Below are 54,410 nucleotides of genomic sequence, written 5' to 3'. Positions count from 1 at the left end.
TTTACTCTGCCTATTAGACAAGGCTCAAATTTGGGAGTTGCAGAGTGGAGTAAATATTTATATTTGTATATAATGAGATGGAATGGGAGAAGCAGTCAATGTCTGTAAAATCAGCAAAGGCAATTCTGAAGAGAAGGTATGGCATTAGGTTTAAGAACTTGAGATTTGAGAAGAGGTGCATATAGGTTCAAATAGCCCCCACAATTCATTCTTTGAGACACATTGGTCCTAATATAACTTTTTTGATCCTCACTTTTTTGTCTGTAAAATGAACATGGTAATGGAAGCTTCCAAAAGGGATTATTGTAAGAGTTAAAAGAGATAATGTATTAGAAAACAGCACAGAGGTGGGGCAAGTGATGTCTGAATGAATGCACCCTTGTAATCTCTCCTGCAAAAAACTGGCTGAGTGGGGACAGAATTCTGCCTGAGTGAGCTGTTTTGGGAACCCACAGAGCAGGAGGTTTCTGGGCATCAATCTCGAAAGAGTGTGACAAAAGGAGTGATTGCTCAAGGTAAAACCAGGGGTTTCTGGTACTTGCGACCAAAGCTGTGGGAAGGCTGGTAGCTGCAGCATTCCCTGAACACTGCCAGTCACACAGTGGCATTCCTGAGCCCCTTGTTCCCCAAACCTGTGATTCCTGAACCCCACATTCCCTGAGCCCTCATTCCCCCAGCCTGCATTCCCTGAACCCAAAACTCCCTGAATCCCACCATTCCCCTAGCCGTGATTCTTGGACAAACTCTGAGAGTGGGAGGGTTCTGGTGAAGGGTGCAGAGGGGTGCAAGGAGTGTGGGCTCAATGGTCTGGCCTCCCTTTTTGAGCTCAGAGGAGCATGTGGGTTGACGTGGGGAGAGGCTAGGAAGAGATAAGAGGTGAATCAATTAAGGCAGACTGATTTATCTAAATGCCCTGGGATAGGGAAAATTGGTCTGGGAGAAGGTGGAGTCAGCCAATTAAATAGTCCTGTGCAACACATCTAAGCAAGGAGGACATTAAAAAGTGCTTGGTAGGCTTCCAAGATCATATTTACGGTTCCTAGCAAGGTGAGGGTGCTCTCTCAAAGAGAGTGAGAGTCATTTTCTGTGGTGACTTGGTTCACCAGGGTCCTATTTGAATCTTGAGTGGAGGTCTCACATGGTCTTCCTGTTGCCCCAGGAGAGAGAGAAGTGAGGAAGGGAGAATGGGGGAAGGACAGATTCCTAAGCAGTTTATTCAATTGCAAAGAGGACTCCTTGCTTGAGGGCTTAACTGGTTTTGTTTGTTTGTTTTCTTGTCTTTCCTCTTTAACCCCTATCTACCCCACTTTTTTTTCTTTTTTTCTATTAAGTGCTACAGGCAGTGTTTTTTGTTTACTGTGCTTCTTCACACCCCATTTCCTAGTTCTGTAAATACTGATTTTGGCTACCAATGCTATCCCCTTTCTCTACATCTTTCTATCTTCCATCTTCTATTGTTGCTCTTACAATCCATCTCTCTTTTTTTGGCCCCAATTTTTCTGACTTTTTATTTCTAATGCCTCTACTCTGTTTTCTATACTTCATTCACTCTTTATGTTATTGTCCTTTCTTTTCTCTTTTCCTCTCTCCTGATCACACAGGCCTTTTAATTTATTCTATATTCTCTATATTCAGTTCCCATCTCATTGTAGGTACTCCACTTTTTTATTGTTATAAATCTATACAGCTTACATGAGTTTAATATTCATTCTCCTATGTCTTATATGGTTCTTCTGCAAACATTTACTATTACTACTACTACTATACTTTTTCTTTTATTACCTCTTATGTTTTTTTATGGCACTAATCTTTTTCCCTCAAAAGAACTTAGACAACAACAAGGAAATAGAATAAGAAGAACAAAGTGTCAAAGAGAATACATAATACACAACACAAATATAACCTAAATAAAACCCAAGACTAGACAGAGAAGGTAATCAAAAAATCAAACCCATCAAGATAAAATGATGACCTGACAACACCAAAAAAACTACAAACCATACCAATAATCAGGGAGATATGGACCAATCCCATGAACAAACTGAAAACCAGGAGGAGGAGCAGAACATCAAACAATTAATCAAAGCTCTCTAAGCAAATATCATGGGCCAACTTAATGAAGTGAAGGAAGAGATTAAGGATCTTAAGAAAACACTTGGAGAACATACAGAAGAAATTGTAAACATACACAAAAAGATAATGGATATGGAGGTGATGACACAATCCAAGAAATATAAAATACACTGTCTGCAAATAACAGCAGATTTGAAGAAGCAAAGGAAAGAATTAGTGACAACACATCTGAAATCAAACAGATAGTAGAATTGATAGAATAAAAAGATAGAATAAATCCAGCAGGGACTAAGGATCTGAATGACAACACAAAGGATGTAGACATTTGCATTATAGACAACCCAAAAGAAGGGAAGGGAAAGGGGACAGAAGGGATATTGGAGGAAATAATAGCTGAAAACTTCCCAAACCTATTGAGCAGATGGGTGTACATGTCCATGAAGTGGAATTCACCCCAAACAGCATAAATCCCAACAGGCCTATCCAAGATATATACTTGTCCAATTATCCAGTGCTCAAGACAAAGAGAAAATACTGAAGGCAACAAGAAAAAAGAAAACCATCACATACAAGGGAAGCTCAATAATATTAAGTGCTGATTTCTCATCTGAAACCATAGAGGCAAGAAGGCAGTGGTATGACATAGTCAAGGTACTAAAAGAAAAAAAATTCCAGCCAAGAACACTCTATCCAGCAAGTTGGCATTCAGAAATGATGAAGAGTTCAATATTCACAGGTAAACAGAAACTAAGAGATATATCAACAAGAAACCTTTCCTTCAAGAAATTCTAAGGGGAGTTCTGCAGGAGGAGAGAAAAAAAAAAAAACAGGAGGACAAAAAGAGAAATAAAACGACGTATGACATAACACAAATCCAAACAAAATATGGCTAGTGTAAGTAATTCCTTGGGAGTCATAACACTGAATGTGAATGGAATTAACTCACCTGTCAAGAGACATGGATTAGAAGAATGGATATAGAAATATGACCAATCTATATGCTGTTTACAAGAAACCCATCTTAGATCCAGGGATTCAAGGAAGTTGCAGCTGGAAAACAATCTTGCAAGCAAACAGTAACCAAAAAAGGGCAGGAGTAGCTATAGTAATATCAGAAAAATAGATTTTAAATGCAAAAGTATTGTGAGAGACAAAGATGAACACTGAATTTTTGTAAAAGGGGTAATCTTTTCAGGAGAAAGAACAATCATAAACATTTATGCACCTAACTAGGGTGCCTCCAAAATGTGAAGCAAACACTGGAAAAACGAAATGAAGGAATAGGTGCCTCTAAAAATATAGTGGCTGACTTTAATACACCATTATCACCATTAGAGAGAACATCTCAGCAGAGAATAATAAAGAAGGACTTTGAATAATATATTAGAGGATCTGGACCTAATAAACATGTCCAGAACATTATACCCAAATATAGCAGGATATACATTCTTCTCACATGCACATGGATCATTCTCCAACATAGATAACAATGCTAGGCCACAGAGAAAGCCTCACTGAATTCAGAAAGATTGAAATCATACAAAATAATTTTTCTGACCACGGTGGAATGAAGCTGGAAATCTGCAAGGGCCAGAGAACAAGATTAGGGACCAATATATGGAAATTAAGCAACACACTTTTTGACAAACAGTAGATCAAGGAGGAAATCTCAAAAGAAATCAGTAACTATTTTGAAAACAATGAAAGGGACAACACAATGTATCAAAAGTTATGGTACTCAGCAAAAGTTGTAATGAGAGGGAAATTCACGGCCATAAATTCATACATCAAAAAAGAAGAAAGAGCTATAACTGAAGACCTAACTGCACACTTGGAGGAATTAGTTAAAAAACAACAAATTAACCCCTAAGGAAGAAGAAAGTAAGAAATAGCAAAGATCAGAGCAGAACTAAGTGAAATGGAAAATAAGAAAGCACTTGAAAAAATAAACAAAACCAAAAGCTGGTTCTTTGAGAAGATCAATAAAATTGACAAACTCTTAGTTAGACTTACAAAGAAAGAAAGAGAGAAGATGCAAATACACAAAATAAGGAATGAGAAAGGGGGCTGTCACCACTGACCCCAGAGAAATAAAAAGTATCATAAGAGGATGCTTTGAAAAACTATATGCCAAGAGCTGCGTGGCATCATTTTTTTTACAAAGACAACTTAAATTCATACCTTAGCATACCCTCTTCCCTGAATCAATTAAAACGTCTGAGTAAAAAAAAAAAGAACAAAAAACTATATGCCAACAAGAAGGACAATTTAGAGGAAATGAACAAATTCCTAGAAACACATAAGCAGCCTGCATTGACGAAAGAAGAAATTGATGATCTCAACAAACCAATCACAAGTAAAGAGAAGGAATCAGTAATTAAAAACCTCCCAACTAAGAAGAGCCCTGGGCCAGACAGCTTCACAGGTGAATTCTACCAAACATTCCAGAAAGAACTAACACCAATCTTGTTTAAACTCTTTCAAAAAATTGAAATAGAAGTAACATTGCCTAACTCATTCTATGATGCCAATATTACCCTAATACCAAAGCCAAACAAAGACAACACAAGAAAGGAAAATTACAGACCAATCTCTCCAATGAACATAGATGTAAAAATCCTCAACAAAATACTTGTTAATTGTATTCAACAACACATCAAATGAATTAATTATACACCATGACCAAGTGGATTTCATCCCTGGAATGCAAGGATGGTTCAATATAAGAAAACAAATCAATGTAATACACCACATAAACAGATTGAAGGAAAAAAAATCACATGATCATATCTACAGATGCAGAAAAAGCATTTAACAAAATACAGCACCCTTTCTTGATAAAAACACTGCAAAAGAAAGGAATAGAAGGAAACTTTCTGAACATGATAAAGAATATATATGAAAAACTCACAGCTAACATCATTTACAATGGTGAAATCCTAAAATCTTTCCCTCTCAGATCGCGAACAAGATAAGGATGTCCATTATCACCCCTCCTTTTTAATATTGTGAGAAGTACTTGCTCGAGCACTGAGAGAGAATCTAGGCACCTTCAGCCTCTCTTTTTCTTAGTTTAACTTTCAGATCCATATCTGAAGTTATTTCCTTCTCAAAAATTCCTTATTATCTCCATTACTCTCATTCCTTAGTTGAATCACAGAGCTCAAGGGATGATAATTCATGGATCCAAGGTTTATTTTTAGTCTGCATATTTATGCTTGTGACAAGCTCCATATTTATATTTATATTTATATTTTTAATTTAGAGACTTTGAAAGATGTCCATTTTCTGGTAACTACTAGCCTCTACCATCTACCTCCTATCCAGTTTACAACTTATCTGTACACCCTAGTCCCTAAAGACATTTGTATTTGCCAAATTTTAACATACATAATAATATAACCTATAATTTTATCGCCTTAACTATGTTTTATGACTACTAATAAAAGAATTTTAGATATTGCCATATCCCGTATAATCTTCACAATACTGTTGTAAGTTAGTATTATTGTTATTTTACAGATAAGAAAATTGAAATTTGAAAAGTTACATAACTTCCTAAAATTGCATGTCTAAAATTAAAGAAATTCGAGATCAAAACTCAGGTTTTGATGTGGACCATTGACTATGGGGTGCAGTGATGCTCAGAGATGAACTTTACCAGATGCAATGGATGTGTCATGATGATGGGAGAGAGTGTTGCTGTGGGGGGAGTGGGGGGCGGGGGCGGTGGGGTTGAATGGGACCTCATATATTTTTTTTAATGTAATTAAAAAATAATAATAATAAATAAATATTAAAAAAAAAAAAAACTCAGGTCTGGCTAATTTCATAATCTGTGTTCTTAACCACCACACTGTTGGCTTTTCTTGATGTTCAATTAATGATAAAAGTAAGTTTAACATGAGAGTTGGGCATGGATATTAACATTTTCATGAGGACTCATCTTGAGTCTAAGGAATTATCTATTCAAACTGTTGTTCAACTTCTCCTTCAATGACAGGCCAATGAATAAAGACAAGATTAAATTATCACCTATACAGACAGCATATATTCTATGTTATATTTTTGCCCATCCTCTTTAGGAAAGTAGCTTGGTGTTTAAAAGAATCAACATCCTACTGAGGGAAGTATTTTATCATTGGTATTCTATCCAAATAGCATTGTTTCACTAAAATGTGCATAACATCTTATTTTGAGCTTAAATAACTCTTAATAGATGTATCCTCCTTACTGCTTTTACATGTGTTACACAACACATCAAAAATGAGTATGCAGTACAGAAGCTTTCCTCACTCCTGGAGAAAAGGTTCTAGCAAGCCTGAATTTTGAGTCTTAGATCCAAAGCTCTGGTAGGGAAGACTGAATAAATTCTACTGGAGTATCTCTCTGCTGGGTAATTGTTTGAAAAAGTAGACTTGTAATTGTCACTTAACCTATGCTAAGCTCAGCTTCTACATTTGTCGTACAGATATTATATTATCACCACACCTTCATACTTTACACGACCATGATGTGAACAACAAAGAAGGGAAGGTCTATAAAACAACTCAGAGCATATCCTCATTTTGGAGCAAGTTCTGGGTGTACTAAAATGTTTAGCATTGAAATGAATAAATAATGACCAAAGTGGATCCGCACACAGTATGGTTCTTGTAAAATAATGTCACATGGAGTGTTGTTGGGATTTCAGAGTCTAATGATGGGGATCCTGTAGGGAGCTGCAGAGACACAAAGCTCTCAGGAGACCTTCCTTATGAGGGCTTCTATCGCTCATTATCACATGTTCCTAAGGAAGAAGCAATTAGACTGCCTGTTGGGACCTAGTTGTATATGTTGAGTGTGCATACATGTTTGTGCACTACTTATTGTGATTTCTTAATCATTATTCATTTCCTAACTTAAGCATAGTATGCATACAGTAATATACATTTTTAGTGTATTGTACTAAGAGTTAGGTAAAGTATATATGGCCATATAACCACTATCATATTCATGATAGAGATCATTTCCATCACTTTTTAAAAATTCACCTTTGCTCCTTTATGGTTAGCTCCGTCCCCCACCCCAGTGTGGTCAGCTTTCTTTCTTACTCCACTGACCTGGAAACCACTAAATATTTTTCATCACATAGTATTTCCTTTGAATTATTATAATTAAAATTCTTAGAGTATGTTGCCTTAGAGTGTAGCTTCTTTCATTTATAATGCATTTGCAATCCATCCATATTTTTACCTGTGTCATTAGTGGAATTCTCTTTATTGTAGAGTTGTATTCCATTATGTACACAGCACAGATCATTGATTCCCCAGTTGAGAGGCATTTGTGTTAGTTCCAGTATTTAACATTTATAAGTAAATCCACTCTGAACATTTGCCTAAAAGTTTTTTTGTGTGAACATAGTTTTCATTTCCTTGAATAAATATCTAGAGGTTGGATTGCTTGGTCACTTGGTAAGTATATGTTTAATTGAATAAGAACTAACAAACTGTTTCTGAAGTGGCTCTACTATTATGCTTTCTCACCAGAAATGTATTCCAATTGCTTCACCTCCTTGTAAGTAGTTGGTTTCTAAGATGTTTTATATCGAATTTATTTTTATTTCATTTTAATTTTTTCACTTCCTCAAAGCAAGCTCAAGAAGTCTCCTTGATATAATATTCCTTTTAAAAATTACTCATTTTCTTACCACATCAGATATTCCTTGGTAATGACTTTTCAACAAAGAAGATAGATCTTTCATTAGTAGAGTCACTTCTGAGTGCATATTCCAGAACAGAATTATGATGTCATCCATAGAAGGAAATATAGGGGTTGCACATTTTTTTCTGAGCAAAAAAATTCAGTGAAGCGATGTAACCTATTAAAACGTAAGATTCTCATCTGTAAACCCAATAATATAATTTATTTCTCATAGGATTGTCTTGAAGATTATATGAGATAACATAATACAATTTTGAATACAAAATCATGAACAAATAAGGTGCTCCATAAGATTAAATATTAATATTTTATTTTTTATAAAATTTTATTTAAGATAGGACAAAAATTAGTTGTTCTTTATTAATTTTTTTTTTTTTTTTTTTGGCAACTGCAAGGTACAGGAGATCTGGCTGGTATGTGGCTGTCAGACCTCATTGTCTTCACTCTTTCTTCAGACACTCAAATACCCTTAAATAAAATTGTTTTATTTCAGAAAAAGTTAGTTGTTCTCAAACACTCCACCTGCTTTTCCACATACATGTGTCCCATTGCAGCTAGTAAAAGGCATATGCTAGCTAGTACTACATAATGAACTATGGGAAGAATTGACTTAGATCTTGGTGGCTTGAGGCTTATGAACAACTCTCTAGTTTTCTCTACTCCATCCAAAGTAGCTGAGAAGGCTGTAAGTTTCAGAAGGTATATTTACAGATGATCTTTGATTAGCCACATGGAGACTCTTCCCCTTCCCAGACAACTTGTGACAGACATGTAGTAAAAAAAGTAGGAAATAAATCTGCAGTTGGTTGAATAATGATCCCTAAAGATATCACCTAGTAAAAATGTAACAGTTTAATGTTACATTTTATTGTAAAGACTTTACAGATGTGATTAAGTTGAGGATATTGAAGTGGACAGATTATCTTGAATTATTTGCATGGGTCCAATATGCTGTAATAGGTGTCCTAAAAGACCAGGAAACATGGTTGGATAGGAAATTACATAGGTCAATTCCTACAATGAAATACCTATAAAATGAACAAAAATGATCTGAATCCTCTCTAAACCTTGGAAAATAGTCAATGGATTCCAGCAACCAAGAAAAGGGTGACTTAAACATGGCATTTAAGGATATTTATATCAAACTACTAGTAGACCATAGCTAAAACACAGAGACTTCAAAATCCACACATGGCAAAGTATATAGTATCCATAAGAAAGTTTGAAAGTCAACAGAAAAACAAACAATTACAAACCAGAGTTTGCAGCAACAACAAACTCTGAGAAGAGGGGGAAATCTGATTCCTAGAGGTAACATATTATAATATTCAAAACATCCAGGTTTCAATCAAAATATGAAATAATGCAAGCAGACATGAAAGTATGAACTATTCACTGGGGATAAAATAAATTGAATAAAACTGCCCCTAATGAAGCAGAGATGGTGAACTTACAAGGCAAAAATGTGTATCAGCTCTCTTAAATATGCTTAAAACCTTGACAAGATCACTAAAGGAAATAATGACAACAATATATCATCAAATAGAGAATACCAGTAAAGATATGGACATTATAAAAGGAAACAAAAAGAAATTCTAGACCCAAGGTGTTCAAAAACAGAAGTGAAAATATCATTAGAGGGTTCTAACACAGATTTAAGCAGACAGAAGAAACAATTAGCAGTCTTGAAGATAGATCAATTGAAGCAATACACTATTATTAGCAGAAATATACAAGGATGAATAAAAGTGAAAAGGACCAAAGAGAACTATGTGGCACCATCAATTATATCACCATATACATAACGGCAGTCCAGAAGGAGAAGATAGAGAAAAGGGAGCAGAAAGATTACTTGAAGGAATAATGGCTGATAAATTCCCAGATTTGATATAATAATTGAATGTTCACATCCAAGAGGTTCAACCAAAGTCTATTAGGTTAAACACAAAGAATTATACCAATGCATTACAATCAAAATGTCAAAAGACAAAGACAAAAAGAATCTGGAAAGCAGCAAGACAGAAGCAACTCATTACAAACAGCGAGACGCAATAAGTTCAACAACCAACTTCTCACCAGAAACTGAAGAGGCCAGATGGCAGTGAGATGAAATAATTAAAGAACTGTCAAGCAGGAATATTATGCCTAGCAAAGCTATCATTAAAAAAATAAACTAGAAATTAAGACTTTACCAGATAAAGAAAAGCTCAGCTATTAATATTTGTTTTAGTAAAACTCACCTATAAGATATGCAAAAGGTTCTGAATACTTACAGGCATACGAGGGGTGGGGTGCCAGTCATTGTAGAAGTCTGTGGTCTATTTTTGGTGCCCACCTTCCTGAATTCCACCTTTTAATATGTTGACATGGAGTTTTGCTAAGATCTGAAGAAGAAATTTCAGAATAAAGCGAATAAAGGAATTTCGTTTGGTCAGAACCTCTTAGGCTTTGCTTTTGAGTGTCTCCTTTTGATGTAGATTGTTTCTGGACCAATTTAAGTCCTAGCTCTTATAGGTTCCTATGAAATGATGTTATCTTCACTTATTTGTATATTATGTATAAATTAGCAAGTAAAAAAAATGCGTGAATAACATTGTATGAAATTAAAAAAATAAAAAATAAAAAATAAAAAATAAAAAAAAAGACAGCTAAAGGGATTCTTTAGGCTGAAATAGAAAGGTCTCTTACAGAAGATCACACAGCAAATTGACATGGGCAGCAAGAACAGCAGGGTGGGAGAAGAGGAAGTGGAGGGGGGGGGGAAGAAAAGAAAGGTCACTAGACAGTAACCTGAAGCCATACAAAGAAATAAAGGCAGTAGCAAAGGGAACTACATAGTAATATAAAAGCTAGTATTATTGTACTTTTGGTTTGTAACTCCTCTATTGTACTTAAATAACTTAAAATACAAATGTATACAATAATATTTATGCACCTTTGTTAATGATACACAATGTATATAGATGTTATTTGTCAGAATAACAACATAATGGATGAAGTGAAAGAACTGAATAGTACCAGATTTTACATGACCAAATTACTGAAGCAACGAGTGCATTAATAAAACTAGACACTTAAAATTTTAAGATGTTAATTATAATTCCCAGGGTAACCATTAAAGTAACCAAAAATATTTAGAAAAGGAAATGAGAAGGAAATAAATATGTTGTACTAATAAAAAATCAATTAAACACAAAGAAAGCTGTAATGCAAATTTGAGGGAATAAGAACCAATGACATATAAAAACAATACCAATAGAGCAGAAGCAAGTCTTTCATTATTAGTAATTGCTTTGAATTACATTCAAAGTATGAAAGTTGATCAATGTAATACACCATATTAATTGAAGTAAAACACCTACATTATTATCTCAATTGATGCAGAAAAACAATTTTAGATATCTGGCACTCCTTCATGATAGAACACTCCACAATTAAGAATAGAAAGGAATATCTTTAACCAGATAAAAAGGAATTTATTAAAATTAAAACCATTGATAATATGCTCAAGAGTGAAATACCCAAAATTTCCCCCTAAGATCTGAAACAAAACAATGATGCCTGCTTTCATCACTTCTATTCAATAATGTGCAAGAAAAAACAAAGAAAAGTAATCCAAATCTGAAAGAAAAAAGCAAAAATATCTTTACCTGCAAAAGACATTATCTTATATATAGAAAATCCTAAATAATCTACCAAAACAAAAAACAAACAAACAAAAACCTAGCACTAAATATCAAATTTTTTAAGGTTAAAGGATGCAAGAAAACATGCAAAAATTGCTGGATTTCTGAACAATATGAAAGAAAAATCCAAAAATAAATTAATAAAATTTCATTTAAAATGTCATAAAAAATAACAAAAACCTAGGAATAAATTTAACCAAAGAAATGCAAAATTTCAACATGGTAAATTATAGTACAGTGATAAAAGAAATTAAGGAACTCTAAAAAAATGGAAAGACATTCCATTTTCATGTATTTGAAGATTTAATATTATTAAATGGCTCTATTCTCCACCAGTCTGCATACTTAATGCCACTCCTATCAAAATACCAATGGCCTGCTTTGCAGAAATAGAAAAGTTGTTCCTAAAATTCATATGGAATTGCAAAGGACCTTGAATATCCAAAACAGTCTTGAAAAAACAAAACCAAAATTGGAGAATTCACATACCACAATTTCAAAACATTTTGAAATAGAGTAATTGAAACAATGTGGTGGGGGAGCAGGTGTAGCTCAATAGGTTGAAAGCATGCTTCCCAGAAACGAGGTCTCAGTTCCATCCTCAGTAGCTCCTAAAGAAAAAGTGTGGTAATGCCATAATGATAGACATATAGATCAATGGACTAGCATTGGAATTGCAAAGAACCTGAGTGTCCAAAACAATATTGAAAAAACAAGATTAATCCACTTGGTGGATTCACAAGTAGAGATTTTAAAATTTACTTCTAAGCTAGAGTAATCAAAACAATGTGGTAATGCCCTAATGATAGACATACACATCAGTGGAATAGCATTGATTGTACAGAAATAAACCTACATATCTATATATAGATTTAAAGAAGCATGCCAATACAGTAAATGGGAGATAGAAAAGTTTCTTTAACAAATGGTACTGGGAAAACATAAAATAGAATGAAGTTAGATGCCTTTCTCACACCTTATAAAACAGCAACTTGTATGGTGAATCAAAGACCCTAATATAAGGGCCAAAACTATAAAGCTTTTGAAAAAAAATGTAGGGTAAATCTTTGTGACATTGGATTTGGCCATAGATTCTTAGATATACAACCAAAAGTCTGAGTAAGTAACAAACAGATAAATTAGAATTTATCATAATTTAAAACTTTTGTGTATCAAATGACACTATCAAAATCGTGAAAAGAAAACTTAAAGATTTGGACAAAATTTTTGCAAATTTTATATATTTTTATATATATATATCTTGCCACTCTGAAAAAACAAGACTAACAACCCAATTTAAATGTGCAAAGGACTTGACTTGGCCTTTCTTTCACAAGTTATACAAACACAGGAGAAAACATTAAACATCATCAATTATTAGGGAAATGTAAATTAAAACCATAGTGAAATACCATCTCACACCCTCTAGAATGTCTATATATATATAAAAAAAAAACAACAGAACATAAAATGTGTTGGCAAAATGTAGAGAAATTAGCACCCTTGTATATTGTTGTTGGGTATGTAAAATGGTGCAGTAACCATAGGAAATGGTTTGGCAGTTCCTCAATAGTGAAACATAGAATTATCATATGACATACCAATTCTATTTTTACGTATTCATCCAAAAGAACTGAAAGCATGTAATCAAACCAATACCTAAATATGAATGTCCAAAGCAGCACTATTCACAATAGGCAAAAGATGGAAACAATCCAAATGCCTATCAATGTATGAATGGATAAACAAAATGTGGTATATCCATAGAATGGATATTATTCAGCCATAAAAACATGTGATGCACCAGTTTATACTACAATATGGATGAACCTAGAAAATATTATGATATGTAAAAGAAGCCAGATGCAAAATGTTGCATATTCTATGATTCAATTTATATGAAATACCCAGAAAAGAGAAATACACAGAGACAAAAAGCAGATTAAAGGTTGCCAATTTGTGATGAAGGGGAAATGGTGAGTTACTGCTTACTTGGTAAAGGGTGTTTTTCAGGAGATGAAAAAGTTTTGGAAATAAATAGTGGTGATTTCACAACATTATGAATGTGCAAAATGCCACTTAATTGCACTCTTTAAAATAGTTAATTTTATGTTGCATGCACTACACATCAATTAGAAAGGAAAGCAAAGGAGAGATTAGAAGGCACAGTAGAGTAGAAGGCAATGTGAATACTGAATTAGAGATGAGAGTGCTGCAGTCACAAATCAAAAAATGTCACCAGCCAAAAGAAGATTGGGGACCAGGAGTGGATTCTCCCCTAGGCCAACAGAGAGAGGGCAGCCCTGCTGATACCTTGATTTCAAACCAGTAAAACTGATTTCAAACTTTTGAGTTCCAAAACAGTGAGAGAATAAATGATTAATTAATTAACTCAAAATCTTTTATTGAGACCCAGTTATGGTCTATGAATGAGTTTTTAGCAGTAAATATATCAGAAATTGTTCCACACAGCAAAGAACTTTTATTCTGTCAGGAAGACAAATTAATGAAGTAAAAACACACTAAAATAAACATATATAATACAGTTTTAGCATTATAAATGTTATTGATGAAGTGGGCCCATGCCATCTTGTACATTCACTCAATTTCATGAGACCCTTCTTGAGCTATTCTCTGCAGCCAAAAATCAGACTATATTACGGGAATACAAACCTAAATCTTGAAGGGCTCATAATTCGTGTTAGAGGTAAATGTGTAACAAATGAAGGGATTCACTAGTCACATGGAGAAGTTTGTCAATACAGAAGAGGAAATAAAATGTGTAGGGAAAGGAATGGAAAGGAAAGAAAAGTAACATTTTGGGGGCAGCTATTCTGTATCAGGGAAAGTGCTAATTTCTGGCTCATTCAGTAACCATGCAATACAGTGCTTTGAGGAAGGCATTATTTACCCCAAAAGAACTGCAGAATATTTAAGTAACTTGTCCTATATCACAAAACTTGTTTGGAATTGAATTAAAATAGACCTTATTGTCCTGAAAACCTATGCTAATTTTTTATATCCCAGACATTTTATTTACATTCAGAAGCGAGTGAGAATTAATAAATAAACAATTGTGTAATGAAATTGTTTTGCACATATTTCACAGTATTTCTCTTCATATATCCTTCTAACTCTACCAACAGCATCCAGCTTTCCTAATGAAGATCTCTTTCTTAGGGTAAATAATACTAAATGCCATTAAAGCAAGCTCCAAAATCACAGTGGATTCACCATGTTGGTTTCTTTTGCTCATGTATTGTTCACTTGGTTTGTCTATGGTAACTCATACAGTGATTCAGTGATCCAGGTTCTTTCCAGTTGGTGGCTTCATCATACCTTGTGAGCTGCATTCTCTCTGTCCAATGGTAACAAAGAAAGACAGAGTGAGGAAAGGATTACATTGAGTAGGAATTCTGTGGTCCAGGTTTGGAAGTAGTACATAAGACTGATAATCACATTTCATTGACAAGAACACATCACATAGCATAACTAACTGGATGAAGCTGAGAAATTAAGTCTCGTTATGTGCTCCAGAGGAAAAAGTATATCTTTTGGTAAGCACTGACCAGTGTTTTCATTCTAATGGTTATGATCTCAAATATCGATTTACTGTGACACACACATACTATTTCATCCATCCCCACCAGGGAGACAACATGAATTCTATCTAATCACATAAAAGTTCAATGTCCAGACTATGGAAGGGGTTTAGTGAGTCTCTCCATCTAGTCCCATTGTAGCTCTTTTCATCCAGCAACTTATAATTAAAAAGAAACAATAAGCACTTGTATTCAGAAAACTGTAACTCATTATCAAAAGAAATTTTAAAAAGACCTAAATAATTGGAAGAGCATTCCATGCTTATGGTTTGGAATTCTAAATATTATTAAGATGTCAGTTCTACTCGAATTGATATATAGATTCAATGCAATCCAATAAAAATTCCACCAGCATTTTTAAAATAAATGAAAAACATGATTATCAAATTTATTTGGAAGGGTAAGGGATCCTGAACAGCCAGAAATATCTTAAAAAGGAAAAGCAAAGTTGGAGGACTCTCATTTCTGGACTTTAAATCATATTACCTAGCCACAGTGGTAAAAACAGCATGGCACTGGCATAAAGATTGACACATAGACCAATGGAACTGAACTGATGGTTCAGAACCAAACCCTCACATCTATGGTCAAGTGATTTTTGACTAGCCTGTCAAACCCATCCAGCTTGGGCAGAACAGTCCATTCAACAGATGGTGTTGAGAGAACTGGATATCCATAGCCAAAAGAAGTAAAGAGGACCCCTATCTCATACCTTATACAAAAATTAACTCAAAATGTATCAAAATCCTAAATATAAATGCAAGAACCATAAAGTTTTTAAAAGAAAATGTAGGAAAATATCTCCAAGACCTGATGGTAGGTGGTGGATTCTTAAAGAAGATAAGAGGAGGACTGAGATGGACTACTGACATTTAATGTATGTAGAAGTTTTAATTAGCTTTACTGTAAAAGTGGAAATGTACAGAGTTAATGGTAACACATAGTGAGTAACAGCTGGTTTACAAATAGGCATGTGGCTGAAAATGGTAATTTAGGGATGTAAATGCCAATCAGAAAGCTAGAAAATAATCTATGGACTAAATAGCACAGTAAACCCGGAGGCAGATAAGAATTGTGATTGATGGTTTAGATGCAAGAGTGTCTTTTGAGAACTAGAGCGATTGTACATCACTATTGCTGGGTGTGGGAATGTAGAGAAGCATGGGAAAGATACAACTGGAGTTACCTATGAACTGTGATTAACAGTAATAATGTAATATTCATGCATCTATGCCAAAGATGGATTATGTTGATAATGAGGGAGTATGGAAAATGTGTGCCTAATGTATGTTATGGACCTGGTAATTATCAGATGATATCTCATAATTTGTAACAAATATTCTATCATGGTGTGGTGTGTTGATAAAGGGGTGTTATTTGGGAATTCTGCAAATGTCCATGATTATTTTGTAAATTTACAACTTCTGTCATAAATTATATTTTTAAAATAAGGTGGGTTGGGGGAAAATACACCAAATGTAAGATAAGGACTATAATAGTAAGATTTTGACAATATTCTTTCAAAATTTGTAACAAATGTCTTACAACAAAGCAAGATGCTGATGGGGGGTTGATGTATGGGAACTCTGTATGATGCTATGCATGTTTGCTTTTAAGTTCACAACTTTTACTATATACTTATTGTTTATGTATGCTCATGCATAAATTATATAATAATAATAGGGTAGGTTGGGGAAAAATACTTTGGTTAGTAGTAATATTTTGAGGACCCTCTTTAATAATTAGTTAAAAGTGTTTAACAACAATGCAAGGTATTGGTGGTAGGGTGAGGTGTGAGAGCCCTGTATAATGTTATGTATGTTTGTTTCATAAGCTCACAAGTATTACAATACACTTATTGTTTATGTATGTTTATGTATGAGTGATATACTTCAATAAATTTTTTTAAAGTATTGTGAAAAAAAAAGAAAAAATAGGCCATCTGACATTCATGTCAATAAATACATTTGAACAGGATACAGATACCTAGGAAAAGATTCCCATTCATGAAAGAAAAAAAGACATAAATCCTGAAACCTTGAGTTGGCATTTCATTGTCCCCTCAACCATGGTGATAATAGATATTTCTTTATAAGATTTTTATTTTCTCCATGGGGAGAAATCTAGTTTCCTTGGCACCTGTGCTAACCTCTGAAATGTTTTTTTCTTGTCCATTACTTTTTACAACCACTTCTGAAGTGTGTTAAACACATAACTATATCTAATACAAAGTTAACAAAGCTATTTTTTCAAAAACTTGAAATAAAGGAAACCATCTAATATCACTTCCATTTCATCAGGATTTCAACAGTATTTGAAATGAAAGTAGGTTATGGAGTAAAAATAAAAAATATCAACACTGTGTAATTGGCAAGCATTTTATTAAGATGTGAGTTTGCAGCATGAGAGAATGTTTTTTTTCATTGCAAAGTCTTTTATTTTAAAACCTCAAAAATTTGAAAATAAGATGTTCTGTGTTAAATAATGTACTTTTCCAAAACTGAATGTGTTCATTTGGAGCTCAGTTTTTCTGCTTGAAATATACAAACAATTCCTAGAGATCCTAGGTGGGAACACTATGTTTGATGACCTATGATTTGATGGATGATGAATCTCAGTTGTAACATCCTTTTTTTTTTTTTTGTCTTGGTGTCAAGGCTTTAACAATTCTAGAGTAGATGCATCCACCAGCCTTAAACCAGCAACTTCATTCCAAATGTCTTCCAAGAGGCATATACCACGTACATAAACCCACCTTCATCCTTCTCACTTTTATACAATTCTAAAAGGGGTGTGGAATTGCTCCCCATGTCGTGTCAATTATCCAACAGGAAGAAGCCTTGATTAGCATTCAGCTTCAAGGGCCTTCTAATTATTCTGTTAGTTCACTCAGGTTGCCATGATCTGGTACAGGAATTTGGTTATGTCCAGTACAGGAAACTGCTTCTCCAAATTGTGTCTTTCTGTAATCACCAGGAATTTAGTAGGATGCTTCTCTCAGATGAGTCAGACATCTACTCTCTGTTCTACGTGCGGTGCTGCTTGAAGGTCTTCTCCAACGGCATGGTGGATCGAGGGGCCCACGGCGGCGAAGCTAAGCGGCCCGGCCCTGGAGGCTGCGGTGGCGAAACATCTGCCTCTGACAGCAGCCATTTCTTTGGGTTCGCTTAGCCCGGCAGCCGGGTCAGGTGATCAGCGCCAAGTCACTGAGAGGCTGGACTAGCGGGCTACCCAGGCCTCACCAAGGTGGGCGGGGCAGATCCCCAGGAGAGACTTTCTAATTGGTCTTCACGTACATTTGTGAGTCCTTGGTTGGCTGGTATTTAAGTAATCAATGCTTAGTCAATCCCTGGAAGTCATACTTAAAAATATAAATAAGGGTAAAAAACCTGAACAGGGACGTCAGAGGTTGAAAACTACTGTGTAGACACACTGAGGAAATTAACCAGCCTGGCTGCTAAAATAATAACCCAGCTAATAATCCTAAAAGAGTAATATTAAAATGCTCTAAATGGAGATATCAGAAGCCAGAACTGCTACAAGACATTTAAAATGTCCAGTTTCAAAAAAAAAAAAAAGAAACAGAAAAGTGTGATTCATATACAGAAAGAAAGCAGTCAACTGAAACTGTATTTGATAGGATCGGCTGTTTGAAAGACTTCAAAGAGGCAAAGATTTCAAAGAAGCTAAAACAAATATATTCAATGAAGTAAAGAAACCATGTATGAAAAATTAAAGGAAAGTAAGATGATCTTGACTCATCAAAGGGAAAATAGAGAATAATGATAAAGAGATAGAATTAATAAAAATATTTAAATGGAAACTCTGGAGATGAAAATTACAATAATTGAAAGAAATTATTCATAAGAGAGGCTCAACAGTATAGTTTCAACAGGCAAAATAACAAATGGGCAAGCATGAAAATGAATAAATAGTATAAAATTTGAAGACCAGAAAGAATAAAGGTATGAGCCACACAGGAATGTGGAACACCCTTAAGACAAACAACAGTCACAGAACGGGAATATCAGAGGGAAGGAGAGGGAAAATATTCAAAGAAATAATGTTCAAAAATTCAGAATTTGATGAAAAATCTTAAAATCCAAAAAATTCAACAAATTTCAAATAGGATAAATGTAAGAGATCACAATACCTAGACAGATCACAGTCAACATGTTGATTGCCAAATAAAAAGAGAATCTTGAAAGCAGAAAGAAAAAATGCTCATAAATAAGAGAAATACAGAAAGATAAAGAACTCAGATCTCAATGAGAGCCAAAAAGCAGTAAGGTGTTGAGAGGAACAAAACCAAGACTTCTACATGCAGGAAAGCTGCATTTAGTAAATATTTGCTGAGACTCTACTATGAATCAGATACTCAATAGTGGCTGGGTATTATGACGTGAATAAAAGAGGTAAAGTCACTGTTCTCATAGAGTTTAATCCCTAATTGGGCAAGATAGATAATAAACAAGTGAGAAAATAAATATAAAATAGGTGAGTAGTGGTAAAAATAATGAAGAATAACTCAGGCTGAAAAGACTGTGCATAGAAAGGGGTAATGTCTATGCTATAAAGTGGTCAGGGAAGATTTCCAAGTTAGGATAACATTTAAGCAGAGATGTGAAAGGAGTGAGGGAACATTCCAGTCAGAGGGAATACAAATACAAAGAACCTAAGACAGGAGGTGCTTAGAGTTGTCAAGGAATTGCCAGAAAATCTGCCTGAATAAAGTGGGGTACATGACCAGGGTAGTGATGAGACATGACATAACTCAACTAAAGAACGAACGAACTGCACTAACAATTTCAAATCCTTTGCATATGAAAATGTACATTATTGATATTCTTAGTGCACATTTTTAAATGGCGTGAAAAGTTGGTAGTCATATAGGTTACAGGAATAAATTGAAAACTGATTTGAAATTTTCCTGCATTTTTCTTGTACTGTGGCTGTTTTATCTTTTTGAAAAATGCAATGTAAACATGTTGGTTCTACAAAATGACTCAGACAAAACTGAAATATTAATTCACATAAGATGTGATATTTACATATTTCGTGATAAAATATGCCAACAAAAAAGCACATACCTTCATTATAATTAAACCATACATTTTCCAATTAGGAGTCATTATATATTTATACAAATAAATAAATTAATTAAATGAGATGTAAATTTATTTTATAACACCCCAAAAATGACTTTAAATTATTTTTATCAAACTAACCACACGACATTTACCTCTGACAAATATCTCATACCCTCCTGGCATATAGGCATGTACCTCTGTTCATGAGCTTGTATGACCCCCTGTCTTACATTGTTTACATTGTAAAAGTAAATACATGAATGGCAGATGAATAAATCAAATGCCTTTAATACAATTTTTGAAAAGGATGATCCAGTGCTTCAAATAACTTCCCTTGTCCATCTTCATCCAGGTATTACATGTCTTAATGTAATAATTTCTTTTTTCTAGACAACAGACTTTGATGACTTAGTGGCTTAAAAAGAGGGGTAGCAGTTTGATATGGTTATGAATTCCAAAAATAGATATTGGGTTATGTTTGTAATCTGGTTTTTTCCTGGGTCTGATTCAGTGATGATTAGGGCTCTGATTGGGCCACATCATTAGGGCATTGAGTCTTCAACTTTTATCTGAGTCCTCACAGATAAAAGGTATGGCAAAAGACAGAGTTGAGGGTTCTTAATGTTGGAGTTTTTGATGTTGGGGTTTGATGCTGAAGCCTTAAGCTGGAGCCCCAGGAAGTAAGCTCACAGAGGAAACAGAAGCAAGCCCCAGGAAGAGTGGAAAACTGAGCCCAGGAAGAAACAAGCCCTGCCAAGAGAGGAACCCTGAACCCAGAGAGAAGCAAGACTCTGGAAGAGAGGAACCTAGGAAGCCTGAACCCTTGCAGACGTCGGCAGCCATCTTGTTCCAACACGTGAAAATAGACTTTGGTGAGGGAAGTAATTTATGCTTTATGGCCTGGTATCTGTAAGCTCCTACCCCAAATAAATACGCTTTATAAAAACCAACCAACTTCTGGTATTTTGCATGAGCACCCCTTTGGCTGCCTAATCCAAGAGGTAAGCCTTAAAATGTGACTCATTGCATGGAGAGGATCTGAGAAGGAAATTATATCATGGATCCAACCCTAGAGACAATTTTGCTCTTTCAATAAGCTTTTTTTTTCTTCTTTATTTTCTTTTAAATGTTACATTAAAAAAATATGAGGTCCCCATATACCCCCCACCCACCCATGCCACCCCTCCCACATCAACAACCTCTTCCATCACTGCAGCACATCCTGCACCTGGCAAATACATTCTGGAGCACCTTTGCACCACATGGACAGTGGTCCATATTGTAGTCCACACTCTCCCCCAGTCCACCCCGTGGGCCATGGCAGGACACAAAACGTCCAGTATCCATCCCTGCAGCACCACCCAGGACAACTCCAAATCCTGAAAATGTCCCCACACCATATCTCTTCTTCTCTCTCCTGACCATCAGCAGCCATCGTGGCCACACTCTCCATATCACTACTACAATTTCTTCCCTTACTAATCACAATAATTCCCCAGCAGAACACGAGTAAGTCCACTCTAATCCATACTCTATTCTTCCATCCTGTGGACCCCAGGATGGTTATGTCCAGTCCCCCTCTACATTAAGAGGAGGCTTAGATTCCACATGGACGATGGATGCAATTCTCCTGCTGGCAGCTGTAGGCACTCTTGGCTCCCTGGTGTTGTGGCTGACCCTCTTCACCTCCCTGTCAGCTGGTCAGGGTAAGTCCAACAAACCAGAGGGTAGGAGCCACAAGTCTGCTGAGGCCCAGGGCCTGGCCATCACATGAACAGTCAGAGATTCAGGTCTCCTGAGTATACACCAACCCAAATGCCAACCACAGGTCTGGGAAAAGAAACAGAAGAGGCATGCATGTGTAGAAAGGTCATATCTGAGTCCAACTCCATCACACTCAGGAATAGACACTCCAAAGTAAGGCCAACTGACATGGCCCTGAACTCCAGAGCCATCTGCCATGACCGTAGAACCTGTGGGTCTCTGCAGTCCTCAGGAGAACTAGCACTTGGGTTTCCATCTACTTTGGCTATCTCTGGTTTCAATAAGATTCTTGAATGCACCCTTGACCTCCTTGTTCCTCAGGCTGTAGACCAGAGGGTTTGGCATGGGGATAACAGTAGCATAGAACACTGATGCCTTTTTGTCTGTGTCTATGGAATGACTGGAGCTGGACTGGAGGTACATGAAGATAACAATCCATAGAAGATGGAGACTGCAGTGAGGTGGGAAGCAAAAGTGGATAAAGCCTTTTGGTATCCCTCAGCTGAGTGCATCTTCAGGGTGGTAATAAATATGAACAGGTAGGAAATCAGTATAACCAGGAGAGCAAAAAATACATTGAAGCTTGACATCAAAACAAGAAACAACTCACTAATATGTTTATCAGAGAATGAGAGAATCATGGTTTCTGGAACATCACAGAAAAAGTGATGAACTATATTGGAACTACAGAAAGAAAGACTGGATATATCTCCAATGTGAAAGGAAGCATTAAGGAACCCAAAGACATAGGAACCTATGGCCAATTGTACACAAACACTTGTGGTCATGGTGGTAGTGTAATGTAAAGGCTTACACACTGCTGCATAGCAGTCATATGCCATTGAGGCCAAGAGGTAACTTTCCACAGTTGCAAACCCTACAGAAAAGAACATCTGAGCAGCACATGTATTGTAGGAGATGACCTTATATCCTATGAGGAGCTCAGACATGACCTTGGGAATGACAGCTGAGGAGTAACCAAAGTCCACCAGAGAGAGGTTACTGAGGAAAAGGTACACGGGAGTGTGGAGTTGAGGGTCCAAAAGAATCAATACAATCATCCCCTGATTCCCGAATAAACAAATGATGTAAATGAGGGTGAGCAAGATAAAGAGAGTGATGTGCAGTTCTGGGGCATTGGTTAGACCCACCAGGATGAACTCAGTCACCTCTGTACTACTTTCCATGGGAATGACAACATGCCTTCAGTAATGAGAAATAAAGGAATAGTTAGTAAAACCAGAAAGAGATTGCATTGAAATTAAATGAATAAATACTATGTAAATTCTTTATTTCATTATGGCAATAATTTGTTCTTCACACTTACCTGATCTAAAACATGGATTTGACCAAGATACTGGTGGTTAAATTATTTATATAGTTTCAGATTCTTGTAGGGGGAAGATACTCACAAATCATATGGCCAAATTCCCACTTTTGTACATTCATAATCAGGTGCAGGAAGAGGTTATGATCATATGTTTATTTTCAGTAAATTCATCTCCAAATAATATAATCTGAGTCTATTAAAAGCCTACAGTATTTAGTTCTCATATTACAGACAGTATTCTAGAAAAATATAATGTTTAATGTTTATATGTATTTAATCCTTTCAACAAACCGTAAAAGATTATTTTCTGCAAGTTTACATGAGTATCAGCTGATAAGCCCAAACATTGAACACAAGCAGATTGGTTACCAAGTTCTATGTTCTTACTGAAGTTTTACTGAATTTAATTTACCTCAATTCACATTTATTTACTATGTCTAATAGACCAGGTTCAATTTTGGGGGTTGCAATAAAGTAAAATATATACATATGTATTATATACTTATATATATAGTATGATGCAATGGAATTGCTGGAACAGAAGATGTCTGTAGAACCAGCAAAGGCAATTTGGAAGAGAAAGTGTGGCATTAGGTTTAAGAGCTTTGGTCTGGGAAGTGGTGTATATATTTTCAAATGGCAGCCCTGCCATTTTCTGAGAGATATTAGTTCTAATGTAACTTCTTTGATCCTCAGTTTTTCCATCAGTAAAATGAAGATGGTATCAGAACCTACCAAAAAGGATTATTGTGAGAGCTAATTGAGATAATGTCCTAGAAAACAGCACACTGTAGGTGTTAAGCACAAGCTTGATGACTGGTAGCAATAATACTATTTGATGGAATAATGGCATCCGTATTGGTTTTGGCAAAGTGGATGGTGCTATATATGCAGGGCTTCAAAGGTGTGGATTATCGTGAAATCTGATAGCCTAACTTCCAGGTATGTTTTTACTCAGGCACTGGGTCCACTTTAGTCTTTTCTTTACCTTTTTATCCTGTGCCAAATATTTATAGGAGAAGCCAGGGACCTTCAGTCTCTCTTTTGATTCATTTTTCCTTCAGACCCATATCTGAAGATGTTTCCTTATTTAAAACTCCTTCTTTCCTCCATTATGCTCATTCCTTAGCTGAATCACAGAGATAGGGGGAAGGAAATTCATGGATCTGGGGTTTGACTTTAACTTGCAGGTCTGTTCTTGTGACAAGCTCTATGTTTTTTTGTTGTTTTTTTTTTAATTTAAAGACTTTGCTAGGTGCCCATTCTCTGATAACTACTAACTTCTACCATCTTCTTCCTAGCCAGCTTGTGACTTCACTGTACATCCTAGTTCTAAAGGTTTTGTATTTGCCAACTTCAAATACAAATAATAATATAACCTAAAACTTTTATAGCATATACTATGTTCTATGATCAGGAATAAAGGAATTATAGATATTGGTCTACCTCACATAATCTTCAGAACACTGTTGCAACTTAGTATTATTATTGATATTTTACAGATAAGAAAATTAAAATTTTAGAAGTTATTGCTTCCCAAAATTGCATGTCTAATGTGAGAGAGATTCGAGATTCAAACTCAACTCAGGTCTGACTGATTTCACAATCTATGCTCTCAACCACCATATTGTTTATGTTCAAATAATGAAAAAGGTGAGATTATGGGATAAAGAATATGGAAGTTGGGCATGGATATAAATAATATTATGAGGAACCTTATTGAGTTTAAAGATTATCTGTTCAAATTGTTCCAGTTAGCTTCCCCTTCAATGGCCAGCCAGTGGATAAAAACACCTACTTAGCATGACATCTTACATTTTTGCCCATTCTCTTTAGAAAAGTAGCATAATGTTTCAAAAGAATCACTTAATTTACTACTGAGAGAAGTATTTTATCAGTGGAGTTCTAGCCCAATAGTACTGTTACAGTAAAATGTTTATGACATCTTTTTTTGAGCTTAAATAATTTGTAGTAGATAGAGTATCCTTATTGCTTTTACATATATCACACTGCTCACTAAAAATGTGAATATAGAAGCTTACCTTACTCCTGTAGAAAAGGTTCTGACAATCCTGGCTTTTCAGTCTTAGATAAAAAATTTGGCCAGGGAAGAAACTTTAACCAGTGCACTTCCACATGGATCTTGTCCCAGGAGATGGCCTCGTCTGGGCTGGGTACCAAATACTATTGGAGACTCTCTCTGACATGTATTTGTAAAAAATTAGACTTGGAATTGTCAGTTAGCTATGCTAAGCTAAGCTTCTATTTTTGCTATATAGATAGAATATTATTGCCACTCCTTCATACTTCACACAATTGTGGCTGTAAATAGCAAATGAGGTAGGCCTACAAAACAGTCAGTAAAGGGGTATTATTTTAACTCCATTCAACATAAATTTTTATCTTTAGGTATTTTTCCTGGCCATAGTTGTAGGTTAATTGCAAATCCTCATTTGGGGAAGGCCAGTGAGTGTGACATCAACTATTTAAATTCAAATGAGTAAATAACAGAGGAGCTTTGCACACATTCCAGTCCCTTTTAAATGATGACAAGTTAATGTTTCAGAAGCTAATTAATGGAAATGAGCAGAAAATTATACTGATATGGAGATCTCAGGGGAACAGGCCCTCTCTGAGGTGCTTATTCCACTTATTTTGGAAAGAAGCCATTAAACTAGGTCCTGGAGGGACCTAGCTTGGTTTGTTGACTGAGTACACAGATGCATTTCTATTATTTATTTCACTTCTTTCTATTTTTAATTAAAGTATAATTTATATACACTATAAATTCACCAATTTAGTATATAGCTCTAAGAGTTTAGACATATATGTATGACCTTGTAACCTTCACAATTATCAAGACAAAGAACAGTCCCATCTGGACAAAAAAATTCCTTGTTTTTTTGTTGCTATTATTATTATTAGAGAAGTAGTAGATTTACAGAAAGATCAGGCATAAAATACATAGTTACTACATACCCCCTCCCCCCACTTTAACACTTTGCATTAGTAAGGTGTTGGAGAAGTCCAGGTCCGGCCGAAAAACCCAAGTGATACTCGGAGAGATGGAGGAACTCAGGTTTTATTACATGTGCGGACCCAGAGGAGAGTTCAGTCTCCAGATTCTGGGATCCGAGCTGTGGTTTTCAGAGGATTATATAGGGGGTGGAAAGCAAGTCGGAGTACAGAAGCAAATTTTGCTGTTAGCTGAGATAAATGGACACAGGCTGAGGCAACGGCTGCTAATTTAGATTAGCCTGCTGACTCACACAAGCAAGTTCTTACAGGTGCACACCCTGCAACCCACAGCACACACACACTCAAGGGCTGCGTTATCAGAAAGCAGCTCATTTCAGCATTGCACAATGGGACAGAAGGAAGGGGAAGGGGATTGCCTCAACATCCCCCCTTTGACGCCCTTAATAATTTTATGGGGCACTGCCCTTTGACACAGAGTACTGTTTCTTTGTGCCTAGCAGTTGATATCTCACCTGAGGCATCACTTGGCGCTTTAGGTCATTTAAGCGGGAGATGATGTACCGCATCAGGTATTGCAGGACGCATGACCCAAAGCTTATGAGGAAGAAGACTGCAACAATTACTGGCATGAACGGCAATATCCAGGAGAGGATATATTGCAGGTAGCTTCCACTGGCGGCTGCCTGGTAAGGTCTATCTAAGTGGGCTTTAGCTCTTTCTTTTAGCACAGCTATTTTGTCCCTGACTATACCTGAAGAGTTGGCATAAAAGTTCACTCTTCTCCCAGGGCCTGACAAATCCACCTTGGCTGGCAGTCAGCAAGTCTCCTTCTCTATTCTGCAGTACCTTGTCTATTCTGCAGTACCACCTCTGAGAGTGAGTCTATTTGGTTTTGAATCCCACTGAGGGCCCCCGTTGTTTCCTCGAGGTCCTTCGATGTTTCCCATACCAGGTTTTGCAAGCCCTGCTTACCTACTGTGAGAGAGGCCCTGGCCGCTGCGGCATTGCAGCCCTCCCTAGTCCCAGGAGTATAGGGATTGCCTGTACTGCTCATTTGGTTCAGGAGAGTTCTCCAGGCAGTTCGTTCCCATATACCAAGAATGATGGTACTGGCCAAGCTAGGTAGCATATGCCTTGGCCTGCCAGAGGTAAGCATCGGTACCCTTGAGTACCACAGATCCAAAAGGTGGAGTTCTTGGCACACTGTCCGGTTCCCTTACATGGACAAGTGCTGTTGCAGTCTATTTCCCTGAGGGGAGGGCAGCTGGGGCAGGTGTGGGTGTGGGGCCGGGTCCGGGGATCACATTCATACAGGTAAGTAGTTCCCCCGGTGGCTCAGTTATGTGAATGGGGAGGGGTTTATTGTCAGTTTCTGAGCCACTCCCAAGGTGTGAGGCTATGTCCTTGGAGATGAGCACAGGAAAGATGGTCAGGCTGGGAGAAACACATAACCAGTAGGAGGTTGCAACACTGGTTGCAGGGTCTTGTTCAGGAAATTTTGGACTTGGCTCAGGAGTATATTTTGGGGTATATTCCTGAGCTTAGCCTCAAGATTTTGAGTGGCTTTGCTTACATTTCTTTGTAGGACCTTTCTGGGTGAGAGGACTTTCTGAGCTAAGGGGGCCACTGGCACCCAAACCTGAACCAGCTGAGTTAGTATGAAGTCACCCGGGTGTTTATCTACTGAGACATATATTCCTATGCCAAGTCTTTCTCCTGCCTCAGCTCTCCAGAAGGTGTTAGTCCAATTTAAAAGGGTATGATTTACTTGGACACAAAGTTCCCAGCCACACAGAGGAGGGTTGGGGGGTGTTCTGTAGCAGGTAGTGGGAGTTGGTCCCATGATGGTCCCCAGGCTGCAGTGGCAGCTATCAGATATGATGACTCACTGCAGAAGTGTTCCCCACCTGATCCTTTGCACAGATACTTCTCATAGGTGCAATAAACTGGACATCCTGAGCGTTTGTGAGCCTCTCTCCTTATTGCTTGACATACGTTAAACAAAATGGAGGCAGAAGTGGCCCCTGCTGGAAAAGGGACTGAGGTATTTAGGACATCTTAACTTCCCTAGACCTTACTAACATGTAACTTCCAGTGAGTAGGGGGTTTGGTTTCAAGGGACCAGTTTAGGAGGGGAAGCAGAAGTAGGATACCGAAGTATCCTACTATGCCCCAGTAAGCAATAGCAATCAGGACCCTAATTCCAATAGTTCAGTCTGTGGAGGCCACAGTTGTGAGCCCAACTCCAAATGTCATGGCAAGTAGGCAGTACAAAGATAGGCTCCACCAGGAACAGGAGTCTATTCAGCTGTTGCTCTGTGTGGCCGAGGTCTGGGGTTTCCTAGTGATTCATACCCTCAGGGGATGGTTGGGCACAGATTGGGCTGTCCAGTTGTCTGGCTCTTCACTGGGATGTGCCTTCTTGACTCTGGAATGATGGACCCAAGGGACAACACCTGCAACCATTACCAGCTGGTATTTATACCTCCAGCTTGGTTTCACTTCTGTAAAGTCCACTACTACATCCTCCAAGGGGGTTGTGCCCAAGTACTGGACTCCTGCTTGAATGCATTGGTCCTGCACAGAGTTGTTTTTAGCACAAACCTGGCATAGGTTGCTGATGGTGGCACAGAGGGAGGCCAGTCACGCTATGTAGTAATATCTTCCCAGCAGGTTTTCTAGTGCAGTCTTTCCCAGGTGAGTGAGCCGATGGTACCACTGGACTAGAGCATAGGTGGCTCCCTTGGGCACAAAGACCTGATTATCTGGAAGTATCCAAGCTCCTTCGGAGGTTCAGCTTCCTCCCTCTTCCTCAGTCCAGTCCTGTTCTCCTGTGGTGTAGACCAGCAGGTTGGGCCTTTGTCCTAAGAGGGACAGCTGCAGGACAAATTCTGGGGCCAGCTTTCCAGAGTCTTCTCCTGCTGCTTATTTTGCAGCCTTGTCCGAGAACCTGTTTCCTCTGGCAACTATATCTTCACCCCTTTGATGCCCCCAGCAGTGGACTACAGCGACTTTGGCTGGTTCCCAGATTGCGTCTAGCAGCTGAAGAATTTCCTTTGTTCTTTTTTTAAAAAGATTTATTTATTTATTTATTTATTTCTCTCCCCTTCCCCCACCCCACCCCAGTTGTCTGTTCTCTGTGTTATTCTTCTTTGTCTGCTTCTGTTGTTGTCAGCGGCATGGGAATCTGTGTTTCTTTTTGTTGCATCATCTTGTTGTGTCAGCTCTCTGTGTGTGTGGCACCATTCCTGGGCAGGCTGCACTTTCTTTCGTGCTGGGTGGCTCTCCTTACGGGGTGCACTCCTTACGCTTGGGGCTCCCCTATGCGGGGGACACCCCTGTGTCGCATGGCACTCCTTGAGGGTATCAGCACTGCACATGGGCCAGCTCCACCTCTTTGTTCTTGATTTCCTTCCCGCCGGCAGTTAGAAGGCCTCTCTCTTTATAAATGGCCCCATGGATATGGATGGTCACGAACGCGTACTTTGAGTGAGTGTAGATGTTGGCCATTTGTCCTTTGGCCAACTGCAGTGCTTGGACCAGTGCCCAGAGCTCCATTCGCTGTGCTGACCATCCTTGGGGTAGGGGTGCCGCTTATATTACCTCCTCAACAGTGATGACCGCTGCACATCTCTTTCTGTCCTTAATGAAGCTACTCCCGTCAGTGAATAGCATTTGCTCCAGGGAAGGGAGTGGTTTGTCTTGGAGGTCTGGGCAACTGGAGTAAACCTCCTCTGTCATTTCTATGCAGTTGTGTTCATGAGTTCCATCTTCTTCAGGTAGAAACATCACCGGGTTCAGGTTGCACACGATTTCTATGGTTATCCTGGGATTCTCACAGAGCAAGCCCTGGTAGTGCACAAGCCAGGGGTTGGATATCCATCGGTGTCCATGTGAGTTCATCAAGGTGCAGACAGCATGGGGGACCATGACATGGATAACCTGTCTGAGCGTCAGTTTGTCAGCTCTCTTAACAAGTGTAACTGTGGCTGCCAAGGCCTTCAAGCAGGGTGGCCATCCGGCAGCTACTGAGTCCAACTGCTTGGAGAGGTAAGCAATGGCCTGACCATGTATGTGAGGACCCCCAGGGTCACCTTGTTTTTCTCATGCACAAATAGGTTGAATTCCTGAGTTACAGCCAGGAGCCCTAGGGCCGGTGGCCATCTGAGGTATTTTTTGATTTCCTGAAAGGCTGTTTGTTGGACCTTTCCCCAGATCGGGGGGGTCCCTCTCTGGCCTGATAAAGCTTCGAAGAGAGGCTTGGCTATTACTGCATATCCGGGAATCCAGATGTGGCAGAAGCCCACCGCCCCAAGGAACTCACGGACCTGTCTCTTTGCGGTGGGGGTCGGGATGGTGCAGATCACCTTCTTCCTCTCAGGTCTGAGGATCCGCTGCCCCTGTGTGATACTGAATCCCAGGTACCTGACCCGTTGTTGGCAGATCTGGGCCTTCCTCCAGGATACCTTGTACCCAGTTTCTGTCAGGAGCTGGAGGAGGGCCTGGGTCCCTTCCCAACAATCCTTCTTTGTTCTACTGGTGGGCAGGGGATCATTGATGTACTGTAGGAGGGTGCACCTGTAGTCCTCCCAGGGGTAGGTTGCCACATCTGCTGCCAGTGCCTCTCTGAAGAGTGTGGGAGAGTTTTTGAAGCATTGTGGGAGCCAGGTCCAGGTCAGTTGCATTTTCTTTTTAGTATTGAGATCTTCCCACTCAAACACAAACAGAGGTTGACTCACTGGGGCCAGTCATAGGCAGAAGTCGTCCTTCAGGTCCAGACAGGTAAACCAGGAGGCTTCCAGCAGCAGTTGCCCCAGTAGAGTGTAAGGGTTGGGGACAACTTGATGCAGGGTAAGGGTGGCATTGTTGATGGCCCTTAGGTCCTGCACTGGTTGATATCCAGTCGTGTCTGGCTTCTTTACTGATAGTAGAGGGTTGTTCCAGGGTGCTTGACACATGACTAGGATCCTCTCTTTCTTTAGGTGGTCTATATGCTTGGTTATGCCCAAGAGTGTCTCAAGCAGAATTGGATATTGCTTTTGTCTGGTCGGGAGTGCCCCGGGTTTTAAGTTGACAATGACTGGCATGTGATTTCCGTGCCATCCCTAGGGGGTTGTTTTCTGCCCAGATGTCAGGAAAGAGTTCTCATAACTCCTCCTCACCCCACTCCTCCTCCCATAACAACAATCTCCTCCATCATCATGAGACATTTATTGCATTTTGACGTCTGCAGTTGCCTGTGTGATGAAAGCGGCATTCACCATCCTCTGATTTTCAGGAGCTTCTGGATCAAAGGGAGTGTAAACCCGGAAGGCCTCGCAGAGCCATTTGTAGTAGTCTCCTAGAGATTCGTCCAGTTTCTGAACAACCAAGGTCGTCTTTTTCATGTTCATGGGCCACTTGGTGCCCTCTCAGACCCCTCCAAGGATTGCCTCCCGGTACTGTCAGAGCATGGCTTGCCCTTGTTCAGTGTTGAAATCCCAGTCAGGTTAGGTGTCTGGGACTGCCATTCTGGTCCATTCTTCTGGGTCCAGGACGCCAGGTAGGGTGTGCTCCTGCAGCCACTTCTGGGCCTTCATCAGGACTCACCATCTCTCTTCTGTATTGAACAGAGTTAGGAGAAGTTGGCAACAGTCATCCCAGGTGGGATGATGGGTCTGAAAAGTGGATTCCATGTGGTTGATGAGGGCCAAGGGTTTTTCAGAGTAAGAGGGAGTGTGGTGTTTCCAATTCAGGAGGTCTGTAGTTGTAAAAGGCTGATAGTAGAGGATAGGCCGGCCAGGCTGGAGGGTCCCATTCTCATCCAGATGGGGCAGGACTTGTGTCTCCTGGAGGGGCATCTGGAAGGCTGGCTGAGCTTACCAGAACCTCCTGGCCACCAGGGTCCCTGAGTCTCCCCCCGAAGTGGATACATGGTCCGGGGTGGTAGCCGATGGAGGGAGCATGGCAGGAGGGTTTGCCCATGGTCCCAGCCCAGAGAGACCAAAGGAGGGGAGGGTCCCTGGGAGGCCTGGTAATGCACCAGTGCAGTAGGGATGTATGGTGGTGGTGGAGGTGGGGCTTCCTTTTCTACCAGTCCTTGGTGAATGATTGGCTTCTGAAGCCTCGCCTCATGAGTTACTAAAATCCTACTCTGTCCCTTTTTTCCAGTGCATAACAGAACCGATGGGGGCAGTGTTTGGGCAATCTCTAACCATGAGTCAATGTAGGGGAACTGGTCAGGGTGCCCTGGATCTCTGGTGACTACTAACCATACCGCACAAACCCTGGGTATGTCCAAGGTCCCCTCTGAAGGCCAGTCAACACCGAAACCTGCCACTCCAATTTACAGTGTTCGGAGTTTTTTTGTATTCATCTGGATGCCATAATCTCCAGAAAAGCCCTTTTTAAAATTCTTAAGCATGCAGGTCAAAATGATGAGTTTTGACTGTGACGAACCCATCCTCGTTTTGGTGGCGCGAGACTGACAATGATGGGAGTGTCCCTTTCAAGACTCTTAGATGTCCGCCTGTCTGCATCTTTCATGAGAACTTAAGCTCACTTCCGCTAAGGCGTCCATGCAGAGTCCGGATTGACCATTATGCCATATGATGTAGCTGCGGAATGCAGGTTAGGGCACACTCAAACTCTGTAACACAAGCAGTGGAACCACAGACTGGTATGACAGGCACAAGCCCCTGCCATCCTCATTCACTCACACACTCATTCAGAGTTTAAACATGACCTCCCCCGGTCTGCCCTGTTCTGTATTCTCATTAACTGAGAAATTAGGAGGTGATCAGTCTCCTCTTCCATCTAGAGATGGGCCTGACTGGGACTGGACTCGGCACCCAGGGCTTTACCCCTTCCGAAATCTTCTGGTATTGTTCGGTCCCTCTCTCCACTGAGTAGGCCTGGGTTACAGGGATGTGGCCCTGCATGATACACCTTGGAAGGAGGTCCCATCAAGTGGACAGGTGGTGCCTACCTCGTTCATCCAGAGCTCACCGCTGGCCGTACCTGCTCTCTCCCAAGCTGGAGGTGCAACAGGCCTGCTTGGTTGGGTTTCCCAGTCAGGGAACCAAATGTTGCAGAGCAAGTCCAGGTCCAGTCAAAAAACCCAAGTGATACTCGGAGAGATGGAGGAACTCAGGTTTTATTATGTGCACGGACCCAGAGGAGAGTAAGGTCTCCCAATTCTGGGCCTTGAGCTGTGATTTTCAGAGGTTTATATAGGGGATGGGAAACAAGCAGGAGTACAGAAGCAAATTTTGCTCTTAGCTGAGATAAATGGACACAGGCTGAGGCAACAGCTGCTAATTTAGATTAGCCTGCTGACTCACACAAGCAAGTTCTTACAGGTGCACACCCTGCAACCCACAGCACACACACACTCAAGGGCTGCATTATCAGAAAGCAGCTTGTTTCAGTATTGCACAAGGGAAAGAAGGAAGGGGAAGGGGATTACCTCAACAAGGTACTTCTGTTACATTGTTACTTTTATTATAATGCACTCTTAGTTATAGTCCATAGTTTACGTTAGGGTTCACTGTTTTTGTTGTACTGTCCTATGCATGTTTTTCTTATTAATTTTGCTCTAGCAACATATATACCATCTAAAATTTCCCTTTTAACCACATTTAGGTTTATAATTAAATAGTGTTAATTACATTCACAATGTTGTTATCATCACCACTATACAAAACCAAAGCTTTTGTAGTTAATCCCTCCTGCCACCTCAGCTCCTAGCAACTACTAATTTTTTTCTTATCCTTCTGGTTTTATCTATGCAAGAATGTCACATAAATGGAGTTCATAGCCTTTGAACACAGTTCATAGCCTTTTGAATCTGTCTTCTTTCACTTAGCATAATGCATATATGATTCATTTTGTTGCATATATCAGTAGTTTGTTCCTCTTTATTATTGAGTAGTAGTCCATTATTTGAATTTAAAAGGGATTGTTATATTTACAGTAATTATAATTAAATTGTCTATATACTCTTGCATACAGTTCTGTGGGTGAACACAGATTTGTATTTCACTTGAGATGGCATTGTTGGCTCACATAGTAAGTTAATATACATAAGAAATGCCAAAAAGTTTTCTAAGTGTTGTACCATTTTCATTCCCACTTGCAATGAATGATAATCCCAATTTCTTCATGTCCTTGCCAGCCATTGGTATTGTCAGATTTTTTAAAAATTAATTTTTAGCCATTCTATTTGGTATGTTGTAGTATCTCATTTTGTTTTTACTTCATATTTCCCTACTAAGAAAAATAATTTTATCTCCCAATCTCTATATCTTCTCTAATGAAGTGTCTATTCAAATCCTTTGCCCACTTACTTCATTTGGACTACTTGTTTTATTTTTGGTCTTGAGACTTCTTTATATATTTTGGATGCAAGTACTTTATTAGATAATCAGATAAGTGATTTGCAAATATTTTTCCTAGTCTGCAATTTATTTTTTTTCATTCTCATAACATTGTCTTTCAAACAAAAATTGCTGACTGATATTCTACTATAGACATTGTGATTCTAGCAATGGAAGAAATTATGTCACTGATGTGAAGGCAGTGGCCACTGGAGGTTCTGAGGGGAGGGAGAGGGAAAAACAGGTGTAATATGGGAGCATTTTTGGGACTCAGGAATTGTCCTGAATGACATTGTGAAAAAAGATACAGGTCATTACATATCTTTCCATAACCGACAAAATTGTGCAGGAGAGAGTGTAAACTACAATGTAAATTATAATCCATGCTTAGTGGCAATGCTCCAACATGCTTTCGTCATCTGTAGTGAATGTACCACAGTAATGAGGGATGTTGTTAATGTGGAAAAATGTGGGAGGTTTAAGGAGCAGGGCCTATGGGAATCCCCTATGTTTTTATGTAACATTTACATAATCTATATATCTTTTTTAAAATATATTATAAAAAAACAATTGATGAAGTCCCCTCTATTAATAATTTTTGATGGATTATTCTTTTGGTATTATACTCAAAAAAATCTTTGCCTAATCCAACTTCATTAAGATTTTCTACAATGTATTCTCAAAATTGTATAATTTAATTTTACCTTTAGGTCTATGAGCCATTTTGAATTAATTTTTATAGGATATGAGTTATGAATCAAGGTTCATTTTCTTACATGTGGCTATTTAACAGTTCTAGGAACTATTGCTGAAAATATTATATTGCCCATGGAATTTATTGTGCAAATCTATTATAAATAAATTGATAATATCAGCATATATAACAGAACGGTATTCTTTTCAATTGATGTAATATGGCTATCTTTTCTCCAATACCACACTTTCCTGACTACCTATAGTCTGAAAAGAAGTTTAGTGTGAGTCCTCCACCATTGTTCTGATTAAAACTTGTTTTTGCTATTCTGATTCTTTTGTCTTTCCAGATGAATTTTAGAATAAATTTATAAATTTCCACACAAAAAAAATCCTGCAGGATTCTGACTGGAATTGCATAGGAAGATCAGTTTGTGAGAAACAGACACCTTAAAAATATTGTCTTTTAATACACGGACATTGTAAATCTCTATTTAGTCTTTCTTTAATTTCTTTCATTAATGGTTTACAGCATACAAATTTTCCACAAATTTCCTAAGACATACACTAAATATTTCATGGTTTAGGTGCTATTATACATAACACTTTTTTAATCTTTCACATTTCTGATTACTTACATATATGTACATAGATATAGACATACACACAATTGATTGTTATATACTGACATTCTTTCCTCTAAACTTGCTAAACTTGCTTTTTTAAAAGATTTAAAAAAATTTTTTTCTTCCCCTCCTCCCACCAGTTGTCTGCTCTCTGTGTCCATTCACTGTGTGTTCTTCTGTGACTGCTTCTATCCTTATCAGCAGCACCAGGAATCTGTGTTTCTTTTTGTTGCATCATTTTGTTGCGTCAGCTCTCCATGTGTGTGGTGCCATTCTTGGGCAGGCTGTACTTTCTTTCATGCTGGGTGGCTCCCTTACAGGGTGCACTCCTTGTGTGTGGGGCTCCCCTATGCAGGGGACATCCCTGCATGGCAGGGCACTCCTTGTGCACATCAGCACTGTGCATGGGCCAGCTCCACATGGATCAAGGACGCCTGGGGTTTGAACTACGGACCTCCTATATGGTAGACGGATGCCCTATCCACTGGGCCAAGTCCACTTCCCTAAACTTGTTTTTTAAGTTACTTTCACATAGATTCTGGATCTCCTATGAAGAAAATTGCGTTGCTTACAAATAGTTTTTTTCTTCTTACTTTCCTATCTATATACTTTGATTTCCTTTTTTGGTCTCACTGCACTGGTTAGAGCCTCTGTTACCATTTTTAATAAGAGTGGTAAGAGCAGACATCCTTGCATTGTTGATTTGTTTTTTTAAAAAATTTATAATGCAATAACATATATACAACCTACATTTTCCTCTATAACCACTCTCCAGTGTACAATTCAGTAGTCTTAATTACATTCCCAAAATTGTGCTACTATCACCAATATCTTTTTTTTTTTAAGGACTGTGATGGCCAGAACTCACTGGGATAGCAGAGTGCCTCCTACAGTCAACTCTGGGAGATGCAGTGGTGTAGAATGTCAACTTCTATAATTCAGTGGGAAACATGGCCACAGGAGTGGTCAAAAGGCAATTGCAAGAAGATATTATTTCAATACCAAGGGGCAAAAATAGTGGAATATAAGGGGGTATGGGCCTTTTCCTTTGTGAGTAACGAAAACATTCTAAAATTGCCTGAGATGATGACTGCGCAATCTGTGATGAAAATGAGAGTCGCTAAGTGTACATTTTGAATGGCCTGTACAAAGCATGGGACTGTATAACACAGGGAATCCAGTGTTGAATGATTAACTGTGGTTAAAAAGACAAGAATAAAGACTGAAAATTAACTATTTAGATACTCCTGTCAAGAAGGTAAAAAGGAGAGCAAATTAAGCCCAAACTGGATAATAACAAAAATTGGAAAATAACTAAGTAAAGAAAACATACCATTGAGAAAAATCAACAAAGCCAAACTTCAGTATATTGAAAGGCTAATAAATTTAATAAATTCCTCCTAATTTGTCCAGAGTAGAAGAAGCAGAATATAACAATATCAGGAATAAAAAAGAGATGTCATTTCAGGTTTTGAAATCATTAAAATCTACATAAAGGAAGCAAATTTGGTTCAAATGATAGAGCATCCACCTACCATATGGAAGGTCCAGGGTTCAAACCCAGGGCCTCCTGACCCATGTAGTGAGCTGGCCCATGCTCAGTGCTGATGCACACAAGGAGTGCCATGCCATGCAGGGGTGTCCTCCATGTAGGAGAGCCCCACATGCAAGAAGTGCCCCTCACAAGGAGAGCTACCCCGTGTGAAAAAAGCAAAGCCTACCCAGGAGAGGCACCACACACATGGAGAGCCGATGCAGCAAGATGATGCAACAAAAAGAGGCACAGATTCTGATTGCCACTGACAAGAATGCAAGGGGTCACAGAAGAACACACAACAAATGGACACAGAGAGCAGACAATGGGGGGGGGGCAGGGGGAAGGGAAGAGAAATAAATAAAAAAAGAAATCTTAAAAAAATCTACATAGAGACTATTCTAAAACATTTAAAGTCAGTAAATTTGAAAATATTTATGAAATAAATTTCTTTTAAAAGAATATTACCAAAAGTTACTGGTGGTTTGAAGCTCTATGTATGCCAAAACACATATTCTTAAATTTTTTCCTTTCCTTGTGGGTTTGAACTCATTGCAAGGAGAAACTTTTGATGAAGTTTCTTCAGTTAAGCTGTGGCCCAATTCAATTATAATGGGTCCTAATGCTATTACCGGAGTCCTTGTAAGTGGCATTAAATTCAGAAAGGGTGGGGGGAGAAAGCAAGAAATTGGGCATCTACAGAAGAGAAGGGAGAGACCAGAAGATGCTGCCATTGCCTTACAATGTGACAAGCTAAGAACCAAGAATCACCAGAAGTTAGCCCCAGAACTCCATAGTATTCAGAAAGTAAGCATTGAATTGATGATTCCCTGATTTGGAATATTTCCTAGCCTTAAGCCATGAGCAAATAAATTCCCATTATTTAACGTGACCCATTTCATGGCATTTATATGAGCATCCTAGGAAACTAAAACAGTGACACAAAGAAAAATTAATACCCCTATATCTATTTAGATACTTATATGCATAATGTAAAAACCTTCCTTCAAAGAAAATCCCACCTCTCCTAACCAACCCAGGCATAACCACCACTGTGGGAACTGGGGTTCGCAGTTTATATCCAAACCCAGAGGGTCTACCACAATCTCACCTTAGAGTTAACTAACAGCATTAAAGAACTCAAGGAAGAATGCTGTTTCCCATCAACTTGGGGAGGATGCAGCCTCTGGAGGCACCTGACCTTTCTCATTCTCATGGTCCGGTATGCCATGGCTGACCCCTTTTTGGGCCTGCCTATCACCATCTTCTTTATTCTTTTAGTGGGATGATGTATCTTCAAAATTCTAATTAAGTTTATTTCAACACCTTATTAGTCATGTGGGGATTTAACCTAGTTCAAACCAGACCCATCTTCCCACACCACAATAGAATAGCCAGAGGGTTTTATACCTTGTCATGTAAAGCCTACTCCCCCTAACCAGTAAGAAGTAACTATAGAAGAATAATCACCCTTCAGCACTCCCTTAAGAATAAGAGTGTAAACTCTCTCAGGGGGAAGTTGAAGCAAGTTGGAATAGAGAAAGGGAAGACTTGGGTCACAGCTGAAGACCCAGCAGACAATATGGGTAACAGACAACATGGGCAGCAGACAGCATGACTGGCATACCACATGGCTGTGAGACCCTGCCCAGAAACCTCCTGAGGTATCCTGTGAGACCCTGGAATGAGAATCTCATTTGGAATAAGAATCCTGTTTGGGGTCAAGGGAGGCCCTGGATACCCTAAAAAGAGCTCACTATCGGCCCCTGAGAAATGACAGGTGGGGCAGACAATCAGAACAGCAAACAGACTTTTAAAAAGTCCTGACCTGGGGTCCCGCATATGCAACTCACCCTAAGTATACTCATAGTCCTTGCCTTGGCATGGACCATGTAATTTTCTTGTTTTCTTGTTTCTTAATAAACTCTTTACTCCCTTGCTTAAGAAGAAAAAAATAAAAGAAAATTCCAGACTCATATTGCTTTACTGGGAAAGTCTTTCAAAAGATTAATGCAAAACTACCTCCAATCTTGCCCAGGTCTTTTCAAAAGATAATAAAAGAGGCAGAGACAAAGTGGTAGAGTAGGAACTTTTGCAGATCATTCCCTCCACCAGAAAAATGAATGAGCTGGAAAAAGGAATTGAAATTAACTAGGTAGCAAATCTGGAACCAGATTGGACTTTAGAACAACCATGAGAATGCCAGATGAAGGAAGAGACTGCTGAGATTTCAGCTTTTGTAAGTGAAGCCATATGAGCCAACAACCAGATCCCACTCCTCAGCTAAGCAGCTAAGAGTTGAAAGGGCAGAAGCTACAGAAACATGCCCGGATTCCAGGAGCAGCCTGTTGGGGCCAAGTGGACAGATGAAACCTTCTCCTACAAAAGTTGGAGTTGGAAGTCAAGATTGTTCTGGGAGATCCCTAAGGGATAAGTTTAGACATTAGCCTTGATTTTGGTCTCTAATACCAAGACTTCTGCCTCATCAGTATCAATAAGTTTATAAAGAGCAAGAGCAACTTTTTTTAGTTGGTTTTCTTTCTTTCTCTTTTTGTATTTTTTTTCTGGCAGACACCTGAGGTATTTAAGCTGATGCCAGTCTTGGTTACAGCCTTAGCAGCGTTAGCTTCCAACTTTCCACCAGCATCTATCAAGAGACTTGGAAAGGCAGTGCAATTTATTTTTTTGAGATTGTTTTTGTTTGTTTGTTAGTACTTTTTCCTTTTTCCTCTCTATTTCTTTCTACGTTTTTCTTTCTTTTTTCAATTTTCCTTGATCTGATGGACTGAGGAATGGGGGAATAAGATTTACAGAGTGGCCATAATATAATACACAGATTGTCCATCTCTATATAAGAAATGATTAAGAGATTATAGGAATTTACTTATGTGACCATTGACCTTGGAAAATTCAAATTTCATAAGGCAGGCCACAGGTGGAAATTTAATGAAAAGTTGAATTTCCCAGGAGAAACTGGCTGGCTGAAGTTGAGGCAAAAATTCTTCATTTAATTTCTGAAATCCTTAGTTCTTGCTTTAAGATATCCAGCTGATTGGGTAAGGAGATCCTCCTCATTGCTGAGAGCAAACTCCTTTGTTGATTATAGATTCAATCAGTTGTAGATGCTATCAACTGATAAAAGATGTAAATCTTTCTTTGAAATATCCTTGCCGTAATAAACAGGCCAGTAAATGCTTGAGCACCATAACCCAGCCAAGCTGACACATGAAATTAACCATCACAATGGTTTAAGAATCAAATACATAAAAAACCATAAACATACAGGACACACTATGTATAAGAAGGCAATTTGTGACAAAAACAACGTAAGAGGAAAGTAGGGGTATAGGAACAGAGCATTTGTAAGCTCTGAAGTTAAATTAGTATCAATACACACTAAATTGTAATAGATTTAGCATGGTAAATGCAATCCCCATGGTAACTACAAGGAAAATATCTAAATATTCTACACAAAAGGAAATGAGAAGTGATTCAAACTGGCTCAATAGAAAAGATCTTCTAAAGAAAGGGGGGTGGGGGGCAATAAGGAAACGAGTATGATATACAAAAAAAGAAAAGAAAAAGGTATAAAACATGCAAAAGGCAATTCGTGGGGAAGTGGATGTGGTTCAAACAATTGGGTGCCTCCCTCCCACATGGAGGTTCTGGGTCCAGTTCCTGGTGCCTCCTGAAAAAAAAAAGACAGGTAGGCACAGAGCACACAATGAACACAGACAGAAAACAGACAATGAGCACAAACAATAAGGGGGGGGGAGAAAAAAATAAATAAAATAAATCTTTTTTTTTAAAAAAGCAATTAGTAAAATTGCCATTTCAGTGATTGCCTTAAATGTAAATGATTTAAACTTTGAAATAAAATAGCAGAGATTGGCAGAATGGCAATTGAAGCATGATTCAAGTAGTTACTGGTTACAAAAGACTTATATTAGATCCATAGATAATAATAAATTGAGGGCGGCGGACTTGGCCCAGTGGTTAGGGCATCCGTCTACCACATGGGAGGTCCACGGTTCAAACCCCGGGCCTCCTTGACCCGTGTGGAGCTGGCCCATGCGCAGTGCCGATGCACGCAAGGAGTGCCCTGCCACGCAGGGGTGTCCCCCGCGTAGGGGAGCCCCACGCGCAAGGAGTGCACCCCATAAGGAGAGCCGCCCAGCGTGAAAGAAAGTGCAGCTTGCCCAAGAATGGTGCTGCACACACGGAGAGCTGACACAACAAGATGATGCAACAAAAAGAATTCCCGTGCCGCTGACAACAACAGAAGCAGACAAAGAAGATGCAGCAAATAGACACAGAACAGACAACCGGGGTGGGGGAGGGAAGGGGAGAGAAATAAATAAATAAATCTTAAAAAAATAAAATGCTGACGGTGGCCTCCAGCCAGCCTCTGGCTTAAAAAAAAAAAAAAATTAAAAGTGAAAGGATGAAAAAAAATATTCCATGCAAATTGTAATAGGAACTGGGGTGGCTATTCTAATATCAGACAAAATATACTTAAAGTCAAAAACTTATAAGAGCCCCCAGTCTGCAAGCATTGATTCCTGCCTCCATTCCTAGTGCAATTGTTGCCCCCACCCCACTCAGCATAATGGCAACAGCTGAGGTACATTGTTTTCCACATAGAAAAATTGAATTTAGATCAAAATTGAATTGAGATCAAAAGGAATCTACAGAGAGATCCAGGTAATATTAAGCAACAATCCCACAAAATCAAAGCATTGGACCAGAATTTTTCCTGCAATGAGAAAACCTGTAACTATAAATTATACAGAACATTAGTAAAAGCTCTATGAGGATAAAACAAAGGAAGGAAGTCTTATGAATTGTTAGACAGTCCAGGAAAAGTCCTCCTGCAGTCCAATAACCAGATTACAGCAAGAAATGCAGCTAGAGAGAAACACCTGTGAGGGAAAGCTACACTCTCAAATAAAATTACCAGATGTATTTTTCAGCTATTTGAAGAAGCAAGATGATGCCAATGATGACCCACAGTAGTCTGAAGAACAGCTAATTGCTGCAAAGTTTTGCTTTGCTGGGCTTGTTATAGACCAAACTAAAGTGTCTATCATGAGTCATGCTACATGGGCAGTTTTTCAACTATTAGAAAACTCTTGGTTGCCGCAGAACTGTACACTTGTTGATATGAAGATTGAATTGGTGATAAAGTAACTGCCAAAGAAATTGTTCCTGCTGATGTTATTAATAACGATTCCTGGAGACTCTAGCCATCAGGAGATTGAAGCCAAAAGAAAGACAAGCAGTCATATCATATTCTGACCTCAGGGAAACAACTTCTGAAGGACTCCAGACGTAAAGAAAAATTTTGAGTGTCTTGCAGACAGAATAGAATTGCTTCTGAAATTACAAAGTCAGTGCAAGTTTGTAGTATTGATGGACTCAACTTCTAATCTCGGTCATTGAAAAAATCAAGAAAACATGCCAAAATTTTGGCATTCCATGTGAACTTCTGGTAACCTCTGCTCATAAAGGATCAGATGAAAGTCTAAGGATTAAAGCCTAGTATGAAGTGAATAGTGTTCCTATAGCATTTTGGCAGTAGCAGACAGAAGCAATGATTTAGGACCAGTGTTGTCTGGTAACACTGCATTTCTAGTTAGCAGCTATCCTCTCCTCATACCAGATTGGGGAGCTCAGTATGTGTGGTCTTCTCTTTGATTACCCAGTGGTCTTCGCTATTCAACAATACTTTCTCCAGAAGCTTCAGCTCAGTTTGATGCTCAGGTATTTGAATTAAACAACCATTGTTATGGCCCAAACTAGGAGCAAGCATACTAAACACATGGATTTCCTCAAAGCAGGCTGACAAGAAAATCAGAGATTGCAGTTTATAAGAACATCATTGCATTTTCAGCAGAAAAACTACAAATTTCTAGTTTAGCTGCAGAGACAGAGCAAGATAGATGATTATAAATCAATTGGAGAAGACAAAATTTATTGAATAAAAAAATGGTTAACAGACAAATATTATATATTCTATATTGATTCAAAAATTCAATTCACAAGAAGATATAACAATTTAGGTATATTCACACTTAACAACAGGGTCCAAAGTTATATGAAGCAAGCATTGACAGAAATGAAGTGTGAAATAGACATCCCTACAATAATAATTGATTTTAAATGCCACTATTATTAATAGAGGACAATGTGCACAGAATATCAATAAGGAGATAGAAAAGAACTGAATAACACAATAAACCAACTAAATCTAACAAACATTTATAGAGCACTTTACCCAATAACAGCAGAATACAAATTCTTCTCAAGTGCACATTGATCATTCTCCAGGATAGACTGCATGTTAGGTCACACACAAAAAAATCTTGATAAATTTTAAAATACTGAAATCATACAACAAACTTCTCTGATCGCAATGAGTTGAAGCTATTAATAAATATTAGAAGGAAAACTGGAAATTTTACAAGCATATGGAAGTTAAAAGCACAGTCAGTGGGTTAAAATACAAAACACAAAAGAAATTAGAAAATACTTACAAATGAATTAAAATGAAATCACAATATAGCAAAATTTATGGGGTGCAGTGAAGGAATTGCTCAGAGCTAAATTTATGGTTATCAATGCCTATATTAGAAGAGAAGAAACATCTCAAATTAATAACCTAAATTCTAATTAGAAAAGGAAGAGCAAAGTAAACGTTAGCAGAAGGAAGTAAATATTTAAGATTAGAGTGGAGATAAATTAGAGAATAAAAAAATCTGAATCAAAAGTAAAAGTTGGTTCTTAAAAACTCAATAAATTGATAAACCATTAGATAAATTGACATGGAAAGAGGGAAGACACAAATAAATAACATCAGAATTGAAAAAGGTTATATTACTAATGAATTTACAAAGATTAAAAAAGGATTAAAGAGGATTTTATGAACAGTTTTATGTGTGTGGGAAGAAACACACAAATTACCTCAACTGACTTAAGAAAAATAGAATACCTAAACAGAATGACAAGTACAGAAATTGAATAAGTAATCAAAAACTTTCCAATCAAAGGAAAGTCCAGGACCAGATGGCTTCACTGATGATTGGTATCAAACATTTAAAGAAGATTTAATTCCAACCCTTCTCAGACTCTTCAGAAGAATTTGAGTAGAGGAAACACTTCCTAATGCATTCTATGTGGCCAGCACTAGCTCAATACCAAAACGTGATAAAACCATCAAGAGAAAAGAAAATTAAAGATCAATACCACTCATGAATAGAGATACAACAATTCTTTTAAAATACTAGAAAACTGAAAATGACATCATTTTAAAAATATTACACACTACCAAGTGGTTATGGATGGCAAGTGTTTCAACACGTTAAAATAAATATTGGTTCAACACGTTAAAATAAATATAATAAACCACATATATAGAATGAAGGGACAAAAATCAGGATCATCTCAATAGATGCATAGAAGTGTTTTGATAAAAACACTCAGAAACCTGGGATCATTCATACTTTTATTTCTTCTTGGTCAGTATTGGTGGTTTGTGTCTTACTAGGAATTTCATCTAAGTTAACTAATTTGTTGGCATATACTTTTTCATAGCATTCCCTTCTTATTCTTTTTATTTCTCTAAAAATATTAGCAATACCCTTTCTTTTATTCCCAACTTTAGATATTTGAGTCTTCTCTCTTTTTTCCTCAGTCAGTTTATCTTAAGGATTTTCAATTTTGTTGTTCTTGTTAAAGAACCAGCTTTTGATTTCATGTGGTTTTTTTTCTGTTTCTTCCTTCTCTAGTACATTAATTTCTGCTGTAGTCTTTTTCATTCCTTTCCTTCTGTTTGCTGTGGGTTTACCTTGTTCTGTTTTTCCAGGCATTTAAGGTAGTCGATTGGGTTCTTGATACTAGGTCTTTCTTCTTTGTTAATGTAGATGCCAATAGCTATAAATCTCACTTGAAGCACTGCTTTAGCTGCATCCCATAATTTTGGTATGTGTGTCTTCATTTATTATTCATCTCAAAATATTTTTCCACTCTTTTATGATTTCATCCTTGACCTTTTGGTTTTAAGAGGTTATTCTTAATTTTCACATATTTGTGAATTTTAGGGAATAATTTTAAAAATTAAAAATAGTATTTACTTCATGGGGAAAAGAAGGATATAATTAGGGAGAACTTCAACAGAATGTTCTATTTCTGTTCTATATGTGGGAGTTCAATGTATTATTATGGGATATCTCCATTCACTAGGAAAGAGAGAAAATACACATACAATTAAAATTACATATATACAGTTTATATATAAATTCATGTGTATATATCTATAAAGTTCCTGCAATTTATATGTTATATGGACTTTTTAATTATCAATAGCTTAATTTAAAATATCAATGCTGTTCTAATTTTTATAGGACTACATCTTAGAAGGGGGAGCTTCTCAGTACTAGATTTATGGGCATACAATCTTGAAATCACAGCGCCCCATGTTTAGATGGTCCTACAACTGGCTTAATGCTCTATTTTTGCTGTCTTGAAATATTATTTTTCCAAGAAGCTATACATTTTTTTCTATGTATACAGGACTCTAAAAATTATGTAGCCAACTCTCATAATTTGCATTTGAATTACTCTAGGTAGGTTTTAGAATTTTATAATGATAGCTTTGAGAGAATGGAGGCCCTTGTATCTTTTCTACAAAATGAAAAATCTTTCTTATTAGGAGAGGCAAGTTGTGCAAACATTCTACTAGGTTCTAGAGGATATATTGCATACATTTATCACTACTATGTCATGATAAGTCTCCTTGGCTCTTCAGTCAAACTGCTGAATGCTTAGGTACTAGATTCCAGAGACCAGATGAATCAAAGTATCCTTCACTCTTTCTACATATAACTCTAAAATTTAGAGATATATTTGTTAATGCAGAGTCCCAACTCATTAATTGGGAAATGTTCAAATTAAAGTCATTATGCAGATTACCAACAATTAAAATAATCTTGTTTAGGCTCAATTAAATAGGATAATATTTTCTTTTTTGTAGAAATCTTAATAATTTTTATCTGACCACAAAATGACTCTCACTGTCTAAATGCAACAAAATTTAAAAGCAAAGCTAGATTATTCTTGGAGACAAGCAAGGACCAGGGCACTCAGCCTTTTATTTGAGTTTGGATGGTGATGTCTAAATGGTTGCCTGTATGCACGCATGCATGAAAGCAGGAGCAAGAAATGGATCCAGGACTGAGCACTAAAAAACAAAGATTCAAGTCTTACTTTACAATTAAGTTTTTTTAATTTTAGTGAATTGAAATGTGATTTCATTATGCTTTTAATCCCCTAATACTCTGGTATCCTTCCATTATTTCAATAGTCATATGAAGAAAATTCTGTTTATTTAGTCAATTGAAATGGAAATTGAGCTTTAAAAATGATCCCCATATAGACATTTATTATCACAGAGGGAAAAAAAAAAACCCACACATACAAACAAATAAAAGCCTACAGTAATTAAACTATGCCTACCCAGCTGTTTGGATGCAACTTTAGTATGTTGAAATGAAATATCTCCATTTAAAATTTTTGAATATAAATTTAAAAACGTATACATAGGAATTATTATTTCTATATAAAAAGTAATCATTCCATAATGTATTCTCAGACACTAAAATAATTGTTTTAAATTTTATCATAAAATAGTCTAACCTCATTTAGCTTTAAATTAATTTCTCCATTCATTCAAGGGTACATGAATAATATTGGCTTGCATGAGTGAAATGTTTTTGGACACATACTTATATAAGCATGTGAGTATATATGTACAAATTGGAGTGTGGATGATTATGTAAACAAATGAAGTAATAAAATGTAATTAAGAAAAAAATTTATAACCAGAGTTTCATGATCATGACTGATTTTTCCTAAACTATTATTCCTGAGATCTCATGCTGTCAAGACATATGCATTGTAGAATTAATCAAGCGTTGGGGATATTACTTCGGGTATTAACAAAATTATGGGTCTGGACAAGTCTATATTTTTCTCCATAGAGATCTAATGTGGATGCACCTGCCTCATTGTGGATTTATATGAATCCTGTGGAAGTTGCCTTTCCTATAACCTTATTTATTTATTTTTTTAAAAGATTTATTTATTTAATATCCCCCCCTCCCCAGGTTGTCTGTTCTCTATGTCTGTTTGCTGCGTCTTGTTTCTTTGTCCGCTTCTGTTGTCCTCAGCGGCAAGACGGGAAGTGTGGGCGGGGCCATTCCTGGACAGGCTGCACTTTCTTTCCGGCTGGGCGGCTCTCCTTACGGGCGCACTCCTTGCACGTGGGGCTCCCCTACCTCGGGAAACACCCCTGCGTGGCAGGGCACTCCTTGCGCACATCAGCACTGCACATGGGCCAGCTCCACACGGGTCAAGGAGGCCCCGGGTTTGAACCGCGGACCTCCCATGTGGTAGATGGACACCCTAACCACTGGGCCAAGTCCGTTTCCCCTCTTAAAGGCACTCTTGACTTCCTTGTTCCTCAGGCTATAGACTAGAGGATTCAGCATGGGTACTACAATAGCATAGAACATGGATGCCATTTTGTCTCTGTCCATTAAATGATTGGAACTTTGCTGTAAGTACATGAAGGTGCCTGTCCCATATAAGATGGAGACTGTAGTGAGGTGGGAAGCACAGGTGGAAAAGGCCTTCTGGTGTCCCTTAAATGAATGCATCCTCAGGATGGTGCTGAATATAAAAAAGTAGGAGATCAAAATGACCATGATATAAGAAAGGGAACTGAACCCAACCACACAAAAAAATAAATAAATAACCAGCTCACTGGTGTGGTTGTCAGAGCATGAGAGAGCCAGGAGAGGAGGAGCATCACAAAGAAGAGTGATCAACCACATTGGACCAACAGAAAGAGAGATTGAATGTATTCCCAGTGTGAAGAACAGAAGCATTCAGGAAACCACAGATGTAGGAGCAAGCCTATGGCCAGACGTGCACGTACACCTGTCATCATAGTAGTCATGTAATGGAGAGGTTTGCACACTGCTGCAGAGCAGTCATAAGCCACAGAAGCCAAGAGAAAACCTTCCACAGTGATAAAACCTACAAAGAAGAACTGGGTGGCACAAGCATTAAAGGAAATAATTTTGTCTCCTGTGAGTAATCCTGACATGACCTTGGGAGTGACAGCTGAGGAGTAACCAAAGTCCACCAAAGAGAGGTTACTGAGGAAAAAGTACATGGGTATATGGAGATGAGAATCAAGCAGGATTAACAAATCATCCCCAGGTTCCCAACCACAGTGATGAGATAGATGAGAAAAAAGATATTGAAGAGTGGGATCTGTAGTTCTTGGTCATCAGTTAATCCCACAAGAATGAATTTGGTCAACTCTACTATTATCCATTAGGATCATTTGGAAATTATGTGGTGGCCCTGTAGCAATGAGAAAAAACAAGATCAAAATATCAAAAATGAAAGACTCATTTGAGATCAGTAAACATGCTCACTCTATACTTTATTTCAGCATTGAAATTATTGGTCCCAGGATCCTCTGGATCTCAAGCATGTCCATGGCAATAAAATGCACAGCTTATTTATTGACAGATATAGAGATTTTAATTAATTTTTTTTGGTGATAATGAAATCCAAATTCCTAATTTCACAGATGATTGAACTATGGTGCAGAGAAGGAAAATAATTTATGCAAGATCACAAGTTTATTTACTGACTGGAATGGGCAAGACTTCTAGTTCAGATTTACCAACAATGACACAAAATAACCTTTGTACTAAATCAGATTAGTTTTATTTAAATGATGTGAAACTAAATTCATTTTACTTCAATTAACAATTTTCCATCATTTTCATTGTGTCAAGAGCTGTGTTATATGATAGTGAAAAACAGTTAAAGAAAATATGTTTCTAGTTTGCAATGTTTTGTGGTGCAATAGGATACACAGGATGCATAATTTCTCACAGAGAGGGATAAGAAGATAAATCCTTATATAAGGAAGAAAGATATCTTTAAAATAAGTTAAAGGCATGAGCTACATCAGGGACATTTGAATGAAACTCCTGCTCCCCCATCTAAATATTAATAAACCTGAGTAGTGTTCAACATCACTCAGCCAGCAGTTTTCCCGTCAACTCATTATCAATCTGTGTTGCTAATTCAAACTAGAAGTATGTAAGTTTTAGATATTATGATTTGGACAGAGTGATTGATCTATCTGGGGACAGAAGGGATGAGTGATATAAAATAAGTCTTCCAGATGAAGGTGAAATTAAAGGTCCTATAACCTCACTCATTCCATTGACTTTCTTCCCAAACCTTTTATATTCTGTCATCCTTCAGAGACACTCCTTCAACTTTTCACATATTATTTCTCATACCTATAATAAGACTTAGTCCAATAGTGCCAAGTAGAAATCCAATTACTTTCTGAGTCATCTTGAGTATTAACTGCCTTACCTGGTCCTCCATTTTCCCAAATATAAAATGATAATCTTATTATCTAGCACTTAATGAACATTCAATAAACATATCTATACTTCATATGTTCAAAGTATAAGTGAGGTTATGGATTTTGTTTTTGTCCTGTTTTCCTGCCATTCTTAGAACCTGAGAAACCTTAAATTCAGCCATCGGAGACAAGAATAAATATATATTTTGATATATTATCAAAGATTCTAAGAATCGTGTGAAGGAATTTATTAAGTTTGCATAAATCCTACTACGGAATCTCCATTTTATTCCCAAATCCAGAGTCTTTACAAAATGGAATTTGAAAATTTAATCCATTATAAAATTTTAGCTACTTCATTTAGAGATGAAAAGATCTTTAATAAATGAATTCCTACTTCAGGAATTACTTAGAATTTGAGAACTTAGATCTTGTCACAGATTTTTATTTGGTATTTTTCGAGTGGCTACAACAAGGAAGACAATGTCCTATATACTGGAAATAAAAGTATAAAACTGCAATATCTGTAATTTGGAAAGGGAGGCAGAAATACAACAAAGTTAATAGGGAAATATATATATATATATATATATAATGGAGATTTTTTTAAAAGCTGAGGTAAGGATAGCTAAAGTAGTAATAGGTGGTTATAATTTTAAATGTGGTGGTCAGGGAGAATGTAATAAGATGATATTTTTAGACAACACCTGAAAGAAGCATGGGAGCAGAATTTGAGTGTCTTTGGGGGACGAGCCTTCCAGGCAGAGGAAACAGCAAGTGAAAGGTGCTTTGGGGAAGGAAAGTTATGGTCAGGGACAGGGTGAAGCTTTGTTGACATCATACACTGTTTGAGGTTCTTTTGCTTTTATTCTCAGTAAAGTTGGAAAACATTGGGATGTTTTGAGCAAAAGAATAACATAACTTGCCTTTACTTTTAATAGGATCACTTTAGTGTTTCTGTTGAAAATTGATTTTGGCAGAATAAGGATGAAAAGTGATAGACCAATTAGAAAGTTATTGCAATGATCTAGGCAAGACATGATGGTGGATTGAACCTTAGGACACCGAGAGAAATAATGAGAAATTATCTAATACTGGATAAAGCAAAGATATCTGGATTTCCTGTTTTATTGAATTTAGGGCATTAGGAAAAGATCAGGATCAATGTTGACTCCAATATTTGTATAGTGATACATGAAACAGAATAGAAGCAGATATTTGTGGAAAGAGGGAAAGTAATCATTCAGCTGTAGTCATGCTGTGTTTAAGATATCCTTCAAAGATTCAGTAGAGTTGTTGCATTAGTTTTGGACATACATATCTGGAGATCAGGGGGGAGGGCTGCCTGAACAAGTTTATACTAATTTAGACTAGGTTGACAATTTCTAATGGTTCAACCTACATAGATTACGTTAAAGCCATAACATTAAATGAGACTGCCAAATGAAAATTAGGGTACTCTGATGTTTCAAGGTCAAGAAGATGAGGATATCCAGTGGATGGGCTGGATTCTGAAGAGGGATGTAGGAGAGAAAACTACCACAACTTGAGATGTATGAAGGGAAGCAGTTTTCCCAGGACACAAAAAGATTTCAGTTAAATTAAGTAGGTACAGTGAGCTTTTGAGCAAAGGTAAACATTTATTGGAGGGTGATAATGACTAACTGCAAGTTTCAGCCACAGTGGAATCATTTCAGAATTTGGGGAGGAGTGGTATCTTGTATCAGAATAGGGGATATACAGATAAGTGTGGGCATTATATCAAAGAGGTTGAAGACTGATCTTGGAGTCCTTATCTTCAAGGAGAGTGACACCTGGATAAAGAGTTAGTGAGAGCAGTCCAATGGGTCTCAAGGTGAGGTAAGAGAAGGGTTAAAAATGGTTAGATGGTGAGGGTTTTGATAGAAGAATGCAGAGTCCTGGGTTTCCCCTTCACTCATGCTTTCATGATGTGGAGGCCCTTTATTCAAGCACAGAGACTAGGGTATACTTGGTTTCCATTTAACTGCTTGAATAAATACCACAGCTACAGATTTCTCAAATTCTGGCAACAACAATGTCTTGGGAACCATTTCAAAAAATTTAAACAAACTTCTCCTCATTTGAAGTCTTACATTTTTATCCAACATGTTCATGGAGGAAAACCAAACAACTTTAGACCTCGTTAAGAAATTAATAACCACAAGTATTATTGAGGAAATTTCATGATCTCACCATTCTTTGCTCCACAGATGGGAAACTTTTTACAGATTAGACAGTTACATAGTTGGTTCTCAGACTTAATTTAAAAATGCAGTCTTCCTAGTATTATGCTTTTTTTTCCCCCCAGTACAAATTTCATGTATTATTCAAAAATAACCCAGCTTCCAAAGAACTTCTGTGAAGTATTCCCAAACCCTCTCTTTTCAAACACAGCTTTGCCATTATAATGAGAATACCATATATCACATTGTTGCTCTAAAAATATTTAAAAGTTTTCCTAATTTACATTTTCTTTTCCAATATAGATCATCACAGCTGTATTAGTAGAGATTGTGACTTAAAATAATGATTTAAGGTATAATAGATATGATTTCTTGAGCACTTCCTATGTCTCCATCACCATGTTAGACTGTGCTACTTTACCTTCATTAATTCTTACACACCATGTAAAATATTATTGTCAATTCACTGATGAGAAAACTTAAGCTAAGCTTATTGACATTTTAGTGACACACAAAGCTGAAGCAAGTACAGAGCTTAGATTTGAGGCCAGGACACAAAGAATCCAAATCTGAGCTCTTTATTATTAGGAAATAATCTCCAAAACTTTTAATATGTAAATGAAACTTTTGAGATAGGTTAAATAACTTTTATGAAGTCACACAAGTACATACCCTGCAAATCAGGGACTCAAAGCCATCATGTGACTTTCTTCTATATCAACATAATAAATCACATATTCTAATAGAATATCTTTGATGTTTATAACATGTAACCTCTGGTTATATCAAACAGCTATAAGAAATATTCAAAACATTAAAATCAAAGCTCTGAATAAACCAAGAGGAAATGGCTGCCTTGATGCATTTTCCTAGTTACTTATATTCCTGCAAATTTAGGCACACTGTATATTTTACATAAACACTTACCTTGATCCCTGATCAATGCAACATGCAAATACACCACCTTTGTATGTGAGTGAATCTCAGATCATAAATTCAATTCATGAAAGAACAAAAACATCCTATTTGGAAGTTTTTCTTTAATGTTTGCCCAAATTGTTTTACAATTCTTTAATGGCAGAGAGAAATTAAAGAAAGGAAATGCTAATTGGGCTTGGAATCAGCTATTAATATCAGCTAGTATTAATATTAATACTAGTCCTCTGGATCTGTTTTTCTCTCTTCTCAGATAAGAAACTTCATTTAGCCTTGATATCTTCATGTACAAAATGGAAATTATGGAAAAGTATCTCCCCATTCCATCCTCCCTGAAGGACTGATGCTGTGATGAAAAAAATAAGAGAATCCTTGCAATGTCTTATATTTGGTAAGGAGTGATCATCATGATCACAAAGTCATTAAGATTTGGGATTGTGTTCCCTGGTCAGGCTCTTCACAAATATCAGATTGGGGAAATGTCAACATTTGTACCTGATAACTTTTAAAAGATGAATAAATGAATGGTCATTGGAGTCCTGGCTCTTGGGCTTCCCCTTATGATATGAGGGCAGATCAAGTCTGATGTAGATTTAAAAGGTTAAAGACTAAAAAAACTGAAGAGATTTACACAGTCATGGAGCTCTCAGTGGGGCCCTGTGAGAGCAACAGCAATATTCCTTATTTCACAACAAGTAGAGAACAAGTCATTAACATGTCTATGGGGGCTCATTTCTGTTTGCATAGGGAGATCATGGGTGTATTTAAATTGCTAGCATTATCTTCTTTGATAATGCACAAATCAAACCACAGCATTACCTCTAGGGTGGCAATTTTATATAACCATTAAAAAAGATAGACACAGACTCTGTCATTAAACAAGCCAAATGGACCCCAGGAACTCTTGCTTCCCTTCATTCAACCTAAATGTTTGTACTATTGAGAAAAGTATCCATTCATTCAATTGTTTACTGGTCCCAAATGAGTTTCAGCCACAGTTTTGAGCCCAGGTTATATAGATTCATGTAAAACAAGCATGGTTCTTGTACTTAATGGTACTTAAGTCTAATAGAGAAGAGACAAACTAAACAAATAAACACACAAATAAGCATGCAATTATATATAGAACAAGGAAAAAGAAAAGAAGAAATTTACTTTCCATTGTTTGGCCAGAAAGTTTTCTCAAGAAAGTTAACAGTCATTCAAAGCCAGCCTAGGAAAGAGTGCTCCTAGCAGTATGAAAAGTATGTTAGAGGCACTGAAATTCAAGAATCTGGTAGAATATAAAAGATGTTAGTGTGACCAGTGTATTTAGCAAGACCTCTTCCTTGGCAGTTTCCTTTTAAGCATGTTTTCCAGAACAAAATACGTAA

At 37.6% G+C, this 54,410-nt stretch overlaps 3 pseudogenes; 1 reads left to right on the top strand and 2 right to left on the bottom strand.

The window, feature by feature from the left end:
• Positions 1-21,209: 21,209 nt before the first annotated feature.
• LOC105746932 (olfactory receptor 5B2-like) lies at positions 21,210-23,108 on the bottom strand (annotated as a pseudogene).
• Positions 23,109-30,155: 7,047 nt separating this feature from the next.
• LOC111766154 (bifunctional phosphoribosylaminoimidazole carboxylase/phosphoribosylaminoimidazole succinocarboxamide synthetase-like) lies at positions 30,156-43,310 on the top strand (annotated as a pseudogene).
• A 516-nt stretch (positions 43,311-43,826) lies between these two features.
• On the bottom strand, positions 43,827-49,301 carry LOC131280158 (olfactory receptor 5B12-like; annotated as a pseudogene).
• Positions 49,302-54,410: the final 5,109 nt, after the last annotated feature.

This window comes from Dasypus novemcinctus, chromosome 10 (assembly GCF_030445035.2).
Source record: "Dasypus novemcinctus isolate mDasNov1 chromosome 10, mDasNov1.1.hap2, whole genome shotgun sequence".
Classification (NCBI taxonomy): Eukaryota; Metazoa; Chordata; class Mammalia; order Cingulata; family Dasypodidae; genus Dasypus; species Dasypus novemcinctus.
Note: the sequence above shows the minus strand (reverse complement) of the source record. Positions and strands in the feature narration are given on the sequence as shown.